Consider the following 60,948-nt stretch of genomic DNA (forward strand, 5'->3'; position numbering starts at 1 on the left):
GAACTGATTGTGGACTGGTCTCTTAGGGTGCCAGGAAGCAGTCTTAAAAGCTATCGTTTCCTGGTACTTTGCATCCCTGGGGTGTGAAGGGCTTATTTGAAAGGGTTGCTTGCTGGGGTTGAGACTTCCTAGTCCCACCTCTTTTGGGGTCTTTCTATAGGAACTTGGTTGCCTTCTTCAAATTCTTGATCTTCTGTTCCTTCTCATTCTGTCACCAATTCTTCGTTCCGGAATAGACACCCACCCCCTTGTTCAGTGCTTCTGTCTCCCTCCATGGGACTCACAGGCCCGTACCAGCCTGCGAGGTGCTTGTTCTTTGAGGTCCTGGTGGTGCCGCTTCTGGGTGTCCAGGTTGTTAGGTGGTTGTAGGATGGGGGAGAGGAGATGCTCCTGCCTTCTTTTAAGTCTTTGTTTTATCAGTTTCTCAGTGATGTCTTTGCTTGAGGCAATGGTGGGTACTGGAAATCAACTGACAACGCAGGCTGGTACTGTGAGGGGTCCTCTGGGCCTCCTCCTGGCTCAGGGTCAATCAGGGCTTCCCACCTTTAGCCACAGGCTTTGCCCTGGTTCCTCCAGTCTCGCTCTGCACACACAAGTGCCTTTTCCAGACTCTCTCAGGGCCTGGCAGCCCTACCTGGCTGTTTTCATTCATGTACACGTGATTGCTGGGAGCCGGTGTTGGAAAGGAAGCCTGCCCCAGTGGGCAGCTGTGTGTGCCTCCTCCCCGGGGGACCTTCTCTAGGGGCCTGGCTTGCCGCACAGTGGGTCTTCTCTCAGGCCAGTTTCTGGGCTGCAGCTGAGTTGTTCTGTGAGGTGAGCTCATGCTCTTGTTTGCAAACGTTCCTCTGCCCACTATTTCAGTTCTACTCTGACAACCAAGGAGGCTAAAATTAGTTCTGGGGAAGGAAAAGGAAGGCTGGTTGGAAACCCAAGCCCTTGGCTGGAGGATGGAGGAGGCTGCTTCCCGGGTTTTGTGGCTGAGCGTTTCAGAAGGTGTGACCAGACCAGCTGTTGTCCGTCCATCTAAGGAGAGGGAGGGGCCCCTGTTTGCCTCCTAGACCTGAGCCAATGAAAACCGGCAGCTGGCTTGGAAGCTGACTCTCTTGAGTGTTGATGCTAGGATGGTTTTTCCTTCTGGCTTGTATAGTAGTGGTGCACAGTGTTTTCAGGTATGAGGACAATGCCTTTTTATGTCGAGGTGTCATTGACAACCTCCCCCGCCCCCGATTAATTCAGAAAACTTGTGTGAGTTCTCAGAGCCCAGGACTAGTAGCCATGGGTTAAGAAACCTTTACTTTCTATGCTTTTTGGGATTTTTCTGCTCACCCAAGTTTTGATGTTCCCTTCAGGTGTTCACAAACCAGGCAGACCAGGCCCCCCTCCTTGGAACTGCTGGCTTGGGTGGGGTGTGAGTTAGAGGGGAGCCCTGTGGCCCAGGTCTTACAAGGAGGTCCAAGGGATCAGGGGCTTGGAAAATAGAGCAGTAGGGAAGTTAAGTGAATTCTGCTGTCACACCTGGCTTGGGTCGTCTGACCCCTCCACCCCTGAGTGGGTCCTGGAGGGCCACTTGTGGGGAGAAGGCAAACTAGAGCAGTGCAGTCCTGTCTCCCCTACCGTGAAAAATGCGCCCAGTCCTGGGTCTCCTGGTTAGCTCCCCTGGGTGTAAGCTGGAGGACTAGAGGTCACTTTGGCCCTACCTTTTCTTTCCACTTCAAGTGTTATTAATTTTTGTTTTCCAAATAGTAAGCATACATTTAATTGCAAAAATTTAGATGTTATAGATAAAACGAGGGTCTCCCTTGTCCCCCACCTGAGTCCCTCTCCAGAAGTGAGCCTTCTCAGGTTGGTATATTTTCTTCTAGACCTTTTAACCATGCCCCTATCAAAGTACTTAGAGAAATAGTTTTGTTTTTTTCTTTTAACCTAAAGTGATATTACCCTTTTAAAAACATTTAATTTTAATATAAAATACATATATGTGTAAATATCATAAGTCACAGCTGTATGAATTTTCCACAAACTGAACGCATCCATGTAGTAAGTATCCAGGTCCAGAATCAGATGTACCAGCCTCTCCCCAGCCAGGCCCTCTCTGGCTGCATTCCACTCCCCATCTCTCACCCCTACTCCCCTGACTTCTAATAGCGTAAGTTAGTTCTGCCTGTTGTGTGCTTTATGTGGGTGGAATCTTACAGAATGAACTGTTTTGTGTTCATCGTGGGCTTACCATGTTTGTGACTTTTATCTGCATGTCATGGCTTTCTAAACGTAGAGATATTTTTTGGCAGTCTTTCTGATGTATATGGATCTACCTCAGTCTTTTAAAGAGCTGTGTAAAATTTCAAAGTTTGGGTATATAGACTATATTTTATCTTGTCTGTTACTGGTGGACTTCCTGATTGTGTACGATTTATGCATATTGTTTCTTGAAGATAGATGACAAGAAGAAGAATTTCTGGGTTGTAGGACATGTATATGTAGAATTTAATAGATACAGAGAAATGGCTATACGGGTTTTTCTTTTTCCTGAGGCTACCCGAGTGATAGCAGTGGGGGTAGAAGCTGGCTGAGTTGGCAGGTGGTCCTCTGCAGTAAGTAACCTGTGAGCATCTTCTCGCCTCCAGAAACTCTAGATTCCAGAAGTTGGAAATAGCCCTGTTCGCGAAGGGTTCCCGGGGAGTGCTCGCTCCCACTGGCTCGTGTCTGAGGACAGCCTGAGAGGCTGCTTCCTGGGTCTGAGTCTCCTGGTTCCTGTGGAGCCAGAGTCCAGGGAGGGAGGGGCTGGGAGTGGGTAGCAACGCAGGGTGTGCCCATCTGGGTTTGGGGTGGTGTGCTTGTGGGGGTCTGTGTGCTCACTCACCATGCTGCATGCTGCTTGCTTCCGCCCTCCGGAGAGACTGAGCCACTCACTGCGGGTTGCTGAGGACTGGGTAACGGCGTTAGTGGTGACCCCAGTGAAGATCCTGATTTTCTGTGTGGTGGTGATGGTGGTAGGGGGTATGGGAGAAGCCTGGTGAAGAATCATTTTAGAGTCTGGTGAGAAGTTTCTCACGGCAGAAGGGGCCCTGGTGAGCTTCGTTTCCCTGCTGAGAGTGTACGCCTGGTTCCCTTGCACAGCCTTCTGCCACGGTAACTGAAGGAGACGAGACCAGTTGAGATGACTTGTTTTCCAAAGCCCTTGTTTTCCTAGTCTCCTTCTGCATGGTATCTATTGTTATTTAAAAAGATTTCATTTATATATTTTTTAGAGGGGAAGGGAGGGAGAGAGGGAGAGAAACATCCATGTGTGAGAGAAACATTGATCAGTTGCCTCTCACACGCCCCCAACTGGGGACCTCGCCTGCAACCCAGGCCTGCGTCCTGGCCGGGAATCGAACTGGTGATCCACTGAGCCTCACCAGCCAGGGCACGATGTCTCCTTTCTTGCTGCTGTTTTACTGGGGTTCCGTGGGTAAGCCCACTTGTCAGGCCCCGCTGGAGGACTTTGGTGACACTGGACTTGTGATATTGTTTCTAGTACAGGTGATGCTGCAGTTGGCTTTTCCCACGTTGTACAGGAGATGTGCACTGTCTGTGTATTGGTCTGCTAGGCCTGCCGTAACAGAGTACCATGGGCTCTGTTAAAGAGTAACTTCATTTTCTCACAGTTCTGGAGGCTACAAGTCCAAAACTAAGGTGCTGGCAGGGTTGGTTTCCGATGAGGCCTCTCTCCTTGGCTTGCAGAGAGCTGCCTTCTTGCTGTGTCCTCACACGGTCTTTGCTCTGGGTACATACATGCCTTCCTCTTACAAGGACACCAGTTCTGTTGTATTACAGCCCCACCCTTATGACCATATTGGGTCTTAATTAACTCCTTACAGGCCCTGTCTCCCAGTATGTTACATTTGGAGGTTAGGGCTTTAACCTATGAATTTGGGGGAAGTGGCTGCACAATTTACTCCATAACAGTCTGAAACAGTCAAGTTGGTTGAAAGTGAATGCTGTCTTCTTCCTGAGTTGCAATTTGGAGTGGAACTTACTTTTTTCATGACTGCCCTGGGGTCTGTGTTCTTAATATTTCCATAGGCAATCTTATCTACCCTAGTGATCTTAGTTTCCATGTATATGTAGAGATATATCCTCTTTGGGTATAATACAATCCTGAAAATATGTCTGCAAGCTGGGTAAAAGTAGACATGGAGACTTCCTCTTCCGACAATCAGGAACAGCTCTCTTTCTGAAGGCACTGGAAAAGCTGGACACAGTAAGAAACCATCTCAGGTTGAAAGCATTGCATAGCTAAGAAGCTAGTGAAGACCTAGTAGGCCAGGATCTGTGTGAGAACAGAGTCCCTGGGTGGTGACTTTGACATGTGAGTCTGTATTCAGTCCTTTCATAGGGGCAACTGAGAGTCGGAGTGTTGCATTTGATAGCCTGTGGGGCTAGGAAGATAGGAATTGGAGTTATAAACAGAGAGGGTATAGTGAACCCCTCTTTCTGGGTTGGGGTCCCAAAGACAGGGGTGAGGGGAGCCAAAGAAGACAAACTCTAAAGTTAGATTACGATATTATGGAATTAATGGTGCCCTTAGCTGCTTGCCAGAAGCACATGTAGCATCATTCAAGGAATATAACATCATTTTAGTCCTCAAATTTATTTCTACGAGCAATTTTGCGCATATGATGACTGATCGTTTAAAATAAATAGCTAGCAGAGACATCATAGTTGAAGCAGACCTGGATGAGCTCCAAAATGGAGTTATCATATACATATTGAATAATAGCAGTACTCACTGTGGTCAAGGAAATGAAAGTGGAAGTTTCAGTAAAAAGCTAGAAAAATACATGAGGTCTGTCTGGAAAAAGTCCCGCCATTGTTAATATATTGAGAACAGTTTGCGCGACATTGATGTAACCTGGCAGCCAAGGAGAGTGGACTGGAGTCTGCATGTGTGAGCAATGACGACCTCACTGTACTAGTCAGTGGGGGTGGTAGATGCCATTGAGTGAGCATGTGTACTGTGTGGCTGTCACACTTAAAGTGACAGTGAGTAGAGCAATGAATCTGCATCAAATTTTGTGTTAAGCTTGAACATTCCTCTGCAGAAACCATTTCAATGATTCAGAAAGCCGCAGCTATGGGCAACTAGTGATTGGCAGCTTCATCACGACAATGCGCCCTCTCAAGCATCATGTCTCTGGCAGCTTTTTGGCAAAACATCAAATCATCAGGTGACTCAGCCCTCCCACAGCCCAGATTTGGCACCCTGTGACTTCTGGCTTTTCCCATAACTAAAATTATCTTTGAAAGGGAAGAAATTTCAGACTGTCAGTGAGATTTAGGAAAATAGAGTGGGGCAGCTGGTGGCAATTGGGAGAACTATCTGAGGTCCCAAGGTGCCTACTTTGAAGGGGACTGAGAGGTCATGGTCCTGTGTACAGTATTTCTTGTATCTTCTTCTCTAATTGTGTCTAGTTTTCATAGTACGTGGCTGGATACTTTTTGGACAGACCTTGTATATCGACCGAGTGAAAAATCTGTTATAGAACTGGCCTGTAGACTAACAGAAAATATGAACTCAATGAATGATTTTTATCAGGCGATTGGGTACAACTGAAGAGAGAATTATTGAACTGGAAGATGGATCAGAAGATAATATGCAGACTGAACCATGGAGAGACGAAAAAATGGCTAACATAGCCCTGGCTGGTGTGGCTTAGCAGATAGAATGCTGGCCTGTGAACTAAAAGGTCACCGGTTCGATTCCAGTCAGGGCACATGCCTGGATTGCAGGCCAGGTCCCAAATTAGAGGCATGTGAAAGGCAACCAACTGATGTATCTCTTGCACATTGACATTTTGCTCCTTCTCTCTCTCCTTCCCTCCCCCTCTCTCTAAAAAGTAAATAAATAAAATCTTTTAAAAAGATGGATATTATAGAAGAGAGGGAAAGATACATAGAGAATGAAGTAAGAAGGTCTAAGATCCATGTAATCAGAGCCACAGAAAAAAGGACAGACTGAGGCAGAAGAGATAACAGCTGAGAACTTTGCAAACTGAATGAAAGACATTTAAGCTAAAGATTCAAGAAGCCCAGTGACCACAGATAAGATAATAAGTAAAAAATTCATACCTATTCTTATCACAGCCAATCTTCTGAAAACCAAAGGCAGAAAATCTTAAAAAGCGTCCAGAGAATTAAAGAGCAATGCATTGACTGCTGACTTCCCAAAAACACTAGAAGCCAGAAGACAATGGAATGATAGTTTTAAGGGCTGAAAGAAATAATCGTTAACCTAAAATTCTATTTCAAGTAAAACTGTCCTTCAAGAATGAAGGTTTCAAGCAGAGTATGTTCTTCAGGTAGAAGGAAAAGGATCTGGATGGAAGGTCAGAGAATGCAGAAGGAGTGAAGAACAATGAGAATAATAAATATTCAGACACTTATGAGAGAAATGTGCTATTAAGTTTGAGATACACTTAAAAACAAAAGAGATAACAGTGCTATATGTAAGTGGAGTGGCAATGAAATTTAATTGTTTTAAAAAATTCTTACATTGTTCGGAAAGAGGGTATAACTACCCATCAGTGTTAGATTTTGATAAGTAAGAAGGCATACCATAGTTTCTAGGGTAGCCACTAAACGGCAGAAAGATAATTTTCAAGCTAATGAATGGGAACAAATGGAATAATAAAAAATTTTCAAATATAACAAGGCAGTTAAAGAGAAATAAAGGAGCGGAGAGCAGGAGAGAGAAAAAATTATGAAAACATTCACAAATAGAATCTAGCAATATGTAAAATAATAATACATCATGACCAAGTTATTTTATTTTATTTTTTTAATCCTCACCTGAGGACATTTTTTTTTTCATTGCTTTTTAGAGAGAAAGGAAGGGGGAGAGAGAAACATCAATGTGAGAGAGAAGCATCGATTGGTTGCCTTCTCTGCACCCATACCAGGGATTGTACACGTCGGGACTGGGGACTGAACCTGCAGCCTAGGTATGTGCCCCGACCTGGAATAGAACCTGCAGCCCTTTAATGACAGGACGATGCTCCAACCAACTGAGCCACACAGGCCAGGGCACAACCAAGTATTTTCATCCCAGAAATGTATAATTGATGTAACAATTGAAAATCGAATCCATCATGTTAACAGAGTTAAGAAAAACAATAGGATGCTCTCAGTAGATGCAGAAGAAGCCTTCAGGGTTTAATCTTCAGTTAACCCTCAGGATAAAACGATTTGGAAGTGCAAGGGAGCAAGAAGAGCCAAGGCTGCCTTGAAGAAAAAGAACAAGGTATGCCTACTGGATGCCAGGATTGTTGTAAGGCTACTGTAATTAAAATGGTAAGCTTTTGCTGCAAGATAGGTAAATAGACCGTGGGAATAGAGTTGTATTCTAGCCTCCAACTGTTTGGTTGCTGGAAGTTCAAAGCCATTCTGATTCCTAATCCTTTATAGGTGATATTTCTCTCTTGCTAGATATTTGCTGTAGGGTCTTTTCTTGTCCTCACTGTCATGAAAGTTAACAATGGTGTGCCTTGGTGGGGGGGCCTGTTTCATCCACTGTGCTGGTCTTTGAGTTCTTCCCTTTTGCTTGTTCTTTCTGGAACTCCTGTTATTCAGGTGTTGGACTGCAGGGACTGGGCATCTAAATTTCTTGTCTTTTTTTTCTCTTATTTTCTATATCTGTGTGTGTTTGCTTTACATTTTATAAGATTTCTTCAACATTATCTTCTAATCCTGCTAATTTTCATTTCTGCCATCCTATATGTTTTTTATTTCCTGAGAGCCCTTTTGTTCTTTAGTCTTTTCACAGTGCCCCCTATTTTTCGTGGGTGTGTTTCCGTGTATCTCCCTGAGGATATGGATACAATTTTTGAAGCTATTTTCCTGCATAAGCTCTGCTTTCTCCAGGTGTTTTTTTCCTGCATGATTTAGTCTTTCAGGGAAGTGGCTTTCCTAGGACTGTTGATATTTAAGGATGGATCTAAATACTGACTGAAAGCCTTGAGCTTGTCAGTGGAACTTGCTAGGATGATCTGATTGGGTTGTTTTTGAAGCTAGTTAGAATCTCCTGAGAAGTATCTTCTGTTTTCCATTGGGGGTGTGTGTCTTTAGAACATAACCTTTGCCCTAGCCAGGTTAGAGAATCGTTCTACTGTGCCGTGGTTGCGAGTTCAATCCCTGGTCAAGGCACATAGAAAAAGCAACCAACAAATTGATGTTTCTCTCTCTCTCTGTCTCTTGACACTTGCTCTTCTCCCCCTTCCTCTCTCTTTCTAAAAATCAATAAGTAGAATTAAAAAACAAAACAAAACATAACCTTCTACTCTGCTGGGTCAGGGGAGGGGCGGCTCCCAGTCATGATGAGTGTTTTGTGAGCTCTGAGGGTCTTGCCTGCTCCTTACCATCAACCTTCTGTGTTTGGACTCATTTGGACCCCACTCTTACAGAAACATCTGCTGCCACAAATTCCTGAGTTTGGAGGGTTCTGTGGAGGAAATCAGATTGCTTCTCAGCTTTCTCCCCAGCCAGCTTAGGAGTCTGTGGTCATTGACCACTTGGTATCTGCTTTCCAGCTTCAAATTTCATTTTTGTGTTTCTTTCCCATTGTTGTCCTTATGGGTTTATACCTTTAAAAAATATATATGTAGAGTTCCTACAGCTCAGAGGAAAAGCAACCCAGCCGAAGAATGGGAAGGATGTGATAGCAGTTTTCAGAAGGAGAGGCTAAAATGCACACACATGTGCGCATTTGCGTGCGCATGCACGAGCAGGCTTGGCAAGTGATCGGGGAGTGGGGATCAAAACCGATTCCACACTGACCAGGTGAGCAAATACTGGCGGGGGGCAGAGGGGCGGCCCAGTGCCCTTTCGTCTGTGCGGAGCATGAATTGGTCCACCCACTTTGGAGAAGAGTTTAATGGCATCTCGTGAGTTGAAGATGCTTATACTCTGACCCAGCATCTTTAACCCCACACGTGAGCACAGAAAACTCCTAAGTCAGGACTCAAGAGGAGTTGGGGTGGCAGTGCTTAAATCAGCAACAGTAACCTAAAAGCCCACCAGGAGAACGGAAACTGATGTTGCGTCGGTCGTGTGGTGGACCAACACGCATCACTGAGGATGAACGCACGGCAGAGCTCACGAACTGTGTGCGTTCTGGTCCAGAGCCAGGCTGCCCAGGCGCCACACTGGTTTCTGATGCTTAATAAGTAACTTGGGTAGGTTTCTTCACCTCCTTGTGTCTTGGTTTCCTCATCTGGAAAATGAGGATCCTCCCAGGGTGTTGTGAGGATTAAATAAATTATTTGTAAAGTGCTTAGTATAGTGCCTGCTCTGTGTTTGCTAAGTAAATGTGTATTGATCTGGATGGCTCGCAATATATGGATGTGGAGAAAGAAAGCAAATGTGTCGGTCAGAGATTGTGTTTGGCTGCTAGCAACAGATACTCAAGAGTTATTCTCTCATAAAAGAAATTTGAAGATGCAGGTACGGTTTGGATTCTTTTCTGCCCCATTGTACAAATGTGCCATTCCACCGTGGGTGTGCACTTGTGTATTGTGTCTGTCTCACGTTTCAGCCTCCTCCCACCCCCGACCCCAACATAGGTTCCCTTAGTCCCAGCACCCCGGCCATCCTTGCTCTGGTTGTGGGGAAGACGGTGAAGATGCCACTGTGCAGATGGGGGGCATGGAGTCATGAACACGGATACCCGGGGAACCTGCTGGGGTGGCAGGTGCTCAGCAAACTGCAGGGCTGCCTTCCGATGGGGCAGGGCAGGGGAGCCTAAGGCGGGAGCCTCCCAGGAAGGCAGCCTGGCCACTGTCTGTGGGGGTCGGGGCGTGCCTGTCCTCTCTGGGCAGACCTGGAACTGGGCAGTGGGGAGAACATGGGGCTGCCTGAATCGTCCTTGCTTGGCCATCTCTCAGACATGGAGGCTTCTGGGAGGGTGCACCTGGTGTGCCTGCGTGGGTGGGGCTAGGCACCTGCTTCTGGGGCCAGGGCTCCAGGACCCAAGGGTCAAGTACAGCAGCCCATGGGCTGCTGGGGTCCCCAGTTCCTCTGGGAGGTGTTGTCTAGGCTGAACACCCCAAGCCCCGAGCTCAGGGAACCCCCAGGGATATATGGCCACTCCAGCTTCAGATCCTGCCCCCAAGGCTGTGTCTTGATCGCCCCTCACTTCTCCATCTGTTCATCACTCTTCCCTGTCCCCATTGCACTTTGAGGCCCTCACAGGCAGGACCCTGGTAGGATTTCTCCCTTCCCTCCCCCTTGCAGAGTGGGGTGCATCCGAGGCCAACTGGACCTTCCAAGCTTTTCCTCCTGTGTCGGTTAAGGCCCAGCTCTGCGGGTGGTCTCTTCGGGTGGAACCTGTATGTATTCTGGGTTTTTGTTGCTGCTGCATCTGCTGCTGCTGTTGCAGGTGGAGGTGGTTTTTGGAGTGGGGTTTCTCTGCCCCGCCTGGACTGAGGGCTCGGAGAATGTGGGGTCTTCTTTTCGCCAAAGTGTAGGCCCCTTGGAACACAGGGGCTGCCTATCGGGGATACTGCCACTTGTATACCGGGTTCCTTTGGAGGCCAGTGGTTGGGTTGGCTGTAGCTCCGGAATACAGTGAGCGCCTTGCCCAGATCTTGGGGAGCATGCTCCTGTTGAGGCCATAAGGCAGCAGGTATGAGGGGGCACCACAGGCCACCCCCATCGTGGGAGCACAGCTTCCTCTCCTGCGGGATCGGGGGGTGAGCTGGAGGTCAGAGGCAGCCTCCTGTATGTGGGTGCCCTGGCTCCATGAGCGTGGGCAGGAGCCCTGTGTCTATTAAAAGGCAGAGGCGGCCTTGTGGTTGGAGCGGTGCCAGAGGCTATAAATAGCCGAGTGTGTTCAGAAGCAGAGCTTGCCAGGGAGCAGGGAGGGAGGGGAGGCCCCTGGGTCTCCAGCTGACAGCAGCTGGGTGTGGTGTGGGAGGGGCCTGGAGTCTGCCGGCTCCTCAGGCCCCCCTTAGACTCTGCATGCAAAGCTCTTGCAGGCGTGGGTGTGCACACTACCCACGTGATGGGCTGGAGGCCCTCCCTCCAGGGGGGCTCGTGCTGTGCAGAATTGTCCTGGGCAGCAGGGGAAGCACATGACTCAGTGTAACAGCTAACGCCAGGCCTTGTTCTAACCGCTCTTAAAATGCATTAACTCATTTCACTCTTGGAACAGCCCTAGGAGTATGTGCTATTATCCCCTGTCGCAAGTGGGGAAACAGAGGCATGGGGTGGTTTGGTCACTTGCCCTGGGTCACGCAGCTAGGAAGCGTGAGAGCCACCATTTGACTGAAGTCTTGTCAGCTCATGGCTGCGTTTCTCGGTCACCTGTATGAGGATCTCGTCAGATGAGGGCCCGGTGACATCCCAAACCCTTGCGTTCTACCCCAGAGCCTTGAGATTTGGAGTGCCCAGCCCCCTGCAGTTGGGTCCTGCCCACAGTGGTGGCCACAGGGGTCCCTGCCTGATCAGTGAGTGGCCTGGGGAGGAGCAGGCCGGTGCCTGTTGGCCTCCGGTGCTCTGGCTCCCCCCACCTTGCACAGAGGGCTCGTTGGGTACTGTCTGCATGAAGATGGGAACTCCAGAGGACCCAAGAGCTTGGGCGGCAGGGCGAGGCCACTGCTGCTGGTGTCCCCGCCCTTTGAGATCCTGCCCTAGCCAGGAAATAACTATGTCCTTCTGTCCGTTCCTTGGTCCTTCTATCCATCCATCCGTCATGTGTCCAGAACTGGTCCTAGCACTCTATAGACAGTCGAGGCTTCTGCCTTTATCAACTCTGCAGTCTTATAGGGGAAGCTTGACATTTAAAAAGCAATTGTCATGCATATTCGTAATACTTTATTTCTTATATGAGCATTCATTATGTTATTTTCTCTTGGGGATTATCTTTGGTTGCATCATTTCTGCACTTTCTGAATGTCTGAAATATTCCTTTAAACAACAACAGGCAGTTCGTCATGGGTGATAAGCTAGATTTTGGAGGAAGCACAGAGCTTGTGGAAGTAGAGTTGTTCTGGTCTCCAGGGAGAGAAAAGAGCTGAAATTTAAAGGAGAAAGAAGGGAAGCATCTTGTAGCCAGAGGTAGTCGCTTGTGCTAAGGAAGCCCAGGAGCCTAGCATGTTCAAGGGCCTGGTAATGCCGTGAGACTGTGGCGAAGAAAGGCAGGTGGGCAGTGCCCAGCCCCCCTGCCTGCCCCATGAGTCTCATTCTCTGGGGACCTCTGTGGAACTGATGCTCTGAAAGCAGGGGGGCCCCTGGCCGGGAGAGGAGGCCGTGTGCCCTCTGCACGGGCCGCTTTGCATGGCCTGGCCCCCAGACGCTGCTGCAGGTGGGTAAGGGAGCCAGCCTGGGTCCTGGCTCTAGTGCGCTTGCTCAGCCTGTGGTCTCCTACGCCCACCTGCTCCCTCAAGTTCTCCCCTCAAACCTTAAGTGTTCAGCTCGATGAAGGGCCCGGCAGGGGGAAGCCAGTGTGCACTCCTGCAGGACCCCCTTTGTGGACACCGAGGCTCTGCCTGCGGACCAGGCTGGGTCCCAGCTGCCTGGTGGTCGGGAACCCACTCTTTTTCTTCTTATTGGTGTGTGAGTCTGGGCCCCATGGCACTGGATGGCTGGAGCCATAGCTGGATGCTGGCCTTCTGGTTAGGTGACATTCTGAATCTTTATAAAGGCCTACCTGTAGCTCTGAAATGTGAGGCTTACCTCTGGCCAGGCCCTTCCCATCACTGCAGAGAGATGTAGAAGGGGCGGGTCTGACCAGAGCATGGCCACTCTTGCTGTGGGGGTCCCTCCCACCTGACAGCATTGTCCTCCTTCCTGGGTGTACCAGAGGATATCCAGCTCTTTGTTCAGGATTGCCTCTCATGAGGGTGGAGTATGTGGGGGTGGGGTGGGTGGGGCTTCGGCTATATGAGGATTCAGGGCATTTGCCTTCCCCCAACCCCCCGGCTTGGGATCCTTCTTCTTGCTGCTGCAGCCAGCCTTTCAGGCTGATGGATGCTGAAGCAGGACTCCTGGCTGCCATTGGGCTGGCTGGCCGCCCTTTAATGGGGGTGCCTCTGACCCCTCCTTCCTATTGGGAATAGTTTTAGGGAGTCCAGTGGGGGGTGGTGTCAGGTCACCAGCTCACAGGGACCCTAAGAAGTGTGAGAGGGTAGAAGTGGGTTTGGTGCTGGTTTCCTCTTGGGTGTATGTGTGGGGTTGTGGCATTGCGGCTATAAATGCCACTGCTGTCCTGATCAGGGGCACCCATGAGGAATGGTGGCAGGGCACTCCCAGATGGAGGCCTGGGAGCATGTCCGCCTGGGTGGCAGGTAAGGAGTCAGCTTCGGTTTCCAGGGAGCCTCCTCCTTCTCTTTCCTGTCGTAGGGCTGTGGGGCCGGGGGGCAACGGGCAGATTTGGGGGGCTGGGCCTGCAGTTGTTTTGGAGGGGATGGGTGAGAAAGATGGATTTGGTGAATGTTTGAAGCCACATTTGAGGACCAAAATTCTGGCCACCGGGTGGCACCGGTGCAGGGGGTGGAAGAGGGCACGGGAGAGGGTGGGGAGTGCCCACAGGGGGCTTCAGGGGCCAGGCCCAGCTGGGAGCACCATCTGTTGTCACAGATCAGCCGCCAGCCAGCCCTCCTGCTCGGGGGGGTGTTTCCTCTGGGCATCTGGGGACTGTACCCAGAACACGAAGGCCTGATATTGATGGCCCTCCCCAGCCCTGCCGAGCACCAGGCATGGTCGCTGGCTACAGAAGGGATGCTGGAGGGTTCTTGCTGCCCGTCCAGTCTGGCCAGGAGGTTCTGGGGGGTACACCAGCAGTGTCTCCCTGGGGGGCTGTGGTGAGTGAGGGTTCAGGCAGAGGCAGCAGCAGCTGGGGCCCCTGAGGTGTGTATCAGAGCCGCTGGAGGCAGACGGGTGGTTGAAAACAGATTCTGCCCCCATTCCAGTTGGATAGGTCTGGGCTGGACCCTCCGCCACCACACACACATGCAGTGCTGGTTTGAGGGTCCCTCTGTTAATTGCTGCTGCAGGGAAGCAGCTGCCACCCAGGAGCCTCAGGCCTTGGCGGAGCCCCTTTTTTTGCATCTGGCTGTCAGTCTGGCTGTCTGTCCATCCTGTGTGGCCCCCTCCCTCTTGATTGGGCCTGAGGGCAGTTGTGGGGTGGGGGATGAGATAGGGGCCGTGCCGGCTGGCGCACTAAGCTAAGGGGTGCTGAGTGGGTGGGTGGCCTGGGTCCAGGACGGGGAGCAGGCATGGGTGGAGCGTTAAGCGGGTCTCTGACCTCCGGGCTGGGATGCAGGTTCCGGGCGTGGGGAGGCTGAGACGCGGGAGTGCATCTACTACAATGCCAACTGGGAGCTGGAGCGCACCAACCAGAGCGGCCTGGAGCGCTGCGAGGGCGAGCAGGACAAGCGGCTGCACTGCTATGCGTCCTGGCGCAACAGCTCCGGCACCATTGAGCTGGTCAAGAAGGGCTGCTGGCTGGACGACTTCAACTGCTACGACAGGTACCCCAGGGCTCACCCCTCCTCCTGGGAACCTGCATGTTGGGCACTGCCCACTGGCCACGCGGGTCTCAGGGGGGCAGTGAAACCAAGCCTGGCATTTAGGGCGGGAGGGGGAAGACTGGGGCTTTCACGGGAGCTTGGACAGGTAGGGGTGCTGCAGGGTCCCAACCCGGCTCAAGGAGGGCTCCCAGGGAGTGGCCGCCCTGGCTGTCCCTCCTGGACTTTGGGTCCTGCTCCCAGGGAGGTGGGTTAATGCAGTCCCCCTGGTGGTTCCCCAGGAGGTTCTCTGTCATTGGGGAGGGGTTTGGCTGGCTGGGCCCTGGAGAGTCCTGGGTCCCTCAGCTGAGGGGGATGTGCGGAAACCTGTGCCTCCAGGCAGGAGTGTGTGGCCACCGAGGAGAATCCCCAGGTGTACTTCTGCTGCTGTGAAGGCAACTTCTGCAACGAGCGCTTCACCCACCTGCCCGAGGCTGGGGGCCCGGAAGGTGAGGGCCGCGGGAGAAGCCGGCTGGGGCCTTCCCTTGGCCCGTGAGGAGCACTCAGCTCCTCTGTTGGGTGGGGAGTGGCTGCAGGCCTCTCTGGCCCTGGAAGTGCAGGGGTGGGCGGGCTGTGTGACACAGGGCTCCGTGTGTCCCCCAGTCACGTACGAGCCACCCCCGACAGCCCCCACCCTGCTTACGGTGCTGGCCTACTCGCTGCTGCCCATTGGGGGCCTCTCTCTCATCGTCCTGCTGGCCTTCTGGATGTACCGGCACCGAAAAGCCCCCTACGGCCACGTGGACATCCACGAGGTGAGACGGCTGGTGCAGGGCAGGGCAGGACAAGGGCAGAGATGACGAGGCCAGGACAGACTCTTTAAGGCTGATCTTCCCGCAGGACCCTGGACCTCCACCTCCATCCCCTCTGGTGGGCCTGAAGCCACTGCAGCTGCTGGAGATCAAGGCTCGGGGGCGCTTTGGCTGTGTCTGGAAGGCTCAACTCATGAACGACTTCGTGGCTGTCAAGATCTTCCCACTCCAGGTGAGTGAGTGCAGGGCTCCAGGTCACCCGCTCGTGCTGTGGCCTGAGCTCTCCTGTCCCTGGGCAGTCCAGGCTGCGTATAGGTGGGATGAGAGTATTGGGCTCCCTTGGGGGCAGTGAAATTTATTGTGCAGCTAGGTAGGGCTTCGCAAATCCCTGATTTGCAAAACCATGGTCCACTCTGGTTTTCAAGTCTTGTTTTTGATACCAGGTTCTACCTTGAGATCCTGGACACCAGGCTACACCAAGCAGTTGCCCAAGACCCTTAGCAAAGCCAGCCCCAGCTGTCTCTCATTTGTCGGGCGACCTGGGCCACTCACTCTCCTCTCTGGACCTCAGTGCACTTGTTTATACACCAGGTGCTGGCCTTACGTGGTCTCAGGGATCGCTCCTGGCCTATGTGCCAGGGTGCGGCTCAGTCCAGGTCTTCTGCCTGCTGCCTTGTAGGTGCTGAGGCTGGGGGCGTGGGGAACGGGCTGAGGGTGGCGGTTCTGCTGCAGGCAGCGCGGCTGCAGTGGGGTTGATGGGCTGCATCCCTGCCTCAGGACAAGCAGTCGTGGCAGAGCGAGCGGGAGATCTTCAGCACGCCTGGCATGAAGCATGAGAACCTGCTGCAGTTCATCGCCGCCGAGAAGCGGGGCTCCAACCTCGAAGTGGAGCTGTGGCTCATCACGGCTTTCCACGACAAGGTGAGCCACCCCCGTGGGAAAGGACATGCAGGATGAGGTGACCACGACCGCAGTCCCCGTGGTGGTCTTCCACAGTCAGGTACCCGTCACAGGCGTGGACGTGAGTGTCTGCGACAAGAACCCCTAACTCTGGGATAAATTTGTATGAATAAGAGGGACTTCATAAAGAATACCTCTGAACATGCCCCCCCTCCCTGACCAAACCCTTCCTGGCCTCATAGATCTTCTGTATCAATTCCAGCCTCCCTGGAGAGGAACCCGGCCAGCTGTCCATGGAGACAGCCTCCCAGGGCTGGGGTGGTCCTGTCCTGTACCCAGAACCTGCACCCAAGTGCTGTGCTTTTTCCTCCAGGGCTCCCTCACGGATTACCTCAAGGGGAACATCATCACATGGAACGAACTGTGTCACGTGGCTGAGACAATGTCAAGAGGCCTCTCATACCTGCACGAGGACGTGCCCTGGTGCCGTGGCGAGGGCCACAAGCCATCAATCGCCCACAGGTACCTGGGTTAGCTGTTGACCTCCCGGATTTGCAGAGAAGGTTGGAGGGTGAGAACAGGGCCTGGTGGGTCTCAGTTCCATCAACACGCCGAGTCACTCTGGTGTGTCAGGAGTGACCGGGTGCAAAAACCTGGGCCCACATGCTGCTGTCTGCCTTCCACCCTGTTAGGGGCCTGGCCTGGCCTTGCAAGCCGGCTTTCTAGTGCGCTCTAGTGGCCAGAGGAGGAAATGCTGACTCCATTACCGGAGAGTTGGCTCAGCAATTCTCAAACGTTTTGGTTCAAATCCATTTCCACTCTCAAAAAGAAGTTTGTGTGTGTGGTTTATGTCTACTGCTGTTTGCTGTGTTAAAGCACACACATTCCATTCACTGTCACAGTGATGACATCACATGTATGTAGCCTCTGGAAAACTAGACTCTTGAGAGAATGAGCATAAAAAATGCAAATAATTTTGACCTTGCAGATCCCCTGAAACAGTCTCAGAGACCCTCTGGGGTCCTCGGACTAGACTTTTAGAGCCACTGTGTTACCTCCTTCTCTTCGTGCTTCTTGCACGGCGGGCGGTGCTCTAAACATGTGGAAATACAGGGCCGCCCTATGTAGGGGAGAGTTTTTCTCAGCCCCGCCTTACAGATGAAGGAACAGTAGTGCAGAGAAGTTGAGTAGCTTCTCCATGCCTAGTTTGGTGTGGTTCTGTGGCCGCGAGGGAGGGGAACGAGCCTCGGATTCCAGGGTCCAAAGCTGAAGGGCCCCTAATGGTACTAACAGCAATGTCATAAAAGGTTGATTGTGTGAAATTGCCATTTTTGTGGGTCAAAACGGTTGAATGTCGACTCTTCCGTACGGTTCAACCTAACAGTAGTGCATAGTAAGTGTGCCAGGGGCGGCCCCAAGCATGTGTACTTACTGTCTCCTCAGTCGAGTCCTCACCACAAGGCCGAGGCAGGCACTGGGAGACTGAGGACCAAAGTCACTGCTAGTGAGAGGCAGGGCCGAGCGCGCACACCAGCACCCCGCCCCGTGCCTGCCTCTGCGGTGGGCTCCGGCCCTTTGGACCCGCATAGGACCCCAGGCAAGCTCAGCTGCGTGTCCCTCCCTCCTAAATACCATCAGTCCTGCTCAGGAAACCTGAGTCCCAGGTCCGTGCACCTGCCTCAACCCCGCTGCGAGGGCAAGGCTGGCCTTTGGTACTGTGGGGCCTGGGACGCAGTTTGCTGGCCAGTGGGGATGGGGGTCACTCTTAACAGCTCTGGGGGGAGTGTCATTAAATTAGGGATTCTCACGGCAGTGTTGGGGGGGCTGGGCGCGTCCTAAAGTCGCCCACCTGCAGCTTCATGGAACCCCACCTGGTGCAGACCCAGCTCCCCAAGTGGGCAGGATGGCCTGCTTTGGAATCCCTGGCAGCTGTTAGGGCACAGGCTGCAGTATCTTGAGAGCCGAGGCGGGAAACCAGGAGCAGGTAGGTTGGACCATGAGGTTTATCTTCATTTCAGCCCACTTGTCTCCACAGGGACTTTAAAAGCAAGAACGTCCTGCTGAAGAGCGACCTCACGGCTGTGCTGGCTGATTTTGGCCTGGCTGTTCGGTTTGAGCCAGGGAAGCCTCCGGGGGACACCCATGGGCAGGTACCAAGACCCGGGGTGTAGGAGAGGTGCTGGCACAGGGGTGGTGTTGCTCTTCTCATGCTCCGCTGGCCAGGTGCACGGGCGCGGGCGGCCGTGTGAGCTCAGAGCTGCCTGCACACACCGAGAACAGTGCTCTCGTTCACTGGCGGGCGGGCGGGGCCTGGAGCGCTGCAGAGTGAGCCGGGCCGGTCAGCTGAGCAGCGTGGACTCCCGGCCGGGATTTTTGTCCGCTCGTCCTTGTTGCCTCAGTCTTTTTCTTTTCAGTTATAAATGTTAAGCAAGATGAAATAGAAGATAGACTAAGAACCCAAACCCAAAAGCCTAGAAAAAGTAGCTAAAAATCAAGCCTAAATAAATCACTCTAAAAGCAATCCCTGCTGATACTTTTCAGTGTTGTCCCCCGCCTTTGGTTTGTTTTGTTTTTTTAAATTTATTTATTTGTTTATTTTATTTTTAAAAAGAGGGGAAAGGAGAAAGAGAGGGAGAGAAACATCACTGTGTGCTTGCCTCTCACTTGCGCCCCCAACTGGGGACCTGACGTGCAACCTAGTTATGTGCCCTGACTGGGAATCGAACCAGTGACACTTGGCTCGCAGGCCGATGCTCAATCCACTGAGCCACAGCAGCCAGGCTCGCCTTTGGTTTTTGGTGCTGGCCTCGCAGGGCACACATCTGTGTGGCCCATGTGGTGCTGGTGCGGTAGAGGCAGCAGTTCCAGGCTAGCCTCCTGCAGTCTCAAGGGTGTGACATTTTAAACGATCATTAAGGTAACCATGACCTCTCGCGACCTCCCGTGAACATGGCGCGTCTAGCCTAGCCGTCATTGTTGGTGTCCTGCTCTGAATTCTGCCGTCCCGGCACTATCTGGTGCACAGGGGGTGTACCTCCCTGTCCAGCTCTGAGAGAATCTTCATGGATGGTGACTTAGACCCTCTCCATGCTATGTAGGTGGGCACCCGGCGGTACATGGCCCCAGAGGTGCTCGAGGGGGCCATTAACTTCCAGAGAGATGCCTTCCTGCGCATCGACATGTATGCCATGGGGCTGGTGCTGTGGGAGCTCGTCTCCCGCTGCAGGGCGGCCGACGGTGAGTGTTCCGCGCCCCCGGTGTCCTGGGGGGTGGGGTGGGGAGCAGCAGGACCTGGCACTGACCCAGGCTCATTGTCACACCCAGGACCCGTGGACGAGTACATGCTGCCCTTTGAAGAAGAGATCGGCCAGCACCCCTCATTGGAGGAGCTGCAGGAGGTGGTTGTGCACAAGAAGATGCGGCCTGCCATTAAGGATCACTGGCTGAAGCACCCGGTGAGGGGCCTGGGTGGCAGGCGACTGCAGAGGCGCAGCGGAGGGGGCCCCTTCACGTGTGGCGAGAACCTGAAGTCAAGGCGGTGTGGTGCAGAGAGAGAGGATGCCTCAGGCAGCAAGACAGTCCCCGCCCCTGCCAGGCCGGGAACACTTAATGCGCCTTCTCCCTTCCACCAGGGAGGCGTTAGGGTTCAGTGCTCCACAGGGAGGCAGCTCTGCTTTTGCTTAGTTGGGGCCCAGGTTGCCCCTGTGTGGGTCATCTGTGCCGTGGAGCCTGCTGGCCCTGAGGCTGACCTCTCTGGGTTTGAATCCTGGATCTGTCAGTCCATAGCTGGGTGACTTCAGGCAGATTGCTGTATTTGTCTGAGCCTCTGTCTCCTCAGGGCAGTAATAGATGTAATGAGCTGTCATTATAAATCACTTGGCAGGATGCTGAGGTATAAATGCTTCCTATGGATTAGCTCTGACAAATAGGCTCTGTTCTCTGGCTTCAAATAGTTTCTATTCTCTCCCTTCCTCACTTTCTGGGCACGGGCCATGCCCCAGGCTATCGGGGCTCCTCTGCTCCAGGGATCTTGCGCAAAACACCTCCTGGTGTAAACCGTTTCCTGTCTTGGAGGGATATTTGCCTTCAGCTCCATTGATCCACATCCACCAGCCCACCTTAGGGTTAATTCAGAAAAAGGACAGTGTTGGTGCCACTGGGGGCGAGCACTCTACCACACATACTATCAGGGATCACGCTGTTGAGACCAAGTTCAGCTGCCACACTGCTTCCTGGAACCCAGGGCTGTAAGATGGAGCCTGGGCCGGAATCTACCTTCTGCATCAGACTTTCTCCGTCTCCCAAGACAGAGGTGCTGGGGCAGCTGGTCCAGGTCTCTGATGAAGAGCCCAGGATCCAGAGAGGTCTTGGTGACTGAGCAGGCCAGAGAGTTCCCGGATGTGGGCATTCTGTCCATCATATGCCTCTCCCAGCTCCACACCGTTGGTTCTAGCACAGGATGTCCTACCCTACAGTCCCTGAACTCTAGGGAGGGCCCCCAGTGCTGTGAGGAGTAGGGTGAGACAGTGCCCACCCCTGGTCCCCATTGCGACCACTGCTTTTCGGGCCCTTATATGTTTTGCTTGAATATCACTGTATCTGCCCCAGGAGGGGCCTGGTTTTCCTATTTCCTGTGTTGAGGTTCCACTGGGGCCGTGGCGGGAGGCCAGTGGGCTCAGGGTGGTGGCTGCCAGGAGGGGAGGCATCCTGATGCTCGCAGTGGCCCCCAGGCCCCTGCAAATGATGCTGGGGTTGGGACGCACCTGTGGGCTCTGCCTGATCCTTGGGAACACCAAGTCTGCTGTCCCCCAGGCTTGTCCTCACTGAGCGGCACCAACAAGACTCTGTTTTCTCCCCTCCTTGTGGCTCAGGGCCTGGCCCAGCTCTGTGTGACCATCGAGGAGTGCTGGGACCATGACGCAGAGGCTCGCCTGTCTGCGGGCTGCGTGGAGGAGCGGGTGTCCCTGATCCGGAGGTCGGTCAACGGCACTACCTCGGACTGTCTTGTCTCCCTGGTGACCTCCGTCACCAACGTGGACCTGCCCCCTAAAGAGTCGAGCATCTAAGCCCAGGATGCAAGTGGATCTCCAGACTCAGTGGATCTGAAGAGGAAAGGAGAAAAAAAAGTTGTGTTTTGTTTTGGAAATCTCATAACACCAACAAACACATAAAATGCAGCTGCTATTTTACCTTGACTTTTTATTATTATTATAATTATTATAATTATTATTAATATTATTTTTTGGATTGGATCAGTTTTACCAGCACATTGCTCTACTGTATTGCCAACAGCGGACACGGCAGCAGGCGTTGAGGTGCTGGGCTGTGAATGCGGAGCCAACGCCGTGCTGGAGGGCCTCAGCCGCCTCTGTCCTTCGGTGTCATTTTTCCCACTTTCTCTTCGTTCGTCGTCGCAGAACCTGTGACACAGAGAATCCCATCTCCTGTTCTTCGGAAACTTAATGCTGCAAACTCTTCCTAGAGGAACCTTTGAAGACTGTTACATAAGAACACATCTTCCTCCAGAGGAGTTTCCTTCTGCCCTCATCCTCCTTCCCTCCCTGTTTGTGTGTTTTTCTCCCTTTTTTTAGACAGTGAGTTTAAGAAACAGCAGATGTGTCTTTCACGGATTAACGGGTGTTGTCCTGACCGAGGAAAAACTGGGGTGAGGCTGAGGATGGTTTGGACTGGAGTTGAAGCGGGAGGACAGAGCGCGGGCGGCGGGAGGTACGGGAGGGAGGGTCTGGAACAGAGCTACACTGGACTCGGGCACATTCGGAGCAGCATCCTTTGCTATGAGGCTACTTCTCAGGTAACGGGAACCGAGGGGAAGGACCGTGTGGGAGCCGAGCACTGACGGCACGAGCGGGGTTTGGAGAAAGTCCCAGAGCAGCTACGGCTCTGACCCACCTGCCGGCCCTGACCAGGTTTTTCCACGACCTTGGGCTTGGGCATAGGACAGAACGTTTTTTCTGCCCTAGTTTAAGGTTCGGTAAGGGTGGAAAATCACAGTTTAGTGGGTACATTCTTCATAAGACATGATGCTGTAAAAATATCTTTAAAGGAGGAAACATTGAACTACATTGCTTCCTCCTGGAGCAGTTCAGGGAAATGCCCACAGCGGTGGGCTGGGGGTGGGGCGCCCTGCACAGCCAGGGCCAGCGGGTTTTTTGGGTGGGGCCTGCTGAGGCCTGCCTCTCTGGAGACCCTGGGAGTCCTGGAGCGCTGGCTCTGCCCCGTGTGGCGACATTGCTGTCCCCTTTATGTGGCTCGTGGATATGGCTTTCTCCAGACCCCTTAAAGTGGTGCATATTTAAAAAAACCCCTTCTCTACTACGCAGTAACCTTGCTCTAGCCAGTGAATGTTCCTAATGCTGCTGTCTCCACATTGGACTTTTTTTTTTTAATGTATGAAACATGCAAAATTGCAAACAAAACAAAATACACATCCACATATACACACACGCTTTGCTATGTGGCTTCCAAGGTTTAAATTTTGAAAAATAGTAAAAAGAACTTCACGACCACAGACCACCTCAAACCAGAAATACCTCAGAATTTTCTACTTGTGTAAGTTTTACTATATATTTTATTAGTTGTGTTGTCTTGTAATAAGTATATTTTAATGTAAGTTGACTTTTATGACAAGGAATTTAAAAGAAATAGAGAAAAAAAAGTTTGAGTCTTCTAGGTAGTGCTACCATTTTTGTTGGTAATGCCCCTTGTACATAACTGTCATCACCTGTAGGTTGGTTGGCTGTCTGGGCCGAGTCTGGGCGTTCATCTCTTGTTTGCGAAGGCTTTTCCTTCTGGTTTCTTTAGACCATTTTTATTTTTAAACTGGATCTCTCAATCCCGAGGGGAGTTGGTGGGTGTTGGGGAGACGGTGACTTAGGCGGGAACGGGAGGAGGGCACCTCCTTTTGGGTTCTTTGGGGGTTCGTGTGTTTTCCTCACCCTGATGTTCAGAATGACAGGTAACCCTGCTGCAACTTGCTAAAACTGTGGCCCCTAGAGACACACCTGAGGTCATTTTACGTGAGATATAATTTCTTAAGGACTTCAGCAGCCCTGATGGCAGAAGAGATCCACAGTGTCTCTGTGAATCTGCACTGTGACTGGGGGGAGGGGTCTGTGCTGATGGGCGTCCTCTGGAGTGGAGGGTTCTCACCTGTTGCCCTGGGGTTCATGGCCCGAGGACACCGCACATACCCTAGGGGCGCCTGCTGCCCTGCGGGGTGTCTGGGTCTGCCCTGTGGCTGCTGTGGCCTTTTCTCTGTTAGGGCACAGAATGAGTTTGCTTCCCCCTCCAGAGCTCAGTTTTTGTTTCATGGGTCAAAATGTGAGCCGGCCGAGGTGGTTACAGGGACTGTGTGTGTGTGTGTGTGTGTGTGTGTGTGTGTGTGTCCACGCGCGCGCATATGCTATGTTGTTGTTTACTTTTTAAAAAAACTATTTGTGCTGTGGTATTTTCTTCCCTGGAAATAATTTCTAACAGCAAAACAGGCCTTGCAGCAGTTGCTTCCCTTTTTCACTTCTTTCTTTCAGAAGCTTTAAAATATTTATTGAAAAGTGCCATATCTAATTTCCTTAGCTTTCTCCTCGGGCAGTGCCAGGTGTCTCGACTTTTCGCTCTCAAACAAATGAACCACTAACACATGTAACTGACTGACTACAGGCATGACTGGATCGATCACTGGTCCTACCCAGCGTGGAGCCCTGGGCCCCTGCCTCTCCATATGGTTTTCGGCTTCTTCTGGGCGGTGTTTCTTTTGCATGCTGGCTGGCTTCTTGGGAGGACACGTTTGGGCCTGGCTGTGGAGGATTGAGCCAAGGCCCTGATGCAGGGACCTGCTGGTTGGGATGCAGGTCAGAGAGGCAGGCCTTCCCGGTGATCTGCATGCCGTTTAGTGGGGGTGGGAGGGCTCCCTCTTTGCTCACCCTGTGCTCAGCTGCTGTGGCACCTCCTTGGGGCCTTGGGGCCAGAAGGATGTGTCAGGAGATGGTCCTATTTGGTGTGGCCAGGGAGAGGGGGGAGTCCAGCCAGCTCTTCGGGCTTCAGGCCGCTTTTCCCCTTCCTGCTGTGAAATGCACCTGTCATGCTGGCTAGAAGTGGGTCTCTTCCCAGGGTGTGCCCTGGGGAGCCTGGGTGAATCTTTTGCCTCAGATAAGGTGTTTGTTTGCTGCCCTGAATTCTTCGGAGAGTGAGCCATCTAGAGGCCTCGTTTGTGTTTATGGGGTTCCAGGGCCTCTGCCTGCGCTCTTCTCCACAGAGATCTCACGTGGTGTTCACTGCTGGGGAGCTCAGGTAACTAGGTAACTACTGCTTCCGCCTACCCGCTCCAGGTTTGGTGGAAGGCCGGTGGGAATGGAGGCTGGCATGGCCTTCCCTGCCCGTGGGAGAGGCTATTCCATCTGCAGTGGGAGGGCAGCCGAGTCAGTGGGGAGAGGTGACCAAGGGTCCTCGCTCCTCCTTCAGGCAGGCTCCTGGCTGTGGGACGGGCGTTGGGGAAGAATATTTCTTGTTCTGTGTGAAAACACCCATGGTCAGCCAGAGCAGACCAGCAGTGAGCACCAGAAAGAGGAAGCAAGTGGGGACAGAGACCACTGTCAGTGTCCTGCAGAGGACTCAGTGGCGGGGGAGGTGGGGACGGAAGGCCACAAACATAGTCGTTAGACATCCTCGGGCTGGTCCGAGCCAGGTGTTCTCCTGGGACCATTGGTCCCTACCAGGAGTCCTTTGAATGAGTTACTCAAGGCGAGGGCTGCAGATGGACTGATCTTAGGAGCAAGGGAGACCTGGCTAGGAGGGAGAGTGGGGAGCATTGTCGGCCTTTGGTCCTCAGCATGGCCTTCATGTCCTGCTGGCTTCTGGTAGGTGCTCAGAGGGACTGGCCCTGCCCAGGGAGGACTTCCCCATGTGTGCCAGCCACTTCTGACTCAGGATTCCTCCTGTCCAGACTTGGCACATGGGCGCAGAACAAGGACCGTGTCCAGCCTTGAATGTCTTCAGGAGGCTCGCTCCCATTCACATAGTCTCAGCCAAGGGAAGGGTCTCTCATCTCCAGGCCACCAAGATAGTTCTTCCATTGCCCTTGGGGCCAGACTAACCCTCTTGTCATGTCATGCTTTAGAAAGCAAAGCAGGTGACCCTGCAGTTGTGTTCTGTTACCTTTCTCTCCGGTTGGCCACCATCTTGCTCCCTGCCACCCTACCACTCTGCACTGGGTGCTTGGGCTGTGTGTGGTGTTTCCTTGGTGGCAAGCCCAGCTGTGTCTTGAATGTCCACCATGTGCTGTGTGTGGCTCCAAAAGCCTGTCCGGTGGCCCCAGTACTCTGAGTCATGAGAGCAGGGAAGTGGCTGTCCAGGGTGGGAGGGCTGTATGGCCCTCCTGCAAATGGAATTTTCTGCCTTTTTAGAATGCCACGTAAAATTCCCAGCACCTATTGGTAATACAAGGGTTTGATGTTTCTTAGTAATATAGTAAGCATAAGTATGTAAGTTTTTAGAATTGGTACTAGAAGTCCAGTAGGCAGGCATTATTCCTGAGAACTTGACTCACTAGAAAATTATCTAATTTGGGTAGCATTTTGCAGAACTTAATTCAGTTTGATTGCCACGCGCAGCCATTTCAATAGCCTGTTGGGTTCTTAATGGCTCATATTTGGAGAGATGGCGAGGCATGTTCACATTTCAGGGACTCTAGACCATACCTTCCCAAGAAGCACAGTGAATTTACTCCTCAGCCCCTCATCCAGGGTAAGCAGCCAGAAAGGAAAGAGCATGGTGGCTTTTTCTTATTTGGGTGACCTGAATTCTCATTGGCTGTTTACAAAAGCTGAACCAATAAAATAACTCAGCTAATGTGTTCAGCGAAGTAATGCCAAGTTTAAGTCTCGATGGACTGTAATGTCTTTGGTAAGGAAACAGGCCCAGTGATTCATTTGATGAAGTTTCATCTCAGTCTAGATTTGTAACCGTTCAATGAATTCAGGGTTGTATCCGTAGTTCTTTAAGTACGATTCCTGGTAGTTGATTTGTAACCAGCAATTCACCTATGAATGTATCCCAGACCCTTTCAAGGCTTGGAAACATTTTTTAAGATAATGATTTAGTTTTGTAGGAAAAAGAAACTAAAGTTTAAAACACTCGCCCTTGGAAATTCAGTTGATTCAGCCACATTTTAAAAACAACTAATGGGTCCAAGAAACCCACGAACTAGCATCAAATAAAAGTGCAGGTGATCTAGTGGGATATTTTAAATATTCCTATTTTCTACTCATTTTGGGTCTACTGTAACCTTTGGTTTGGACAGGATTTTGAATTTAAAGGGTTTACCACTATTTCCATTTTCTCCAAGCTTTTATGTTTTCCTGAGGGTATCTTCCGGGTATGAATGAAGCAGGACTTTTGATTGCGGTACTCTGTGTATCCCTGCAGTGCCAAAGCCAGCGATCCTTCATTTGCTCCTATGGCAGCTTGTTGAGGTGACACTAGTGGTTTTTCCTCGTGAATTAAAATGCGTATTTTCTAAATGCCAGTGTGGGGCGGTGGCCCCGGGATGCCCCCTTGTCTCCAGGAGTGTCTCTGAGTTGTCCAGGTCCCAGGCAGTTCGGAGCTCTGCAAACCAACTACAGGGCACTAAAGAAATACGCACATGACACATGTGTTTGCAGGGGATTATACAGATGTGGGCTCTTCTGGACATCTGTGGAAGTGTCCCATTCATTCTCAAAGTTTACATTTTGAGCTCACAGTTATGAAAAATATGACCCTTTAGCTGATGCTTTTCAGGCAGTTGAGAATGGGGTTTTTTGCAAGGGAATGAGTTCTGTGTTGAAGTCTTGCGAATTTCTGCTGTCCGTGGGGCGGGGGCTCATTCTCTCTGTCCGTCCCAATCCCCTTTGCATCGGAATGTTGTTAGCTAGCATTGTAAATAAAAGAATAGGTTCTATAATAGAGATACGACACTTGAAATTTTACTTTGAAAAAGAAATCTATAGCTCTACGTATATATTTAGTTATATCACCTGACAGATTCTTCTGCGCAGTGTGGAGATTGTTTTATACCAGATTATTTTTATAAAGTCTAGTGAGTTTGAGTAAGAATGATTTTGTAACCAGAGTAATGAGCTTTACCTTTCAAGAGAAATGTACACTGGAGTATACGTGGTGTGGAGCTTTTACTTAGCGTTCATATGGATTCTCGTGACACACTGGCAGGTTGGAGTGTTGTTTGCAGTGATGGGGCTTGTTTGGCCCAAACTCCATCCAGTGGGGCCGCATAGGACAGCGATGCTGTGGCTGGGCTCCCTGCAGACAGGAGGCCAGGGCCTGGGGAGGGGCAAGAGGAGCTTTTCCGTGTTTTACATTTGCCTTTCCTCCTGAAATTTTTTTATTTTTTAACCAAGAGTTCTGAGATTAAAAATTAGTTTGTAAACTCCTGCCACAGGATGCAGTCGTGTAGGGGTGTTTCGGGAGAACGGAAATTGTTTGGGGGTGCAGATGGGGGCAGGCTGGGTCTAGAGAAAGAATCAGGCTTCAAATAAGGATTTGGTGATATGAGTAATTCACCAAACTGAATGATCTAGGACCAAATTATCTAGTTTTCAGGACAGAACTTCCAGATGAGTAATTATGGGGAAACGGGGAGGGTGGAGGGGGTGGTCTGTGGACCTAGTGATCCAATTAAACGGAAAGCTGTCAGCCACATTTTGTCCTCTGGTGAGGACGGTTTGGAGGTGAGGGTGGGTGAATTCGCTGGGTTCATCCAGTGAGTCCCCCAGGAGCCTGGCAGGAAGCTCAGATCTTCGCACCAGCAGGGCCCCTTTCTAATGTTAACCTGGGTCCTGGGCTATTCCTGCCAGGGGTCAGCATCCCTGCCATCGAATGGAAGACGGTCTTCATGTTAGCCTTTTTATTTTGGGGTAGCAAATGGGTGGTTATTTGGGTGAGCCTTTTTGATGGGGACGTAGAGGGCATGAATAATGACCCTAATTCTTTGAATCCGTAATTGCCAGTTCTGAGGCCCAGCTGCAGGCCTGTCCCCCAGACCTGGCTTCTGGCTGTTGCATTCAAAGGTCCGCTGGTTGGGCAGTTTTATCAGGAGAGTCCCTCTTGTGTCATTTGAAGTCAGCTGTGCTTCGTACTCAATCTAGTTTAGAGTGACACGTTACACTTTACCGGTATAATACTTGGAATAAATGTAGTTTCAACAGATCCAGTAGTTCCCCGGGACCCATCCCCCCACCCCCCCGTTGCTCCTTCCGTGTCCCCATAGAAGAACATTTCTGTGCTCTCCAGCCCGTCTCTGGGAACGGTATTTCTGTTGTGCCTTTGTTTTTGTCACCTGCTCCTCCCCCACCCCCCACCCCCGCCAAAAGCAACTGCTGTAAGCTTTTTCTCCTTGTCTTTTCTAGCCCCAGACCCACCTTTCCCTTTTCCCTCCTGTAATTTCTGGATGCAGTTCTGCGCTCCAGGTGTTTTCAGAACCAGTTACCTCAGACCGCGTGTTGAAATGTCATCATCTGCGTCCTCTCGATACTGCAGGCTTGTAACGTTACACAGGCAGAAACGCTGCCAAGTGTGGGCACTTACGTGTTGTGAAGTAAAACTCTTCCTGAGGACTGAAAGAGGGGGGCTTCTGGCAAGCTCCTCACGGCACTGTGGCCGGGTGGGCCTAGAGTATCATCTGAACGGTGCTTCCTCTGTTCCTCTTTGAATTCTGCCATTTTCAGTATTCTCATGTCTGAATGGGCAAAGTGATTCGGTTGACTGGTCTTGCACCCAAATTAGTTCCAAAGATGAGCTCTTTGTAACACATTTCCAGTCGCGAAAGCTCCAATGTCAAACATTCCTTTAAATGGCAGGCTTAACAACCCACTGCCCACCCCAGTGCATTTGGGGAAGATGTTTGTAGCCTATGTTGCTGTGAAATTAGGCCTTGCGGGATATGGCTGTTTGTCATTTTGATGTATTTTAAATAAATATATATATATATTTTTTAAAGAGTCTTTTTTACCAGTTCAAAAAGTTTAATTAACCAGCAGTCACCACATCTGAATTTTTGTCTCCGGGGCATTGATGGCAGACCAAGATGAAAAGCGGTCACTCAGCCATACGATGGTGGGCTGCCTGCCTGGGCTGACCTGCTGACCATGGGACACCAAGGTCATTGTGTTCCTGTTGGGTCCTGACTCGGCCCTTGTAGTGTTTGGTCTCTGCCCTGTCCAGCGGACTGTTGACTTTAGTCCCTGCAAGTGCTTTAGCCCAAGTGGGGTTTTCTCAGCGCACTGCCGCGAGTTACGTGTATGTTTCGCCAAATAATTTCTCCATAAGGGAAAAACACGCTCATCCAAATTTACCAGCAGTGATAGAGATGAGAGCAGGCAAGATTAGGCAACATTTGGATTTTGATTTGGAAAGTGTCCAGGTCATTGTCAAATGCCATCTGAAAGCCAGTGATCGATCACACAGGAGACTCCTAGGACACCTCATCTGAAAGTGTTAAGACCTCCTGTGAGGGGAGGAATTGTTTAAATGCCAACGGCTCCCCCCAGCCCATTTCCCCCCCTAGAATTCTGTAAAACTGCAAAGAAAATTGAGTGGTACTTGAGAATTGAGGGTAAGGGTTACCGCAGATTAGAAACATACTTCTAGATTTCAGTTCCACGCCACAAATCCATACAATGCCATTTTTCAACTGTATAAAAGAATCTGCTTATGAATTTGACATGATCTTAATGATAGCGTCAAAGGCCGAATTCTTCACCTGTTGATATTTTTTTCACATTTGTCCTTGAATCTGAATAACTACACAGTACTGTAAATTTAACATATCGAGTTTGATGTCAATTCTCGTGAAAAGAGCTTCTGCATGTAATAGACACATAAAGAACACAGCAGAGTACAAAATTTGCAGGACCAATTCTGGAACCAACAGAAAATGTCACCTCTCATTTACCATCTTATATGTTAGTTCTACCAGGTACTTCTAAATTTGTACATTATTTGTGACGAGAAGAAGGAAAACCCTAAGACTTGTCTAACTTAGTGGAGAATGTGTGTGTTGGGTTTAGGATGATAGCAAAGTCTTAATTGAGCTGTGTTACCTAACTTGTATATAAAAAATTGTAATTAAAAGTTTGGACTCACCTATTTCTTGCAGTTTAAAACGAGTAATTGCAAACTCTGGAAATGTGACTAGTATATGACTGAAGGCTGTAGAAGTAAGGAAGCTCTTCAAGTGCTAAAACGCAAGACTTCCTAGTTTTGGGCTCAGATTCAGTAAGTACTGTTTGTATACCAGGATATGTGAGATGTAAACCGAATAGGTCACTTTCACCCTTGTAGCTATAAAATAAAAATTTTGTAGAACAGAAATAGCTTGTACTACTGAATTTAACAAAAGTTATACTAAAGTATCATGTTTTTTAAACTATATATATACAGAGTTAAGCTTGTTGCTGTACCCTGTCTGGATTTGAAAAGTGTGCTGAGATATACATGTATATCTCATGCCCACATCTAAAATGGCCTAAGCAGACATCCATGTAATTACAGTTGCAAAATGAAGACATTTTGGAAAGAACATTGTATCATAGTTCATTCATTTGCAGTGGATCTTTGTTCCTTTTTACTGTGGTAATTTTAGAAATGAGTGTCAAGTTTGAAATTAGATCTGCTAAGTTGGGGTTTTGCTGCTTGAACTCTGCACTGGGTCCTCAAATAAACCGATGTGAATGTAGTTTTTTCCCCCTGTGTGAAGAAGCAGCCACACCCCAACCAACAGAATAGGAGGAAAAATTTAGAACTATTTCAAGTTTTATCTTTTTGTATATGAAAATAAAATAATAATAATAAAACCCTGTTGTGTCTCTTAATCACATGGCAGGGGGTTGAAGTTTCTTTTTATGGGAATTGGGAATAAATAAAAAGGTGTCCTCCCACTTAACAGGGCTGACTCGAAGACCCAGGTGAGTTCCTGCTTGGTACACCTGTGGCTGTTAATGGCCGAGTGCCTGGTCTGCCATGGGCTCCTCTGAAATGGACTGTCCTGAGACTTTGGCAAGTTCCTGTAAGGCACAAGTATATTTTCCAAATCTCCAAGATCCCCCACATACATACCCCATCCACCCACCACTCTCATACTTCGCAGGCAACCCTGAGCAGAATTTTTATAAGCAGAGCAGAGAGGCCTAGGAAATGAGTTGTGTTCAGAACTACTGCAGAATACAAGCTCTGCCATTCCCAAACATGGCTGGGCAGCAGGGCCACTTGCTGAGCTATTAAAACATAGAATTCTGCCCTGGCCAGGTGGCTCAGTTGGTTGAAGCATCCTCCTGGTATGCCAAGGTTGCAGATTTGATTCCTGGTCAGGGCACATACAAGAATCAACTAATGAGTGCATCGTAGGTGGGACAACAAATTGATGTTTTTCTCTTTCCTTTTCTCTCTCTAAAGTCAACTAAAAAAAAAAAAAGTTCCGAGGCACCACCGCAGATCTGAATCAGCAAGCCAGGTGTCATATTATGGAGTTCTTATCTCACAAAATGAAACATGATTCCCTGCTAATAAAATAATGGTAGTCTCTACTACCTAACAAAACCAAAAACAGAAAAGCCCCCCAAAACCACCTCACTGCTTTCTGCAGTAACATAAAAATGATTTTTTTTTTTTTTGTTCTGTGACTAATATTTGGTAAGGGGAGAAACACCAGCTTTGAATCTTGGTGGGGTTGATACCTTTTATTTACCCTTTATTGTGAGGATTAAATAACCTGCTTGGAATTCTTGGGGAATAATTCTGATGAAGGAGCCCTTCATTTCGGCAGCGGTTGTCCAGTGTTTGGTTTATTTTGTTATTTCGGATTTAGCAAGTTTGTCTTTTATTAGCGAGTGCCCCTAATTCTGAGCACAGAGGAGAGGAAGGCAAAAGGCTTATTTTTAAATGAGAACCTTGGAGCTAGAAAGGCTGGAAGGTTGGACTGTAGGAGTCATTTGGTGGGTCATCTAGTCAAACTTGACCTTCAGCAAAGGAATATTTTCACCAAAAGCAATTGGACACAGAAGCTGGTTTGTAAAAAGCAGGTTTGCCCAAGTGAGCAAATGGGAGAGGGCTTATGGGCCATTTAACCTGCCTTCCCTTACATCTCAAGTACCCCTGTGGAACGCTAGGGGTCCCCTAGTTACAGTTTAAAAACTACTGGTCCACTCCCTTCATTTGATTTTTATTTTACTTTAAAATTAATTCTTTTATTTTTAGAGAGAGAGAAACATCGATTTGTTCTACTTATTTATGCATTTAATGGCTGCTTCTGACCAGAGATTGTGTGCCCTTGACCGGAGATTGAACCTGCAACCTTGGTGTATGGGGATGATGCTCTAACCAACTGAGCTTTCTGGCCAGGGCCCGTTCCCTTCATTTTAAAAGTGGGCAAACAGGCCCAGAGAGAGAAGTACCCTACCCAAAGTCAAGTTGCCCTTCCAATTCTTGACGTCTTGGGGCCATGGGTGGGGTTTACTATTTCCAAGTACAGGATCTAGATGAGGAAGAGTCACCTGCCATTTATCTTTCTAGTGTTTAGCACAAAGTATGCCACTTAGGAGGGTCTTGGAGAAACACTTCTTAAGTGAATGTGTGTATTTTAGTAAATTCTAGAGGAAGCTGCCAAAGTACCTTTGAAACCTATGGATACTGGTCAGTGTTGCCTGGTAGTATTTGTCAGGACATGGTTGCAAATGATTTGCGCCCAGGGGAGGAGGGCTTTACTGGAAAGATCCTGAGGCAAGCGGCCAGCAGCCAGTCAAGCCTTGCATAGAGGCAGGATGCATCTGGGCTCAAGGAGCCTTAGAACCTGGGGCCACAGCATTGCAGGCCTTCACCGTGTTTCAGCCTTTCTTCCTCCAGTTAGTTCAGTGTGGCCAGAAGCCTCAGCTCCTTTGTCTACTTAGCAGGAAACAAGGCTGTACACAGTGCCAGAGTTTCACAGGTCACAACCTTGATACCTGGAAAGAATTCCATATCCAAAATCCCTGGAAAGACTCTGGTTGACCTACTTCAACCAATTAGGGTCAGAGGCCCAGGGGATTATTCAAAATGACTTCTGGGGAGGTATTCGTGAGGAGGAGGCATGGAGCCACGAAACTGTCAAAACAGTATCTATACTTTTTCAGTTGGATGTTACAGATGGCCTCTTTCATGAACTAAGTCCACATGGAATGTGGGGAATTGTGCTGAAAAATGAAGAAGACTAGTTTATTTGTGAGTGGGAGTGCATAAAACATAAAACATTGTCAGCAAGCTGGATTTTCTATCAAGATAAAGTAGAGATGACTATATAAAAATTGCTAATATTTACAGAGCGACATGTCCCAGGTTCTTCTCTAAACGTTTTAACGTGGTTAGTCTCTAATTATAAAAATCCTGCGGTCTAAGTATTGCTTTCCCATTTTAAACAGAGGAAACGGAAACCTAGAAGGGTGAAGCAATACACCCAACGTGGAAAGTGATTGGGGGCGGGGGAGGATCTAAACCCCTGCGCTCCGATTTAGGGTCCTGAGCCATCCTGGAGTACTGTCTTGCCAAGGAACTCCTTAAGAGGTACAAAGCCATTTTTATAAGTTATGATTTGTATACCACGTGACTTCAAAGCCAGGTGTCACGAGGACATCTGATGGGGCACAGGTTTTGGAATCAGACGAGTTGAAATCTCGGCTCTGGGGACCTTAGTGTAACCGTGTACAAGTAGTTTACTCACCTATTAAGCAGGACTGGACTACAGGTATTTTTCTTCTTCAGGATTGTGTATGCACACTCCTGCGCCTTCAAGACGTCACGCTCCCCCATCCGTCACCTGGTCAAGTGGACCAGCGGTGATGGGGGATGCGCTTGGGCCTCCAGATGTGTCACCAGGGGGCGTGCGAGGGCCTCCCCGGAGAGGGCGTGCCTTCGCATTCCGAGCCTCCCGGGTCTCCTGGGAATCTCAGGCTGCGCATGCGTGTCTGAGTCCCGCGGTTGTGATTGGCTTACAGGCGTCAAAGCCGGTGTGCCCATGCGCCGCAGCCAAAGGCAGGTACCGCGGACAAGATGGCTGCCAAGAATTTCGCTTTCCGCTTCAAAGGCTCCCAGCGCTTTTTAAGGGGCTTCGTGGCCGGAGCTGTAGTGGGCGCCGCGGGCGCCGGGCTCACGGCCTTGCAGTTCCTCCGGAGTCAGGGCGCTGAGGTTGCTTTAGCGGTGAGGGAGCCGGAAGGTAAGTGTGGGTCCAATTTCCCTTCCGGGACCCAGGTGTCCGGCCCGGGCTCCCACCTCTGGCATGAATCGATCGTATTCCTCCAAGCGCGTCTCTCTTCCTTCGCCCCTGCCGTGGTTTGGGGCGTTTGCAGTCTCCCTGCTCTGTCTCCTTTCCCCACGTCCCATCTACTTTCTTAATTTTCATACTCGTCTGCTCCCAAAGTATTTATAATGTCTGTGCCCGCCACCGGATTATTAACGCCTACGAGCTTCGGCCAAGTCTGGTTTGTTCTCCACCGTAATCGCTGCACGGTACCTGGACCATAGTTGACGTTCAGGAAGTACGGATGAATGAATGAATTGATACACGGTTTTAGCAGACTAGTGACTTCGTCTCATTTTATCATGGTTCAGATGAAGACTGCCGGCTCGCCCTTCTTGAAAGTGTATCCATCCTCACGTGCCCAGGGGTGCCTTATATTTGACAAAGAAGATGAGCTCATGCTCATTTCACCCTCTCCCCGACCTGCTCATTTAACGTGCCCCTCTGATTCTTGGCGTTGAGCAAGAGAACTAGGTACCCCGGAGGGTGCGGACTTGGTTTCTCCCACTAGGAAAACTAACCAGTTCTCCCACTGTCTTGCTGCAGCACACATTGCTGCTACCATGCCAGAGCCATGTGGCAGAGTGTCAGTGCATGTTGGGCTTTTTAAGAAATTTAAAAGGGCTATGCTTTAGTCCCCACACGAGTTCTTAAAAACATAGTGAGTTGGGTGGCGCTTTCTCATTCAATCATAGCATGACTCGTATGACAGTAGTTGGTCCGTTGCTGCTTTTGTACATGCAAGTACTCGGTGGGGCAGAGATTTGAAATTTCGATGTGCAAGACCAGTCAGATCGGGTACTTATTTAAAAGCGAATGAGATAGCTGCAGTTTATCTTGATAATACTATATAACTGATTATAGGCACTACCAGTATTTCGTCTACTGACTCTTTTGTTTGTGTTATAAGACATTGCAAAAATGAGACCTCTTTGTCGATTAGATTTTTTGAGCCAGTCCTTTGTAAGTCTTACCCTCTTCCTTACAATGTTTTGTTCCTAGTAAGAGTCACTAACGATATGACTTGTTTTCTCCCCCCTTTTTTCATTTTTAGGTTCTGCGGAAAAGGCTGTCTTGGGACGATTTGGATTTCCTTTAACTGGAACAGAGACTAGGTTTTACACTAATCATGCCTTGTCTTATGACCAGTCAAAGCGGGTGCCTAGATGGGTTCTTGAACATATATCCAAAAGCAAGATCATGGGTAGGTGGTAAGAAGTGAAGGCATTGATGAAAGACATTTCCAAATTTAGAACAAGGGGCATTCTTGATCGTCTCAACCTTTTTCACATTACAGCACATTTAGAAAATAATGTTTGTGTGGCTCACTCGATAAATGGATGGACTCTGCCTGGCATCCAGGGTGCCGCAGACCCTTCCTGGCTGTCTTGGGGCTGAGAGGATCTGTATCTTGACACATGAGTTGAAGGCTCTCTCATAACTTGCTGCAGTGAGCACCATCCATTCATTAGCCCCATGGATACTTTTAAGTGCCTGCCATGTGTCTGACACTGTGCTACGTCTTGGGGAATTTATCAGTGACCAGAGGACATGTTCTCTGCCTCCATAGAACTTGGAGTTGGGGTGGGAGTGGGTTGGCCTATCAAACAAGTAGTCGTGAATGTATAATTACAGCTGGTGATAACCCTTCTGAAGGAAAAGCGATTGCACCTCGGGTTCGTGTAATTCAGGAATGGTCAAGAGTATGAGGGCTTGTTACAGGAGAACCAGATTGTGATTAGCGAGGCTTCCCTGACACAGTGGCCGGAAGGGTTACCCTAGGCAGTTACCTAGGCAGAGGAGCTGGGTGAGAAGAGGATTGCAGGCAGAGAGAAAAGCGCAGTTGCATCTTTCAAGGCCCCAGTGTGAAGAGTTTTGTTCCTTTGGGCAACTAAAAGAAGGCCAGGGTGGCCTCAGCCAGGGTGGACGGGCTGTGAATTGAGACTGGAGAGGTAGGTGAGTGTGTTCAATCTGTCTGTGTGTCCTTACGTCTTGGTAGAGTCCTGCCATTCAGATGACCAGAGCTTGATATCTGATGTCAGATTGATTCCTGGGTAGTTTATGTCTATTTACACTCCTGTCTCTCCCAACGCTTATTCATAATGGCCATTATTTGGCTTTACCGATTTAATAGCTGACAAGTTTATTGGTTGCCAGTGAGGGTTGATATTTTGCTAATTATTTCTTCGTGAATTATTCTTTACTATTTTCAGTTGGGATATTCTTTTTTTGAGTTGATCTGTACCTTTTGTCATAGTTCTTTTATTCTCATTTTATTATCTGCCTCTCATTTGCTATATGGCCCTCAGATGATACAGTATTCCCTCACTTATCGCGGCTATTACATTCCAGACCCCCCTGCGAACTAGGAACCTTACATTTATTTATTCTATACTCTTAAACCTACGTAACTTTAACAACATAGTATATAGTACTGCAAAATCCCGTGATATAGTGAAAAATCCGCGATAAATAATTAAATATAGTATTTTTAAAAATCCTGCGATATGATATGGTGAGGCCGTGATAAGTGAACCATGATATAGAGAGGGAATGCTGTATCTCCTTTGCTTTACGATGTGTGCTGTTTTTGTATACAAATGCTGGTATTAAAATGACTGTGCCTTTACGGAGTGCACACTGACCAGCAGAATAGCAGGAGGCTGGGCATGTGCTTGCAGCTTGAGGGAAACTGATGTAGGTTTAAACTCATCAGAGCAGTCGAGACTTGATTGTAAATTTACATCAAGGGAAACTGATTTAGTCTCAAGCCTAATGAGTTTCCTGTAAATGCAAAAATTTTCCCAAGTTGTAAGGACTTTTAACTTTTACTAATTTTATCCTGCTATTAAGTTATTTCTTGCAGAGGTCTGTAAGAAAAGCACTGAGTTTCTTACCATAAACCCTGGGCACTGCGTAATTTTGAGGAGATAAAATAGAGCCAGTTACTGTTGTTTGAAAACAGGAAGGAATATACCTGTGATTGACTTGATTTTAGTGTAAAGCGTCTTGTTTTTAGGAATGACAGACTAAGTTAATCAGACTAATTCTCCTGCTAAAAACAAGAATGTTATTAGTGGTATGTAAGAAGTATATTTTAAAAAATCATGCACGCACACACGTACACACACACACACGAAAATGAAGGCCAACATGAGTGGAGAACTTCCAGGCTAATATTTGGAGAAAAGCCAGAATTCAGAGAGGTAAGTAAGGGCAGTCCTGGCAAACCAAAGCCACAGTGCCTTTGGTTCCACAGCCTTTCCGGGGTGAGAGGGACCAAAGAAGGCAAGACCTAGGGTTCACCCAAGACAGACTGTTATAGGGGATCCTCCCAACATTAACCTGGAACCTTAGCAAGCTGTATCCTCAGGGAAGAGGGAACCGGAACTAACTTGCCTGCCCACCATAGGGGATTACATGGAAAGTTGTCTTGGCTCCAAGCACAGAAAGATCAAAAGGGAAAATAAAAAGCTTGTTTTGGAGAAGTTGATTCTGCAAACTGGCTAGCATACAGCCTTGTCGCCTCAAGCCACGTCGTGGCCTGATAGATCAAGTAAGCTGAAGTCCTGAGCTTCGTTTAATGCTGATGCCTCCAGACACTGGAGAGAAGTCAATTTATATCCTTTCTCCAGGAAGGCATCTTCGTCCTAGGCCTTTAGAAATTCCCACAAATGATTTTTCAAGGGCAGTGAGCAGCAGGCGGAGATAACCAGGCATACAAGGAAGTGATTCCAATAGTAGTGATACTTGGGGAAGCTTACTAATGATTCTTCTGTATTAACAGTTACTTTTTCTTTATGAAGCTTCTAAAAAGCAAGGTACGATATTAGATACTTTACTCTGAACCTTGGGATCTAATAATTTAACTTTTTTTTTTCTTGGCTGAATGAAACAACATTAGAATCAGTAACTATTGATCTTCATTTTACACTTTTTTGAGTAGCAGCCTGGGTATATTCCATTTGTTTTCATAATTTTTGTAACTTAACAGGATCTGTCCTAATGACTAGGAAATGTAGTATTAGGATTTGCTCATGTCCAGTATGGCAGACTATTCTGGAGGTTTCAGAATATAAGTAAAATTGAGATTTCGTCTCTCCTATGTGATACTCAGATGTTTTATTTCAGCGTTTTTCTGGATTGAGCTCATAACTTAAGTATTTGTTTTGTCATGGCTTAAGAGGCAGTAAGATACCAGAGACACTTCCCCGTCCCCTAGGCGGTGCCTGCCCAGAACAAATTGTTTTGTGTCTATATATATCCATCGTTTCAGTACATGCAAACTCGTGGCAAATACAGTTGTACAAAATACAATACATGGGGGTCTTTTTAAAAAGCAAGAGTTTTTCAGTATCTAAGCTTTTAAAACAGTTTAGCTATTTGATTGGTCCTTGTTTTTATGTAAATACTGTCCTGGGAATTTTTTTCCCCCTTTAACTTGAAAGGCCAGAGACAAAAGTATATGAGATAGCTACACTGTATGAAAAGCATTCTTTCCTAGACTAGTCCTTGCTAAATTCAGATGGAGTATCTCAGCTATCCCAGGAACTTGAGACATGCATGCAGCCAGTAACTGCTAGCTGCTCAGAGAGTTACTGGCCAGAGCAGCCAGCTCGCCTTGCTTAGAGAATCACGAGGGATATTTGTCCTGGGAAAACTTACCTATTTTGTGTGTTTTTCTTCAGGTGACGCAGACAGAAAAGATTGTAAATTCAAGCCTGATCCCAGCATCCCTCCAAACTTCAGTGCCTTCAACAAGGACTATATTGGAAGTGGGTGGTCACGAGGACACATGGCCCCAGCAGGAAATAACAAATTTTCATCTGTAGGCATATTTTGGGAGAGGGGTTGGTATTGTACCATGGGACTTGGGGATTAAAAACCTAGCAGCCAAACCTTAAAACTTGAGAATTTCTAGACTCCATTTTTGTATTTTTCTTCCTGACTTTAATATTTTTTTTTCTCAGATGCTGAGACATTTTAAAACAGGTTGAATGAGGAAAACTAATGCTATGTAAAAGGGAACTGGAAAGCCAATAGGACCTGAAGCTACTCCCTCACTTTTATTTTGAAGAACTTCAGACCTGTAGAAAAGTTGAAAAGAGAGTATAGCAAGCACAGTTTGATATATTTACTTTACATGTGTGTATTCATATATAATATATATACATATACCCACACATGTGCATACACATGTATATATGTAAATATACAACTTTAACCATCATAGATATCATAACATTTCATTCCAAAATAGATTGCTTAGGAGATTATGTCATTTAAGAATGAGGATGTTTGTAGATATGACAGGAATATCATTATATCAAGAAATGTGTACAGTTGTGTTTTTGTATTCTTGTACAATAATATATACAATTCACATTTCAGATTTGCCAAATAGTACCAATTATTTTTTTTTCCCCCTACCTACTTTTCTACCTTTCTTCTCTTCAAACGTTGGCAGCTCCAGTACCAATTATTTTTATAGCTTGTTTTGGATCCAGTATCCAGTTATGAATCACATAGTACATTTAGTTGTCCTTTCTCTAGTCTTCTTTTAATTTTGGATAATTTCTCTGCCAAAAAATAGAGAAATGTCTTTTATGACATTGACACTTATGAGTTATTGGTGATTATCATCATTAAGATATTGGTTTTCAACTTTGGATACTTATAAGCACCTGGGAAGGTTTTAAAAATCCCTGATGCCCAGACCTGTAACCCAGAGCAGTTAAATCAGAAACTCTAGGGCCTGGAACTGAGGCATCAATATTTTCAAAGGTCCCTGGGTCATTTTGATGTGCAACCCAGGGTGAGAGCCACTGAAGAGAAGGCAGTGGTAGCTTTTGACAGTTCGTGCAGATCCATGAAAGGAAGTACACAGCTTTGTGTTTATGGGTCAGAAGTGCGAAATGAATGAACGAGCAGTGGCCAGTACAAGAAAATTTTTTTGCCACTTTTGAACTAATTATGTTGGTCTCGTACTATTTAAGTAAAATCCTTGAAAGTTGACCTTTGAAAAACTCTTTGGCAGAGGCTGAAAATCAGAATTTACTTACAACCCTTTAACTTCATGTTGGAAACTTATTTTCTTAGAGTCTACACTATAGGTTTGAATTTTATAAATTATGAAGAAAGCACACCTATCTGCTTGATTTGATATAGTCCTTATTTTGAATAATCATTGAGCTTTCTGTCCTATGGCTTTCATTTATCTAAACAAGCAGTCACTGCTCTGACCAGAGTGGCTCAGTGGGTTGGGCAATATCCCACAATGCAAAAGGTCACTGGTTCGATTCCTGGTCAGGACACATGCCTAGGTTACCAGCCAGGTCTCTAGTTGGGGGTGTGTGAGAGGCAGCCCATCGATGTTTCTCTTGCACAGCGATGTTTCTCTCCCCCTTTTCCTCCCTTCCACTCTCTCTGAAAATAAATAAAATCTTTAAAAAAACAAGAACAAATAGTCACTGTAATTGTCTAGAGCTGATGTATGAATAAGGAACTGGTTTTCTGTATCTGCTTTGTAAAATCTCCAAGGGGAAGGCATTTCAGTGCAAGTTACTATTATTTCTTTTCACAGAAAGCGATGGCTGAAACCTTTTACCTTTCTAATATTGTGCCTCAGAATTTTGATAATAATGCTGGATATTGGAACAGGTGAGGAGTGAGTTTTAAAAATGGGGTTGTGTGGGGGACATGATATGAGGAGAATGGACTGGCTGCTAATGAACTGTGTCTTTGTCTTTCAAAAGCTGTCACTACTGAAGGTAGTACTTCATTGAGTACTTTGGACTGGTTTTCTTTGCTGTATTTCAGGAGTATAGTTTTCTAGGGGAGTACAGACTGCAAAACAGCCAGCCCTTTTGATCACGTTTGCTACTGGTCAGAAGTCAAATTCTGGAAGAAACTAAAAATATTACTGAGGCATAAAATGTTTTTGAATATGTCCAGAGAGCACTATTTTTCTCTACTTGTACTCCAAAAGTTGCTGAGCTAAAATTTTTGGTACAATCGAATAACCATTAACCAGTTTTTAAATCACTTACATGCTTAAAGAGATCCCCAATCAGAAGACTGATTGAGGTTGTTTCAAGCTGTTGCATTTTCCCCAAACAGTACTTTTGTGGTTTAAAATAAAGTAATTAAGAGAGCACCCGCACACTAGAAAAGACTTCAGTAATTATCACTTACCACTTACAGCCCACATTTGTTTTGTCTACATGCCCTGCCCCCTACTCAGATTTTGCAGGTGACAGATGTATTATTTTAATATTTCAACATATATTTTTAGAAGATAAGGATTCTTTTAAAATATGACCATGGTGCTGTTATTGCCCCTCAGAAATGTAATAGTAATTCCTTATTGCCAATTTCACAATCAGTGTTCAAATTTCCCTGATTGATTTTGTTGTTCATTGGTTTGAGTCAGGATTTAAACAAGGTCTACATGTAGATTTGGGTGATACTTCTCTTCAGTCCCTTTTAATCTGTAGGTTTCCCTCTTTTTCTTTTTTTTTTTTTTTTCCCCGCTTGGAAATTATTTGTTGGACATCTGGGATACTTTTCCTGTAGTTTCCTTTTCATATTCTGTGTGACTGCATACCTGTGGAAGCACATAACGTTCTTCTTTCCTAAGGGACATATTTTGGGGAGGAAAACTACGTTGTTATTGGGCACATATGCCGTAATATGGAATATTGACTTTACTTTTTAGGTAAGGAAGCAGGAATGGTGGCGTGTACTGTTTCCTCATAGCCGCTTTCAGCTGCAGTGTAAGGAAGTGCCTCCTGAAACTGCTTGCCATTTTTATCCAGCAAGTTAGCAAAAACAGTTGTTAAGTGTGAAATCCCAGTATGGTAAAGATGGTTGTGAAACTGCTGTGCCATTTTGGAGTTTACAGAGTAAATTGGGACAATTCCATTGAGAATATTAGTATTACGTATAGCGAAGTGTCATTAAAATACTCAATAAAGTAATTCTGGCTCTTGAAACCTACCCCAAGGAATTAATACAATGTTGCATTACATAAGAAATGTTAGGACAAACCCAGTTGTCCCACAATAGGGATTGTAAAATTAGAAGATATCAACGTGTTGGAATGATATATAATTCTTGTAAAAAGTTTGAGAACTACAGCATAGAAAAATAGGGGAGAAAACAAAATTTCAGTTCTAAAATGTTCATGGAATGTACACAGTAAAATGCAGACGGTTGTATTACTGTGTGTGATTTTTAAGTTTTTTTGTGCAGTAAACTGGGAAAAGCATTGTTTACATGTTTATAACATTTTGTGTCATATTCCCCTTATATTAATTTCTCTAGATCACTGTTTTTGGCATATTTCCTTGGGCATTGATTTGGCTTGCTTCTTTTCTACATTTAAGCCTGAGAATATCATACTTTTTTTTTTCTTTGTTTTTCAGAATAGAAATGTACTGTCGAGAACTGACAGAGAGGTTTGAAGATGTTTGGATCGTGTCTGGACCGTTGACCTTGGCTCAGACGGGAAGCGATGGAAAGAAAGTAGTTAGCTACGAGGTAGGGACATGTTTCAACATCCAGACTTGAGCTATTTGCATGAGATTGTAATCTCCTCTCTTCTACCTTTTATTTCATTTATTGAATACCTGTTGGGATGACAGGCATAAAGGACATAGTGATGGGTTAAAAAGCAACCAGTGACTTCAAGGCACACACAGTTTACAAAGGGAGACAGACATGTTATTAATTGTGTTCAAGTGGGTTGTGCTGTACTGGAGATAAATACACAGAAGAAGTGGTGTCAGAAAGGGCTGACCGACCCTATCTGTGTGGGTCAGGAAGGCTCAACAGAGGGAAAGATTTTTGAGCTTGAGCTAGACGGATGAGTAGCATAAACTGAGTCGGGGGGACTTGGGGCAGTGCTGGAAGACAGAGCGGTAGGAGCGCGGGGCATTGCTGGGCAGCATCGTGGTCTGAGGTTCAGGTGTCACTGCTGGAGAAAGACTGGAGCTTGTGGAACAAAAGCGTGGGGGTGGCCCAAGGTGGACGGCAGGTGGGACGGGGCCAGGTAAGGGAGTGTTTTGTATCCCAAGAAGACTCGGTTTTTAATTTGTAAACACTGAGAGGTCATAGGTTCCTTTTAGGCGTGGGGGACGTGGTTTGTTCCAGGTTTTATGAGGCGTATTCTGGCGGCACTGTAGAGCAGCTGATGAGGAAGGGGGCGCTTGGAGGAGGGGTTAGCGGCAAGGAGGTGTGTTGGGGCGTTACTGCAGTAAGGCCGTTGGAGAGCAGACGCGAGGCTGAACTCGGGCAGTGGGGAGTGAGGATGATATGGGAGAACAGGAAAGGGTAACCCCGAATTTATGTTTGGGGTGAGGAAGGGGAAAAGTTCAGATGACATCCAGATTGCAGCACAGGAGCTGCGTAAATGGGAGGAAAAGCTTTCTTTTAGACTATTGAACTTTTTAAAAAGATGACGCTTTTTAAATTTATTTAATTATTTGGGAGAGGGGGAGGGAATGGGAAGAGTAGGAAGAGAAACATGATGTGTGAGAGAAAAACATCGATTGGTTGCCTCTCACGTGCGCCCCAACCAGCAACGGGCCCCTCAGCCCAGGCGTGTGCCCCTACCAGGAATCCAGCCGGCAGCCTTTCGCTTTGCAGGATGATGCCCGACCAACTGAGCCACACCGGTCAGGTTGATGAAGGTTTTTTTTTTTTACATTCAAGATAGTTGAGAACTTTACAGACTGAAAGAAAGATTTAAGTTATAAGAGGGTATAATGAGTGGTGTGAGAACTTTAGACATCTACTGATGTCTCAGATCGAGGATTCTGCCAAGAGGGTGGCTGAATTGATACACCGAACTCCACAGAGGGTAGGGACCGAGGGCGGGTGAGAAGGAAGAGGTGCTAGGGTAAGTAAAAAGAGGGATGGAAGGGTTAAGTCAAAGAGGAGGTGTATTTAGAGGGAACACCCAGCTCAGCTCTGGTTAGGTTAAATGGTTACTTTAAGGAGTCTGTAATAAAATTGTTTGACCTGAGAAACAGATTTAGGAAAACAAAAACAATTTTCTCTTTTGGAAAATTGGAATATTCTGTTCCATTGACTTGCTGTTAGCCTGTCTGGATTAGATGTGCAGTGATGTGTAAGTATCTGGGGGGTTCACATAGGTGCTCATACCCTCAGAGTATTCCAGTAATTATTACGGGAGTGAAGGAGTGGCAAAGGAGTTAATATTTCAAGATTTTATTTTTTAGAGAGAGAGAAAGGGAGGGAGAAAGAGGAGAGAAACATTAATGTGTGAGAGAAACATTCGGTTGCCTCTCACACGCCCCCAAATGGGGACCTGGCCCACAACCCAGGCATGTACCCTGACTGGGGATTGAACCAGCTGCCTTTCGGTTTGCAGGCCAGTACTCAATTCCCTGAGCCACACCAGCCAGGGCAGGTGTTAATATTTTAAGCAGATTAATCTCTCCTCTGATCAACTTGTTAATTTAATTTCAGCTCCCTCTATTCTTTTATTTTTCAACTATTAATAATTCTTGAGCTTTGTTAAATCCTCTTTACTTTTACCTTTAGAAAATAGGTTCTCTTGCCTTTGACTTCTAAACCTTAAGTGATCAAGTTACAGTTCTAAATGTGCTTTTTTTCATATAATTGAAAGATTTATATGACTAGCTTACTGTGTAGTAGAAGAAAAATTTATACAAACTTTAAAAGGAAAAATTAACCCGTTTTTAAGAACATTTCACTAAATAGTCTCTGTGTGTGTGTGTATTTCTAAATATGTGTTGGCCAGATGCTGTAGTAGAAAGTATATTATTTTAAGTTGGATAACTTTAAAAAATAACTTATAAAAATATTATATATTACATATCTGCCTGAAGGGCCCAGAAGCAGTGGTACATTATTAGCAATGAGTGTACCTTGAGACTAGATCTTGGTTTTGAAAAAAAAATCTCCGGCTGAAAGAACCCATCACTTGGAGAATGGCTGATTCCAGGGCTGGTACCGGGAAAGTACAGAATGGACCATCTTGTGCCAGAAATCAAGGAAGTACTCAAACAAGTGGTGAAGACATGTCAAAACGGACATAGAAATCAGCTTGAAGGACTTCCAACTTACTGTGTCTGGAACCATATTATAGCAAAATGAAATGGTTTATAGTCTTATTGAATTAAACAAGAACCCAAACTTTTAATAAATAAGTAAATACATGGGTAAAAGGTAAAGCTTACCATCGAATGTCAACTAATCAATCTCTAAGAATCAAAGAGTTAGAAAAATAATTTTGCAACCATTACAGTAATGTGTTCCGGACAAGAATCATTATGGATGCTAAACCTAGTAAATAGGACATATATGTGTTATGAATAGGAATATATATCCTATTTATAATGTCCTATTCCTCATAAAATTTTCATTTACTAGGTTTATATATATTACTAGGTTTATTTATGCCACTAGGATATATATATATCCTATTCATAATACATATTGGTAATATATCTAAAGGTATCTCTCTACAAATTACTTGTTAATAATAAAGCAAGAAATGATAACTTTACAGTGGAGAAACTCCCCTTTAACCAAGTGATCAGGGTTGGTAAGTATTGCCATAGCAGGACATACTGATAAACTAACGGTGCTTCCTGGTGTGATGCACAAAGGAGGGTGCACAGTATCACTTCTGTTACGTATCGGCCAAAAAAGCATAACATTGAATCTCCTGCAAAAATATCAGTCACACCACAATCGCGGAACAGTCTGTGAAACAGCTGGCTTGCATTCTTTAAAAATGTTGGTCATAAGAGATAAAAGCTGAGGAACTAACTGTTCCAGGTTAATGGAGACTAGAAGAGTCTGGAAAACAAAATGCATTGTGTGATCTTAGACGAGATCCTAGACCAGCAAAACAAAAGTTGCTAAAAAGGACTTTATTGGGGCCATTGGCCGCGTTTGAGATCTGTAGGTTAGGTAATTGTATTTTATCAGTGTTAAATTCTCTGATTTTGATTATTATATTGTGATTATGTAAGTGAATGTCTTTGCTCTTAGGAAATATATCCTAAATGATGTGTCTATGACTTATTTTCAAAAGATTTAGGGAAAAGAAAAACAGAAAAAGAGGGATAAAGCAAATTGGGCAAAATGTTAACAGTTGAATCTGCTGTGTGCTATTCTTGCAAATTCTGAATTTCCGATTAATTCAGAATGAAACGTAGAATATGTACATACATTTTAATATGTCTTTTCTATACCAGAAGTCTTATTACACTGGAATATATAAAACTAACCACTTCTCCTAAATAGTTTCAGTGAGTGATATTCAAGTTGCCTTGAAGAGACTTTCAGAGACCTGTCTTAGCGATGAAACCTGTGAGGGCCGTCAGCATCAGCGTCCTGAAGAGTCTACTTTGAATAATAGTCTTGTTTTAGATCTTTTCTTTCAGATTCTGGGCCTCTGACCCTGTCTCATTAGTTTTCCATGTCTAAATTTCATTCGTGCTCACACTGACATATCTTGAATTCGGCAAATCTTCAAGTGCTTCTCATGTGGGAGGAAGGCATATGGAAATGGAAATGACATGCCTCAAACTGCATTCTTGATTGCTTTTCCCCCTTTTTTCTGTATTTCATATCCTGGATCATATGGTAGTTCTGTGTTTTAATTTTTTAGAGGAAGTAACATAAATGTTTTCCATCAAGGCCGCACCATTTAACATTCCCACCAACAACAATTAGAGTCTTAATGTTATTATCCTGGCTGTTTTAAAATATCCTACTTGGTTTTGGCTCTTTTGCCAGTAGTTTATGAAATAATGTTATATGTCTGTCTGTGGCTAGACCCGGGGGCTCCAGGTTACAGTATTCCTGGTGGCTCTCTTCACCACAAGGTTGGCACAGTCTAAAGCCCCAGCTGGAGTGCAGATTTTTGTAGCCAGAGCAGGGGCATTAATGAGTAGACTATACGGTGAAAAGGATAGGCAGAAGCCTATCTTGGAATAAACTTAGTGAGTTTGGATTCTACTTAGTAAGCCTGGTGCTAGGTACACGGTAATACCTATGTCTGAGTTTCTCTGAATATTCGTGTGATATGTCACTTATGCTCTGTGGACTGTGGTCTAACCTGTTACATTACCTGTTATACCCTTCCATGGAATGGGGAGACCAGTTTGGGAAGTTTTCTTTGTTTTGTTTGTGGGGTTTTTTTTTCTAATGGACATCACAGGCAAAGGGGTACTGTCACACTCAGCTTATGCTACCTTATTATCTATTTCTGTTAATTTTGTTATTTTTATATCTCATGTTTACTTACCGCTTCACTTCTTACTCCCCAACCATTTATTGTATCTTTGTGAGATCCTTTAAAAAAAATCTTGAAAATAATAATGACTTCCTCCTAATCATAAACCTACTAGGTAGGAAATTCTTCTGATTGAACAGTCTGCTAAAGAAGTCCACACGTTTCTGGGTTTAGGATAAGCTTTTTTTTGTTTGTTTGTTTTTACTATAGAAAGGCATTTATTGTAGGACTACTTGTGGTGACAAACCTGCCGCAGATCTGGCTGCTGCCTGGGCAGGCTTCGCAAGGACCAGAGCCATTCTTTGATTCATAATGTGTGGGTGGTACTGGATGGTGGCCCAGACGCCAGTCTCTCTGTCACTGTTCTGAGCCCTGTGGCTTCAGTCGTGGACGTGCTGATGTGGCGTGTGAGAAATACAGATCAGGGCTTTGTGTGTTCTTTGGTACATGTACCCGTGAACCTGTGATTTCTAAGACTCCTTTTTATCTCCTTTCTCATCCACAGACCCTCAGAGACCAGGTACCTTTCTATTAATTTTAAAGCTTTGGAATCTATGTTTCATGAAAAATATGTTAGAATTCGTGAAAGTAGGTACTTATCCTCAATGTATTAAACATAAATTGAATGCTGTTTTTTTCCCTTGTGGGATTAAAGCCATGATTGCTAAACAACCTTTTAATGAGCCTTGAATTTACAGTTCAAAACTTTAATGTTACCAAACTATATGTTCATCATAACGAAAACCTAAAACATAGAAGTACATGACGTAATGAAATTCAAATGATAGAAGAGAATAGAAGATGAAAGTTAAAGTCTCCCGCTTCTAGTCCCAAGCCTGCGGTCTGGTTTTCTAGTACTTCTAGTGTTATTTCTATATCCCAGAATTTTCGGACGGAGCTTTATTTCTCAATTTTGATTTAGCGATTTTTAAGTCTCTGTTGGTGCTTTTTCTGTGAATATATGAAATTTCTTTTATTTCACTTAACACACTCCTCCATTCTCTGCCAGTCATGTTAGTTTTAGTTCTTCTCTTGGTGAACTTTACATCATCTCTTTACATCATATATGTAACTTTTTGATCTCTCACTTACACGTGGTCAAGGTTACTAGCGTCTACATTTATGTTTGTTTACTGTCGTGGAGTCCCAGCTTTGCCTGTGTCAGAGGTCCTGAACTGAGACTTTATGTGGCACACACAGTATGTTGTTTTTGAATTAGTTGGCCATGTGTAATAACTGGGTGATGGCACGTACATGCAGATTTTAGCTTCTCTTAAGCACATCAGATGACTTGATCATACGTGGCATGTGTTCCCCTGGGCACAACTCACTAGGTGAGAGCGGCAGCCTTTCCCCTTAGGTGGGGCCCATGCTCTTCAGTTTACCTGGTCCTCACCCGCCCTTCTCACCCATTCACATTTCCTGTTTAGCCCTTGTTGGTCATTGAGTTTATAATCCTGCATCTGCTAAAAGTATAAAACCAGCATTTATGGGATTATGAATGTCTTAAGTATTGACGGTATGCTTGGAGTTGTAAAGAAGTAGATATGATCCTGTATCATTAAGGCTGTGCCACTTGAGATGAGTATTACCACAAACAATGAAAAACTGAGAAGTGGAAAGTAAAGGTGGCAGTGTATTGTAATTGTTTATTTTCTAACTCAAATCATTTAACCTTATCACCATTTTTTAAAAGATAAATCAGTTTCTTCTTGAGACATTATTCTCTGAGCCGTCTGACTTCTGTTCTCATAGGGAACTACTTGTCTGCTCCCTCACTCCTCCTTCCCTCCAGCTCTCCCTCTCTTCCTTTCTTTTATTCAGGAAATATTTATTAAGCTTCCAAGATCTACCTGTGGCTGTTTTATGTGTTTCTGATACCTCAATAAACAAGGCTGTATGTTACATGGAAGTTACACGGCAGTGGAGGCGATACACAGCAAAACGCCACATGGAAAAGTGAGGCGTGGTAAGGAGTTGTAGTGAGGTGGGAAAGGAAGGACAGGCCGCGCAGGGGAAGTGAGGTGGAGCAGACACCCAAGTGAAATGATGGATTACCCCATATGAAGAGTTTTCAAGCAGGTGCAAGACACGGGTGAGCTTTAGCTTGGTGTGTCAGGGGACAGCAAGGCCAGTGTGACTAGAGCCGCATATGTACAGAGAAAGCAGCAGATCATGGAGGGAGGCAGTGAGATGGGCCACTCTTGTAAGCTTTTGGTCAGGATGAAGGCATAATCCCATTTACATTTATAAAGCCCAAGCTGGCTGCTGTATGTGAAGAACAGACTAGGTGGAAATAGAGGATCACTTTAGGGGCTAATGGACAGTCTGCATGAGAAATAATAATGACTTGAATAGGGCGGTGGTGGTGAAAGTGGTGAGAAATGATGGGCCTTGCGGGAAGACCTGGTAGGACTTCCTGATGGATTAGTAATAGAATAAGAGGGAAGGAGTCGAGGGTAACACCGAGGCTTTCAGTCTGAGGTCGTGAAGGCCAGAGAGGAGCGCGCGGGTGTAGAGGACAGAAGTCAGGGGTCGTGTATGGGCTGTGTGAATCTGAGACTGCTGATGTGCAAGTGGAGGTGTTGGGTTTGCATCTCATTGGAGAGGCTGTTGGGAGCGGCCGGCACACAGACGGCATTTAAAGCAGCGGAGACGTGGCATCAGTGAGTACAGACAGCAGAGAACAGATCTGAGGTCCGCACCACGGAGGAGGTGGGTCGAGAAGAGGAGGCTCGCTCAGCAAAGGAGACAGAAGGGGCAGCCCTTGAGGTGGGAGGAAAAGTCAGCAGCATGGTGTCCCAGGAGGCAGTGAAGGAAGCGCTGCGGGTGAGCTGGGGTGCGGCCCAGGGTCAGGCATCGCATGTAACTGTCATGTCCCTTTGGTTTCCTTTCATCTGAAACAGTTCTGCAGTCCTTTTGTCTCTCATGACATTGACATTTTTGAAGAATACAGGCCAGTTTTGCAGTGTGTTCTCAAATTGGGTCTGTCTGTTGTTTCCTCGTGATTAGATTCAGTCGTTTCTGGCAGAACACTGCACAGGTGCATCCCGTGGGGAGGCTCATGGCGTCGGTTTGTCCCATTAGTGATGGCATGAACTTCAATCGCTTGGCGAAGGTGGTCTCCTCCAAATTTACTCGCTGCTCAGTTACCATTTTCCCCTTTGATATTAATTAGGAGTCTGTGGAAATACTTTGAGACCATGTAAATATTCTCCTCACCTGCTAGTTTTAGCATCTGCTGATGATTCTTGCCTGAATCAGTTGTTGCTACAATAGTTGCCAGATGACGATTTTCTAATTCTTATTCCTTCTATGTTTATAAGTTGACATTTACTGAGGAAGAGATTTTTCTTTCTATTTATTATCAATATGAACTCTTGGATTCTTATTTTCTTCAATAAGTTTCACTCAATTTACTGTGTATTCATTTTGATGCTCAAATTTTCCCGTATTTGGCCAGTGGGGGTCCCATCAGGCTGTCTCCTGTGTCCTTTTGACACATCCTCGTCATTGTTTTAACATTTCCTACCTTCTGACATAACATGGTTTTCCAGCCTCACCTTGGCCAAACTCTAGGATTATCCACTTTTCTGAGGAACCCTCGTTCCTTTGAATGGAGATTGGTATTCAGAAACCAAGAGCTGGATGACAAGTTGATTCTTGAGTGCTCGGTCTGCTGTTTGGCTTGTCACGGGTGTTCACCACATTTATTTTTAGCCTTTTATAATGGGTGGAGAAAGCCCTAGGAAAAAAGTATGTGGATTCTATTGCCCTTAGTGGTTTGCTATTTGGGAAGGCCTTTTTCCTCCATTTTCAATGTTCCTATGGTTTTTGAGAACGAGATTTATAGACCCCGATCATAAAGAAAGCAGATAACCGTGTTTGTGTATAAGATATGTGTATGTAAAGTTGAATGCTAATAGGAATCTATTTCTGGATAGGCTTCTAGTTTTTCATTCTTGGAATCATATCAAAGTAACATCTACTTTTATATGTTTTTCACTAACAGTTTCTCTGTACTAATGTAGCTTTTGTTAGATTTGGCATAATTTTTCAGATTGAATTTGATTTCAGGTAGAATTTTAAACTTAAAATCTTTAGCATATCTATGTCTATATCTAAAGCAAACTATGCCACTTAGTAGATTAAAGTGGAAAAACTGTCTCAGAGCTGACCATTTTAATAATTTAGTTGGGCCAAAAACTTTGTATGTATGCATGTACATACATGCACATATAATCTTGGGAGGATTTGGTTAAGGCAAACAGACATGCGGGGAAAACAGAAGAGAGGAAAAGGGGGTACCTGCTGAGAAGCAGTAATCTCCTGACATTTGGGATGGAGCGTTCATAGAAGGACGGAGACGGAAGTAAGGGGAAGGGTGGTTGGGGCCAGGTGGTAAAAACATTAAGTGCTCAGAAAGGAAGAGCTCAGGCTGTTTTCCAGCAATTTCTAATAAAATAATTGTGGGTAAAACCACGTCCTGATGCTGAGAAAGGGAACGCAGTATTGCCCAGCCCCAGAGATTTGAATTGTGTCTTCCTGTTTCCAAGGGAGTTATGTATGGCGATTCAGAATGCCTGGAAGCATTTTGTTTTCTTGGATCCAGCCATTTAATATTTACCACTTATTTAAAAATATACTCTGAACCTTTTTTTAGGGGAATGTAGCTAATAAAAGTAAGGGTATTTATTTAGTTTCCCATCTAGACCATGTATATACTTTGGAGGAAATTAAGCAAATGACCTGGTATTATTGAGAGCCATATATACCACAGTGTGTAAGTAGCCTCATGCATGCTGTTTCCCTCAGTCCTCACCAGCAGTCCTGACAGACAAGTAGTACTTATCTTCTTTCATAGGTAAGGAAATTGAGGTTTTGAGGGGTCAAGTCCAAGTCATGTAGCTAGTCATTGTCAAAGGGGAGGTGCAAACATAGGTCTGTCTACTTGTATGAGAATGGCCAGTTAGTCATAGCATTGTTCTTTGAAGCTCTCAGAAGTCTGTGAAGGGATTGCTCTGCTCCTCACGCACAGAAGCTTAAGGCCAGGAGGTAAAAGACAGTGTAAATGGAGAGCAGTTACAAGCGATATTTGCTAACATGCAGAAATAACAGAAAGTGGGCCAAGAGGAGGATTCCTTCTGGCCCTGCAGAAATGTCTGTTAGGATATGGGGGAAAGGATCACAGCATCATAGGACTTGAGGGAGCGTGAGCCTAAGGGAATATTAGTAGCAGTGATGTTATCAGAAGTGAGTCATCTGACGGGTCTAATCAGAATCACCCCCTTTATTATAGCTGAGGTCATCCATGTGCTTTCTCTGATGTGCGTGTTTCCAGAAGAGATTGATTCCAGACAAGCGAAACATACCTGAGGATCTGGCCTGAGCATTATAATTGACCTGACAAGAAAGTGAGCTTCAGATCTTACAACTCGGTGGTGGTAATATCAGAAGTGCCTAACAGTGTGTTTTCCTTCCACAGCATGACTTAGCAAGCGCTCACTAACTTCGGGGGCGGGGGGGGGGGGGGGGGGGGGGGGCGGTATTGAAAACATGCCTCCAGGGATCTTGAGTCATCATTTAAGTGATCAGGGAGTGATTTTCTTTTTGAAATTTCCTTTTTTATCTTTAGGCAAATCTTTTCATTTCCATGTCTTTTAATTGAAAAAATAAATTATTTTACTGGTTAAGGTTCTCCTTACCCCCATCCTAAATCTCTAAGTAGAATTGACAGCTGGGAAAAGGGTGCTTGTTTTACTCTGACTTGGGAGCCTCCCCTGCCCTTGCCCAGAACCAGTGCACAGAGCAGGTGCCCAGTGGGAGGGGCATTGTCTCCTAGGGTTTGGTGCTGCACTGCACCTGCAGGGGCTTTACGGGTGACCCGAGGGGCTGGCCACATGCCTGCTGACTTCCCACACCTTGTCACCCCTCACTCTCAGGTATGGGTTCCCTGTTTATCACTCTTATCATGGTTTTTCTTTCACTTGACTGGCATGACTAGGACTTGGTCTTTTGATGTGTCCAACAGTTTTATTTTTTGATTTTTTTTTTTGTCTTACCAGAGGAATAAAACCAGTTATCTTATATGTATCTGATTCTAGCAGGTACATGTATTCTTCTCATGATCCTGCTTAGTATTTCACTTGAGGCATAGTTGACGTGAAAAATAGCAGACTTGTTGCCAGTCTCTTCCGTCACGGAACCAGCATGTGTGTATGGAGTTGTCGGGGTGGGGGTAGGGGTGGGGCAGGGCAGCAAATGGTCATTTCTGTCTCTTGCATGGAAGGAAACACGCTCAGGCCAGCATGTACGAAAAATAACTTCAAGTCACGAGTGAGTGACGGCTTTGTAACCTCACATATATTGTAGTTTCTAGTCACTCCCATCGATTTCAGTCTGTTTTTGTTACAATCTTGATGAGTTCAGTGCATTTTAGTATTTGAACAGGAGCAAAGATTTCTTTTCTGAAGTACTTTTTATACCTAAATCTTATATGAAAAGGTTTTTGCTGACTTACTGATGCCAAAGACTTGCCCATGTTAAGTCTTCACGTCCTCTGTTTTGGGCGTCATGTGCATCCACCCTGCTTTCTCCTCCTGGTCCCCCAGTGTCTGCCTTTAACTGGCGTGATCTTGCTCGATCCCGTGTTTCCCCTCTGTCCCTCTGCAGAGCCATCTTTTGTACCAAATGCAATTGCATCCTTGTCTTTTGAATGACATACACGACAAAAAAAAAAAAAAAAAATAGCTTTTAATATTATGGTCTTGCAGATTTTAAGATCTTTTTCTTTAACGAACATGTCTTCGTACCTTTGTAACTATCCTGTGAAATGGGCAGCATTGGGATTGTTATTACGTGTTTTGTGAATCAATAGATACTTGTGTACATGTCTTACAGCGTAGAGGCAAAGCCAGGATTTGAGTCCACTGAACCGTGCTTCACTACCCTAGTAGTTTCTAGAAACATTTTATGATAACACTTCATGTTTCCCCAAAAGTGGAAAAAATTTATTATGTAGGTTGAGTTATCTACAAAGAAGATGATAGCTCTAAAACACTTTTGGATTCTTTTTTAAGTCTTCAATTCAAGGAAGAAACAATGAGCTTTCTCAGTTTCCAAAAAGGACTGGTTCCTGTATTAGGTTAAGGATTGCTTGCTTCCTGAGAACAAAGCAGACTGACCCAGAAATGAGAGCGAGTGGCTAAGTTTTTGTCTTTCTCTTCATTTCTAGAGTTACTATTTTATCCCTCTTTGCTGAAAAATTGTGGGAAGGTTGTCAGGGGAAGAATCACACCTTGTGATCAGTAGGAGCTTCTTGGTCTCTTTGGTTTCTCAAAAGCGATAATAGAGGTCCTCTAGCAATTTTGAGTTTTTGAAAATTTCCTTGAGGTAAAACCACGAATCTTAAAATGTTGAACTTATTTGCTTTGGGCTGGAATTTAATGAACTGGATCTAGAAGCCCTGGGTGGCAGCAAATGGACATGACCAATTAATTGTTTGTGAAAATTGTCCATTGTTTGTAGACAGAGAGCCCATGACCAGAGGAAATAATCACATGAATGGGCGCCCGAAGGCTGCTTGCAGCTGGAGTCTGCGCGCTGTGCTGCAGTGATGGAGCGTGTCCAGCAGGTGGCACCAAGGACTCGCCTACCCGTGGGCTCCCCAGCTAGCACCCGGAAGACTTGAAGCCCATTTAAGCCCCCCCTGTGAACAGTGGTTCAGCTGCAGCTGTGCCCTCAGTTCTGGTCCCTGGCTTCCCCTGCTCCCCCTCTCCCCACTTAGCGCTGTGGCTCGTGCTCTGTGTCAGCATCTCACCACGTTCTGCCTACAGGGAAAGCTGAGGGTGTTGCCCTACCTCTAAGTGGGAAGCTTTTTGAGAGCAGGTATTGACTTTCAAGCTTGTTCTTCTGTGTTTCCAGCAGTGCTGGGCACAGGGCCTCTGAGTTGCATTGCTGGATTAGCATCTGTTGGCGATCTCTGGGCAAACTAGGCCTCCACAAGTCACCTTCAGTATGTTTTTGCCTGCAAGAGAATGTTTTTCTCCCAGCTGCATAAATGACTTGTTGGGGGGGGTGGGGATTTGGTGTCCATGGACTGTGGGATTTCATAAACTTTAAACTGCTCCCTGACCAACCATTTTCGCTAACTTCAGAGACAGTTAGTAGCAGAAATTGTGATGGGTGTTCCCTGCAGCTCTGCAGTTGGCCTTGGCAGTGGGACCTCCGTGTGTGCCAGACAGCAGATGGCCCCGGAGTTCTCAGGCTGTGTGCCATGGAGGTAGGAGCCTGGGAGAGGCAGCAAAGAGCCCTCTGTAGCTCTCACCCGTCTTCCTTCCCTGGGCTCTGGCAGGGCCTCCGCAGCCAGGAGGTTTGATCGGGAAGGGGTGCCTTACCAAGGAGGGGCCCGAGAGGCGCATAGCACAGTGGGATTGTGTCCTTTTCCTGGAGGCCATTAAGGAAATGGATGTTCAGTTTTTCTGTTTTTCTTTTTCAGAAAACAGATATGGCTTTTAAGCCAATTGTAAGGAAATTTGAAAACGTTCCATAGCAATGTTACTTTATTATTACAGCCAACCCACACAGGCAGTGAGGCTGCTTTCAGGCCTGACCCTGGCTCTGTCTTCTTCCCAGTGTGGGTACCTTTCACACATGTTTGATTTGATGACACATTAGGAGTTCTGTGTCTGAGGGCAGGCTCACGAGTGTGCAAACCTCTGAGCAAACAGCATTTACATTTACTTAATTTAAAGAGTGAGCCCCAGTCTAGGCAGTACTGACGGCAGGAATACCAGTGTGGTGTGTCTGGCTGCTTTTCTGCAGGCTATTTGTTTAGCTCCCTAGTGAATTTGATAAACTAAGGCCGTATTTTTATTTCTAGAGCTAGGAGTTCCCAAGCTGGCGGTTTTGACCTTTAAATGTTTAGAACACCAGAAGTTCTGATTATGAGACGAAGCGGAAATGACAGCTTTTCTTGTCCGTTAAAAAACCCAGGACACACTCCTTTGTCCTACACTCAGAGCCGAGAATGTGCTCCCTGCTCTTTGGGTGACATTATTTTAAAGAATGTGATCAGAATCTACCTGTTAAATACTCATCTTCTTTCTGAACCTATATTTAGGTTTATTATTACTTTTGGCAGTTGAGTTTAAATTCATTGGGATGGGGTATCTTATAAGTGCATTTTCAGAAACGTGTCTGAAGTCTTTTCAGGAAAAATTTGGGAACTGCCAGCGTAGATTAGCATCACTAATACGGCTGCTTTGTTTTTAGGTGATTGGTGAGGACAATGTGGCGGTCCCCTCGCACCTGTATAAGGTGATCCTGGCTCGCAGAAGCCCGGCGTCTACTGAACCGCTGGCACTGGGGGCCTTCGTGGTGCCCAATGAAGCCATTGGCTTCCAACCCCAACTGAGTGAATTCCAAGTGAGCCTTCAGGACCTGGAGAGATTGTCAGGGCTGCTGTTTTTTCCTCAGTTGGATAGAACTAGTGATATCAGGAATATCTGTTCTGTGGACACCTGTAAGCTCCTGGATTTCCAGGAGTTCACTCTATACCTGAGCACAAGAAAGATCGAGGGAGCCCGATCGGTACACAGGCTGGAAAAGATCATGGAAAACCTGAAGAACGCAGGGATTGAACCCGATGGTTATTTTATGAATCGCTATGAGAAGAAACTAGAAGAACTCAAAGCAAAGGAGGAGGCAGGACTCCTGGAGAGAAAGCCCTCCTAGTTTTTGTCTCAGAAGTGTGGCACCATGTGCACTGAAGCCGGCATGCTCTCTTCCGGCTAAAGTGTTTTAGTGCTTCTGCTTATTTAAAAAAAAAGATGAAATCCTAAATTTAAGACTCAATTTCTCCCCAAAAGATGGAAGATCTAAAATTTTTTGGATACTATTTTATTTGCCGTGGGAACTAATTGTTAAGGAGACTGTAACACCTATAGGTCAAGGGCTGATCTTGTATCAGGTTAACAGGAGGGCTGTGTCTGTAAGATGACACTGTGTGTCCCTCTGAATGCATTGCATGTGCAGGCGTTTTATTTTCATGTCTCCAAGTCGTGCAGTGTCTGATGTGCCAGCTCAGTGTCCTTGGAACCCAGCAGCGTATGTTTTCTTTCCTGAGGACCCGCGTTGATCTTAGACATAGCTTATACGTAGCCTCCATGTATTATCCTGACCACATGGATTATACCGGGGTTGGCAAACGTAGGGGCACGGTGGTTTGTTCAATAATACAATAATGAATATTAATACAAAAATAAGCTCTTTTGCATATTCACAAATGTGAGCCTACGTGTGCTCACCCCTGTATGTTTGCTTTTTGATCCTCCTCTCATGGAACCTGCTATTTCTCTCATAGAAAAGCGCTCAACAACTACACTTTCTGCTCACTTACTGTGTTCTATATAATAAGCTGAAGGCTTTACAGGTGTTATCTTACAGCGACCCTCTGAGATAAATACCCCTGTCCTCCTTTTACTCGTGAGGAAATAAATGAGTAGTAAATCCACGGCTTACCTTTCCGAAGAAGTAACTCGCCAGGAATGGGGCACACAGGACTAAGAAGAAATCATGAGGTACATTCAAGCCCCCATACACAAAGGTTTTTGACTCAGAAGTACATACCTAATGGGTACCTGTGATCCAGGGGTCTGCTTGGTAAGGGGGATTTGGTTTCCTGTCTGTCATCAAGCCAAAGGGACTCAAGTGGCCTCTGACTTCAGCTCTTTGGAAAGAAACAATCACAGGTATTTGAAAGTTGGAGGACGTTACTTTGTGGGGTTTATCAGAATGCCTGCCTGCCTCCAGAAATGCAGTTCTTTCAAGTGACTCCATGCTGCCAAATGTTGTTCCAGAGCTTTAAGGAACCTCAGAAGGATCTGTGCCCACCAGTGCACCTGCTCATGATCGGCTCACCTTTGTGCCTGTTTGTGTGCCTGGGCAGCGCAGGGCAGGTGGCGTTTGGACCAGCGACCTGAAGACAGTTATCTCTGGGGGAAACAGGTGTTTTTCTGAGCTACATCTCAGGAATCTTTTCATGGGCAGTGAAATATCTTAAAAGAGGACCTAGGAACTTGTCTAAACGTGTCATGTCACTGCTATCTTTCCAAGTCTGTTTTTGTCTCCAACAGAAATGCCAGGGCTTAAAGAGAAAGGTAAGATGATAATGATTCACCTTGTTGGGGGGTCAGAACACAGTCACCTGATTAATTTCATCCTCTTTTATCACATTGTTCCCCATTAGCTGTGCCAGCCTCTCTTCTCGGATAAAGAGCCAGCATGTATGTCACTGTGACCAAAAACCCTGTTACTTTCTCTCCTTGTTGGCAAGGTGATAGTCGGATCTGGGTGTTTCTCAGGAGCCCAAGGCGTGGCTCTGTGGGAGGGGTCTTGGGCTCCTACCGCCTATCTCTAGAGGTGAGCCCCACCTCCCCCCACGCCCCCTCATCTGTCGCTGGCTGTTCTGACCTGAATTTCCAGCGGCATGCAGTCTCTTTCTGTGCTTTTCCTCCTTTCTCCCCACCACGATGGTAGAGAATCTTGGTTTTTAACTCAATAAATTATAGTATGTTAAGTTTTTGCTTACTTTGAAAAATGCTACCTGATCATTGTGAAAAACAAGGATAACTTATTTGAAAAAAGCAGTCACCCTGTTGTTATACGTAGAAGTTTTGTTAGTACATAACAGTGATGTTTGAATTGTCTCCACATTTCACCGAAGAGGCCCAGCAGAACAAACTTTAAAATGGAAATACTGGGCAGAGCGTAGAATTTTCTCTGCACCAGATCACATCAGCTTCTCGCAGTGGGACCGTTGAGTATTGGGACTCGGGTGCAGCTGGCTCCATAGGCCTCCCCCCAGTGTCGCACATGTCCCTCTGACCAAAGGAGCACCTTGCTATGGAACCTGAGCAGATCACCATCCAGTCGTCCCATTCTGGGTCCTGCCACAGTCTCAGGCTGAGCCTGGGGACGAAGGGTCAGTCTGGGTGGGCTCTGCTGCTGGAAGCCCCCTCTGTGGGGGAGAGGCTCACTCCCTATCCCTCTCTCCCTGCAGTGACATCTTTATTCCAGTCTCTGGATTGAGACTGTGACATCAATGTATATTATTTTTCCCTGGTCACGAGTTAACTTGTGTTTTTGTGTCCAGATGTTGTTGACTGGCCACGAGTTAGGTCGTGTTTACACTTGCATTAGCTATTTTAATTTCTAAAATTCAGGATAATATAGGATATTGTAAAATCTTCATCTTGTTCAATCATGTTCACTTTATTATTAAAAAAATTACTTTTCTTGATATTTAGGTTTTTGTCACAATTTTAGTATTACAAAAATTTTAACCATGACAGATCATGACAATGAAGAATTTTTCAATGAATTATATGCAAATGCTTTATCTTATTGTCTGAGTGATTTTGAACTATATTGTAGTGATTTGGAAACTGATAGTTTATTGGAAGACAGCTATCAATTTGATATTAGACCACTAAAACGGCAAAGAAGAAATGTAATAGAATCTGCAAGTGAAAGTCATTTTGAAGAAGAGTGGATTGAAAATGATATTACACCAACTTTGGAGAATTATTCAAATATTCCTGGTGTAACTGTCAAACTTAGTGATCCACAGAGCATCAGTGAAGAGACAGATTTACTTTTTGATAATGATTTTTTTGATTTAGTTGTTTCTCAGACCAATTTATACCACTGCCAAATGGAACAATTTTATAAAAACTCTGCTGAAACTTTACCATGGACAGAAGTTACCACTAGTGATAAAAGAAGTTTCTTGGTTTATTGATACTGATGGGATGAATTACAAAATCACATTGGAGAGATTACTGGTCAATGGACCCTGTGGTTGAAGCACCAATATTTCCTAAAACTATGAGCAGAGCCCTGGCTGCTGTGGCTCAGTGGATTGAGCATCGGCCCGCGAGCCAAGTGTCGCTGGTTCAATTCCCAGTCAGGGCACATGACTAGGTTGCTCGTCAGGTCCCCAGTTGGGGGGCACGAGTGAGAGGCAACCACACAGTGATGTTTCTCTCCCTCTCTTTCTCCTTTCCCCTCTCTAAAAATAAGATAAATAAAACAAATTATTTAAAAAAAAATCTATGAGCA

General features: G+C 46.5%; 2 protein-coding genes across 2 annotated transcripts in view; both read left to right on the forward strand.

The window, feature by feature from the left end:
* Nucleotides 1–21,382, forward strand: part of ACVR2B (activin A receptor type 2B) — a 21,826-nt gene extending 444 nt beyond the window's left edge. The window contains exons 2-11 of the mRNA XM_090284519.1: nucleotides 14,300–14,507; nucleotides 14,883–14,992; nucleotides 15,147–15,298; nucleotides 15,384–15,527; nucleotides 16,073–16,216; nucleotides 16,569–16,717; nucleotides 18,231–18,345; nucleotides 19,294–19,432; nucleotides 19,520–19,650; nucleotides 21,067–21,382. Of these exons, the coding sequence (XP_090140645.1) occupies nucleotides 14,300–14,507; nucleotides 14,883–14,992; nucleotides 15,147–15,298; nucleotides 15,384–15,527; nucleotides 16,073–16,216; nucleotides 16,569–16,717; nucleotides 18,231–18,345; nucleotides 19,294–19,432; nucleotides 19,520–19,650; nucleotides 21,067–21,261 (1,487 nt within the window). The 3' untranslated portion in view covers nucleotides 21,262–21,382. The remainder of the gene's footprint in view (nucleotides 1–14,299; nucleotides 14,508–14,882; nucleotides 14,993–15,146; nucleotides 15,299–15,383; nucleotides 15,528–16,072; nucleotides 16,217–16,568; nucleotides 16,718–18,230; nucleotides 18,346–19,293; nucleotides 19,433–19,519; nucleotides 19,651–21,066) is intronic.
* A 12,879-nt stretch (nucleotides 21,383–34,261) lies between these two features.
* Nucleotides 34,262–58,324, forward strand: EXOG (exo/endonuclease G). Its single transcript, XM_090284520.1, has 6 exons — nucleotides 34,262–34,445; nucleotides 35,584–35,733; nucleotides 39,218–39,357; nucleotides 41,113–41,189; nucleotides 42,956–43,070; nucleotides 57,100–58,324. The coding sequence occupies exons 1-6, from the start codon at nucleotides 34,283–34,285 to the stop codon at nucleotides 57,559–57,561; spliced, it is 1,107 nt and encodes a 368-aa protein (XP_090140646.1). The 5' UTR covers nucleotides 34,262–34,282; the 3' UTR covers nucleotides 57,562–58,324.
* The last annotated feature ends 2,624 nt before the right edge of the window (nucleotides 58,325–60,948 follow it).

This window comes from Furipterus horrens, unplaced genomic scaffold (assembly GCF_987537825.1).
Source record: "Furipterus horrens unplaced genomic scaffold, mFurHor1.1.pri manual_scaffold_7, whole genome shotgun sequence".
Taxonomy (NCBI): Eukaryota; Metazoa; Chordata; class Mammalia; order Chiroptera; family Furipteridae; genus Furipterus; species Furipterus horrens.

Bases quoted from the DNA above. Each gene is read 5' to 3' on its own strand.
- EXOG (XM_090284520.1), top strand. From the start codon at position 34,283: ATGGCTGCCAAGAATTTCGCTTTCCGCTTCAAAGGCTCCCAGCGCTTT. The intron at 41,190-42,955 runs GTGAGGAGTGAG...TTTGTTTTTCAG, and splicing joins AATGCTGGATATTGGAACAG to AATAGAAATGTACTGTCGAG. The intron at 43,071-57,099 runs GTAGGGACATGT...CTTTGTTTTTAG, and splicing joins AGAAAGTAGTTAGCTACGAG to GTGATTGGTGAGGACAATGT.